Source organism: Salvelinus sp. IW2-2015, linkage group LG36 (genome assembly GCF_002910315.2).
Source record: "Salvelinus sp. IW2-2015 linkage group LG36, ASM291031v2, whole genome shotgun sequence".
Taxonomy (NCBI): Eukaryota; Metazoa; Chordata; class Actinopteri; order Salmoniformes; family Salmonidae; genus Salvelinus; species Salvelinus sp. IW2-2015.
The window spans coordinates 13,046,658-13,118,746 of NC_036875.1; positions in this window are offsets into that span (position 1 = coordinate 13,046,658).

The following is a 72,089-nucleotide window of genomic DNA, read 5'->3' on the forward strand; positions in this document are numbered from 1 at the left end:
CTCACTTTGTGCATTGTCATGCTGAAACAGGAAAGGGCCTTCCCCAAACTGTTGCCACAAAGTTGGAAGCACAGAATCGTCAAGAATTTCATTGTATGCTGTACGTTAAGATTTCCCTTCATTGGAAATAAGGGGCCCAGCCCCAGACCATTATCTCTCCTCCTCCAAACCTTACATTTGGCACAGTTTGCAGTTCTCCTGGCATCCGCCAAACCCAGATTAGTCCGTCGGACTGCCAGATGGTGAAGTGTGATTCATCATGCTAGAGAACGTTTCCCCTGCTCCAGAGTCCAACGGCGGCGAGCCTTATCACCACTCCAGCTGACGCTTGGGTTGTGTGCGGCTACTCGGCCATGGAAACCCATTTCACAAAGCTCCCGACGAATAGTTATTGCGCTGACGTTGCTTCCAGAGGCAGTTTGGAACTTGGTAGTGAGTGTTGCAAACGAAGACAGACCAATTTTTCAAGCACGCTTCAAGCACTCGCCGGTCCCATTCTGTGGGCTTGTGTGGCGTACCACTTCACGGCTGAGCCATTGTTACTCCTAGATGTTTCCACTTCACAATAACAGCACTTACAGTTGACCGGGGCAGATCTAGCAGGGAAGAAATTTGACAAACTGACTTGTTGGAAAGATGGCATCCTATGACGGTGCCACGTTGAAAGTCACTGGAGATTATATGGCTGTGTGCTCGATTTTATACACCTGTCAACAACGGGTGTAGCTGAAATAGCCCGAATCCACTCATTTGAATCCACTAATAAGGGGATAAATAAAAAATAGACAAAATAGAAACACTTCAGAACAAATGTCCTTTAGATTTTCTGAGGGACTATCTGTTATTCGATGTATTGAATCAGGTTAATCAATGCATTTCTGTTGGATAAAAACAGTAATTTTTTTCATTTTTTATACCTTTTAATATGGCTGCAAGCCCTAAATCGGGATCAATATGACAACAGCCAGTCCAAGTGCAGGGCGCCAAATTCAAAAACCATAAATCTCATTATTAGAATTCCTCAAACATACATGTGTCTTATATCATTTTAAAGGTAATCTTGTTCTTAATCGCACCAAAGTGTCCGATTTCAAATAGGCTTTTCAGCGAAAGCACTACAAACGATTATGTTAGGTCACCACAAAACTAAAAATAATCATAGCCATTTTTCCCAGCTAATGRTAGCTTCACAAAAACCAGAATAGAGATAAAACGAATCACTAACCTTCGATTATTTTCATCAGATGACACTCATAGGACTTCATGTTAGACAATAGATGCGTGTTTTGTTTGATTCAATTCATATTTATATAAAAAAATCKGAGTTTACATTGAGGCGACTAGATTCACTAGTGGCAAAAACATCAAGTGACTTTGCATAGCCCATCGTTTCAACATGAATACTCATCATAAATATAGATGATAATACAAGTTATACACATTGACTTATAGATATACCTCTCCTTAATGCAACCGATATGTCAGATTAAAAAAAAACTTTAAGGAAAAATAACTGCACGCTATAATCTGAGACGGCGCTCAAATTAGCATGTCACAGCTGCACAGATAGCGTCACTATAAACAACAAAATATATTATAAATATTTCATTACCTTTGTTGGTTTCGATCGGAAAGCAGAGCAGGAACTCCAGGTCCACACAAAATGTTTGTTTTGTTCGAAAAAATCCGTTATTTATGTCCAATTGTTAGCGCATTTGGTAAACATATCCAAAGGCTAATTCTGGTCAGCTTCATATCGGAAAAAAACTTCAAAATGTGATATTACCGGTCGAAGAAACATTTCAAACTAAGTACTGAATCAATCATTAGGATGTTTTTAACATATAGCTTCAATAAAGTTCCAACCGGAGTATTCCTTCTTGTCTGCGTGAGCCATGGAACGCAAGTGACTTGCATGAAGAAAATGCATGATCAGGAAATGGGTGCTTGATGGACACCTGACTGATTCTGCTCTCATTCTCTCCCACAACACCATAGAAGTCTCATTGGAATTTCTATTGATTGCTGACATCTAGTGGAACCCCTAGGCAGTGCAACCCCAGTCATACGTCAATTGGACTTCTTTAGGGACTCTGTTGAATACAGACAATCTCAGATTTCTGACTTCCGGTTTTGATTTCAACTCAGGATTTTGCCTGCCAATATGAGTTCTGTTAATCTCAGAGAAATAATTCAAACAGTTTTAGAAACTTTGGAGTGTTTTCTATCCAATATTAATAATAATATGCAAATATTAGGAACTATGACTAAGGAGCAGGCCGTTTGAAATGGGCACCTTTCATCCAAGCTACTCAATACTGCCCCTGCAGCCATAAGAAGTTTAATGGTTCTTAAAATAAAAGAAATGGAATAGATAAATATTCCTTGGTGTGACCATCTTAAAACAATCCCATATGTTAGCTTAGAACCCCCACGCTCCCCCGGCATTCAGGCATTCATTTCAAGTGGTTAAGGTAAGGGTTAAGGTTTGGGATAGGGTTAAAAAAAAGCACCAAAAAAAGACTGCCTAGAACTGGGGTTGAACCCGAGATCCTCGGAGCTGCAGCTCGTAGTTTCAAACATCAAAATATGAGGTAAAAATTCCTATTGTCTGCCTATTGAAATTGCATACGTGCACAAGGCATCTCCCAATGTCCCGGGGACCTGGGAAAATGTCTAATAATGCATTGGGTCTGGTGTGACCTGGCTACAGGTAAGACCAGGCCAGGTTGAGGCACTGGGGAGACTGCGGAGAGGGAGGGAGATCCGCTCTCCAAATCAACACATCTAAGGATATTGAGACATTTCGGAGGCGTAAAGATGCTCCTAGAATAGTCAAATCAAATGTTTATTGATTGGTTAGGGAAACATATGTGTTTGATGGTCGACAGGAACAATCATGCCACTTGTACTTTTAAAATTAGACATTCACAAGCATGCGCGCATGTACACAGGCAGGCAGGCAGGCAGGCACACACACACACACACACACACACACACACACACACAACACACACAGTATCGACACCACGACACACAAACACACAACATCACACACTACATCACACAGGCACAGCATCACACACACAGGACACAGCACATCACACCGTACATCAGTGCCTACACACACACACACACACCGCTCCCAAGCATGCCTGAGCCCCTAGCTCACTGCCCATCCATCAGATATGGTTTCACCATAATGACCAGTATGAGACAATCTAATCTCTAGCCTCCTCCCTCTCAACGAACTTTAAAAACACAACAGGCACGATGATCCACTGTTACCCAGAGCTCGACCATCACACTGCACCCGCCAGGTAGAATAACACAGAGCCCGACAGAACAACACATCAGAAAGGATAGAGAAATAGAGAAATAGATACAGATAGGACCGATAGAGAAATACTGTAAAGTAGAGAATTGCGGTTGACATTTCCTCGAATGAAGGGCATAGCGATGCTGATGTCGTCAGTGTTGTTGTCCTCAGATTCCTACTGTGACAGACGGGACCATGGGTGCCCCAAATGGCACCCTATTCCCTGTATAGTGCACTACTTGTGACCAGTGCCCTGTGGGCCATGTTAAAAAGTAGTGCCCTACATAGGGAACAACGTGCCATTTGGAACAATTAACATCATTTTGGTCAACTATAGCAGAACTACCCGTAATTTTCTGACACGAAGATCAAAAGATCTCCTAACGCAGTAGATCAAAATCAGAAAATGAATAAGTACGCTCTTATGCAAAATGTTTAAGTGCAGACCCATCACTCCTCTTCACCTATCTGGGAGATCAAATGGAAAAGGAGAGGGAGGGAATAGATATACACCACTGTCTGGAATCTTCACGGTATTTAACATCAAAGCTACCTCATCGGAACAATAACATTTTATTACCCCTGGGTGGGCTGTGAGGTTAGATCAACCTGCCTGAGGCACCTGTAGGTTGTGTGAATGGAGGAAATCTGGGCAGTTTTTTCCGTGACAGGGGCTTAAGGAGTCATTGAGGTGTAAACTCAGGCAGCATCTGCTCTGTGTGTACAGAAAATAGCTCTTAAAGTGGCTCTTTTGTCAACTAGCCCGACGCTCGCTTCAATGAAAGGAGGCTAGCTGCTGCGCAAATGAGTAATGTAATTCAATATGGATTCTGCTGCCTCTCCTCTCTTCCCTTCATGTCTGGCCGGTGACAGTGAGCACATCTGCAGGTTCCATATCCCCATAGCCGGCCCTAATTTGTTAGTCATTACTGGCTTGGCTTTCATCTGCTGGTTTGGAGGATTTTTCTGGCAGCGGCTGCCTCGTTGTTAATGGACTATTCACAGGCTCGTCCCCAGATGACGTCCCTATCCTCTAACCATGTCCAGCATGCAACTGTCTCTCTGTCCACACTGATGTCACACTACGATAATTATCAGGCAGGGAGAAAATAAATGAAGCATTCCATGTATCCCCCCCAATGCATTGGATATCAGAGAGAGAGGGGGAGATGGGGAGAAGCAGAGAGGGAGAGAAGCAGAGAGAGACAAGCAGAGAGAGACAAGGAGACGGAGGGAGAGGGACCGAGCGTGAGATAGAGGGGGAGGGAGAGACAGAGAGAGGGGAATAGAGGAATAGAGAAAGCACACCAGTGCGATAGATCTAAGATATTAAGGGCGAGGGCACAGCACAACTGCATCTACTATGAATAAATCTCCATATGTTTCTGGAGAGGTGTGATAAGTAGATCTATCTGTAACATTATGAGTCGTGAGGGCCACCTCATTTCTGGTTGCTGTTTGGTTAGAAAAGTGGCCCATGATTGGAACCGATACTGAGGTATTACAACTGCTGTCTCAATGCCCTTTAGAAAGCAATATGGAGCCAGTGAAGTCAAATATAATTGTTTTATGTATATGGCAAAGATTAATATGAAGGGTTTGATTGAAAAATAATTGCCTTTAGAAGTTTGGGGAATTTGAGGGATAAAAAAACAACACTGTATATAAATTATATACACAACACATTATACTCTTTCTGTGACTTTGACTGACCAGGTGAAGCTATGATCTCTTATTGATGTCAATTGTAAAATCCACTTCAATCACTGTAGATGAAGGGGAGGAGACAGGTTAAAGAAGGATTTTTGAGCCTTGAAACAATTGAGACATGGATTGTGCATGTGTGCCATTCACAGGGCGAATGGGCTAGACAAAACATTCACATACCTTTTGAATGGGGTATGGTAGTAGGTGCCAGGTACACCGGTTTTTGTCATGAACGTCTTAGACCGTTCTTCTAAAATGTTTTATGAGATTGGAGTACACATTGGGAGGGAGAACATTCCTCCACACTTAATCTTTCCAGATCTTTGAAATCCTTGGTCTACGCTTATGGACTAACCTTTTCAGTTCAAACCACAGGTTTTCAAAGTACGGACACTGAGATGGCCATTGCAATATGTGGATTTTTGGGCTAAAATAACATTTCTTTGTGGATTTTTATGTGTCCTTGGGTTTATTTTTTTGCTGGAAGATCCACTTGTTTCAGCCTCATGAGAGGGGCAATCAGTTTTTTGGCCAAAATTTCCTGGTACTCCTGGTAAAGTTCATGATGTCATTGACCTTAACAAGGGTCCCAGGTCCAGTGGAAGCAAAATAGCGCCATAAGATCAAAGATCCACCACCATATTTTACAGTAGGTATGAGGTACACTATATACAGTTGAAGTCGGAAGTTTACATACATCTTAGCCAATTACATTTAAACTCAGTTTTTCACAATTCCTGACATTTAATCCTAGTAATTTTTTTTTAGGTCAGTTAGAATCACCACTTTATTTTAAGAATGTGAAATGTCAACATAATAGCAGAGAGAATGATTTATTTCAGCTTTTATTTCTTTAATAACATTCCCAGTGGGTCAGAAGTTTACATACACTCAATTAGTATTTGGTAGCATTGCCTTTAAATTGTTTAACTAGGGTCAAACGTTTTGGGTAGCCTTCCACAAGATTCCAAGTTAGTCAAATTCCGGCCCTGCTAGAGCTGCCCCGGTCAACTGTAAGTGCTGTTATTGTGAAGTGGAAATGTCTAGGAGCAACAACGGCTCAGCCGCAAAGTGGTAGGTCACACAAGCACACAGAATGGTACCGCCAAGTGCTGAAGCACGTAACTCGTAAAAATGGTCTGTCCTCGACGGGTGTTTCATGAAATAGGTTTCCATGGCTGAGCAGTTGCACACAAGCCTAAGATAGCCATGCGCAATGCCAAATGTCTGCTGGATTGGTGTAAAGCTCACCGCCATTGGACTCTGGAGCAGTGGACACACGTTCTCTGGAGTGATGAATGACGCTTCATCATCTGGCAGTCCGACGGACGAATTTGGGAAAGCCCAAATGCATAGTGCCAACTGTAAAGTTTGGTGGAGGAGGAATAATAGTCTGGAGCTGTTTTTCATGGTTCGGCTAGGCCCTTTAGTTCCAGTGAAGGGAAATCTTAACTCTACAGCATACAATGACATTCTAGACGATTCTGTAATTCCAACTTTGTGGCAACAGTTTGGCGAAGGCCCTTTCCTAGTCCATACAGAAATGGTTTGTTGAGATCGGTGTGGAAGAACATGACTGGCCTGCACAGAGCCCTGACGTCAATCCCATCGAACACCTTTGAGATGAATTGGAACGCCGACTGCGAGCCAGGCCTAATCGCCCAAGTTCAGTGCCCTGCCTCACAAATGCTCTTGTGGCTGAATGGAGGCAAGTCCCCGCAGCAATATTCCAACATCTACTGTCATTTTAGAGAATTTCACAGCACGTCCAACTGGGCTCACAACCGCAGACCACTTGTAACCACGCCAGCCTCAAAAATGTCAGAAACCGTCTCAGGGAAGCTCATCTGCGTGCTCGTTAACTTCACCAGGGTCTTGATCTGAGTACAGTCGTAACCAAATTCACCAAATGGCAGACAGGCAACATTGTGAACAGAGTGCCCCATGGTGGCAGTGAGGTTATGGTATGGGCAGGCATAAGCTATGGACAACAAACACAATTGCATTTTATCAATGGCAATTGGAATGCACAAAAATACCGTGATGAGGCCCATTGTCATGCCATTCATCTACCACCATCGCCTCATGCATCAGCATGATAATGCATGGCCCCATGTCTCGGATCTGTGCACAATTCCTGGAAGCTGAAAATGTCCCAATTCTTCTATGGCCTGCATACAGTGGGTTGCGAAAGTATTCACCCCCTTGGCATTTTTCCTATTTTGTTGCCTTACAACCTGGAATTAAAAAATATTTTTGTGGGGTTTGTATCATTTGATTTACACAACATGCCTACCACTTTGAAGATGCAAAATAATTTATGGGGTGAAACAAACAAGAAATAAGACAAAAAAACAGAAAACTTGAGCATGCATAACTATTTCCCCCCCACAATGTCAATACGTGCTTCTACACCTGCATTACTAGCTGTTTGGGGTTTTAGGCTGGGTGTCTGTACAGCACTTCGAGATATTAGCTGATGTACGAAGGGCTATATAAAATAAAATTGATTGATTGATTGACTTTGTACAGCCACCGTTTGCAGCAATTACAGCTGCAATTCTCTTGTGGTATGTCTCTATAAGCTTGGCACATCTAGCCAGTGGGATTTTTGCCCATTCTTCAAGGCAAAACTGCTTCAGCTCCTTCAAGTTGGATGGGTTCCACTGGTGTACAGCAATCTTTAAGTCATACCACAGATTCTCAATTGGATATAGGTCTGGGCTTTGACTAGACCATTCCAAGACATTTAAATGTATCCCCTTAAACCACTCGAGTGTTGCTTTAGCAGTATGCTTATGGTCATTGGGGCAGCAGGTAGCCTAGTGGTTAGAGCGTTGGGGCCAGTAACTGAAAGGTTGCTAGATCAAATCCCCAAGCTGACAAGGTAAACATCTGTCATTCTGCCCGTGAAGGCAGTTAACCTACTGCTCCTAGGCCGTCACTGTAAAAAAAGATTTGTTCTTAACTGACTTGCCTAGTTAAATAAAAAAAATGTTTTGTCCTGCTGGAAGGTGAACCTCTGTCCCAGTCTCAAATCTCTGGAAGACTGAAACAGGTTTCCCTCAAGAATTTCCCTGTATTTAGCGCCATCCATCATTCCTTAATTTCTGACCAGTTTCCCAGTCACTGCTGATGAAAAACATCCCCACAGCATGATGCTACCACCACCATGCTTCACTTTGTGGATGGTGTTCTCGAGGTGATGAGAGGTGTTGGGTTTGCGCCAGCTATAGCGTTTTCCTTGATGGCCCAAAAATGTAATTTTAGTCTCATCTGACCAGAGTACCTTCTTCCATATGTTTGGGGAGTCGCCCACATGCTTTTTGGCAAACACCAAACGTGTTTGCTGATTTTTACTTTAAGCAATGGCTTTTTTCTGGCCACTCTTCCGTAAAGCCCAGCTCTGTGGAGTGTACGTCTTAAAGTGGTCCTATGGACAGATACTCCAATCTCCGCTGTGGAGCTTTGCAGCTCCTTCAGGGTTATCTTTGATCTCTTTGTTGCCTCTCTGATTAATGCCCTCCTTGCCTGGTCTGTGAGTTTTGGTGGGCGGCCCGCTCTTGGCAGGTTTGTTGTGGTGCCATATTATTTCAATTTTTTAATAATGGATTTAATGGTTCTCCGTGGGATGTTCAAAGTTTTGTATATTTTTTTATAACCCAACCCTGATCTTTACTTGTCAACAACTTTGTCCCTGACCTGTTTGGATTGCTCCTTTGTCTTCATGGTGCCGCTTGCTTGGTGGTGCCCCTTGCTTAGTGGTGTTGCAGACTCTGGAGCCTTTCAGAACAAGTGTACTGTATATATACTGAGATTATGTGACACTTAGATTGCACACAGGTGGACTTTGTTTAACAAATTATGTGACTTCTGAAGATAATTGGTTGCACCAGATCTTATTTAGGGGCTTCATAGCGAAGGGGGTGAATACATATGCACCCACCACTTTTATGCACCCACCACCATTTCACTTCACCAATTTGGACTATTTTGTGTATGTCCATTTCATGAAATTCAAATAAAAATCTATTTAAATTACAGGTTGTAATGCAACGAAATAGGAAAAACGCCAAGGGGGATGAATACTATTGTAAGGCACTCTACTCACCAGACATGTCACCTGTTGAGCATATTGGGATGCTCTTGCTCAATGTGTATGACAGCGTGTTCTAGTTCTCGACAATATCCAACAATTACGCACAGCCATTGAAGAGGAGTGGGTCAACAATCCACAGGCCACAATCAACAGCCTGATCAACTCTATGCGAAGGAGATTTGTTGTGCTGCATGAGGCAAATTTTGGTCAAACCAGACACTGACTGGTTTTCTGATCCACACCTCTCCCTTTGATGTAAGGTATCTAAGGTACCAACAAAGGTACCAACAAATGCATATCTGTATTCCCAGTCATGTGACATCTATAGATTAGGGCCTAATTAATTTAAATTGACTGATTTCCTTATATGAACTGTAACTCAGTAAAACCTTTTAAATTGTTGCATGTTGTGTTTATATTTTTGTTCAGCGTAGTTCTGGCCAACAGTTCTTCTCAAAAAAACGTCTGAAAGTGTGTACGGTTTGAGCTACAACTATTACGAAAAGCTGAGCCTGTCAGAAACACACATACATATTTTTCATACATAAGTGACACTTACAAGCCACACAAACGTCGTTAGAAGGTAAGGGGTTCTACTACAGTCACAGAAGTGCACAGGAAATCCCAGGACATAGTGTCTATAATACTGTAATAACCTCATAGTTGCTGTCACAAACTCCAAACAGTTGTCACTGACTAGTTGGATATTCATATCCAGCTGAGAAAACAATTTCTGTACATTCTTATATATATATATAAAATAAACCGTTTTTTGCTTGGCGGACCTTATTTTTTAATTCACATTTGTCAATAATTTTCTTATCTTTATCAGGCTGGCCAATAATTATGGACCTGACTTCAAATCCATGTATACACTCACAAAAAAAGGTTATTCTCAGGCTATATCCATCTTACTGTTTTGCTATAGGAATATCTGAATCTTTTTGTTGTTGTTGTAATAGTAAATCTATCTAGAACCTAAAAGGGTTCTTTGGCTGTCTCCATAGGAGAACCCTTTGAAGAACCCTTTTTGGTTCCAGGTAGAACCCTTTTGGTTCCACATATACTATTTTTGGGTTCCAGGTAGAATCCTTTCCACAGAGGTCCTACATGGAACCCAAAAGGGTTCTACCTGGAACCAAAACAGTTCTCTTATGGAGACAGCCGAAGAACCCTTTTGGAACCCTTTTTTCTAAGATTGTACACATTTCTATAATGTGTAATGTTAAGTAACATACCTACATTTCATCTCGTTAGCATGCACAAATTCTTTGAAAATTGACTATTTTAAGAACCATTGAGCCTTCAACATCAATTCACAGATGCAACAGACTGCATTATATTTTCTATATTACCATGTAAAATATATCAGCCACAGACTAATAGCTCCCTACAAGCAATTATGGAAATAGATGGTAATACACAGGGACATGCTTATATCATAATTTCCCCATGCGTAGCTAGAGAGCAGGATTGCAGAGTGAGATGTTGCCATGGGAGGTCATGTACAAGCTCACCCAGGGGACTCATCTAGACCCATCATGCACCTGTTTCTCCTTACCGCCCTGGCTGGACCCGCTCTTTTTATTGCAGGCTCATTTGAACAGAAGCATTCATGGACAAAGAGCATTAACGGTCAATTGTCTGTGTGAATTTGTGTTGGGTGTTTCGGGTTTGTGTATGTGTACAAGCGTGTGCATGTGTATGTCCTTATACATACAGTACCAGTCAAAAGTTCAAGGGTTTTTCTTTATGTTTTTACTATTTTCTACATTGTATAATAATAGCGAGGACATCAAAACTATGAAATAACACATATGGAATCATGTAGTAACCAAAAAAGTGATAAACAGATATCTTCAAAGTAGCCACCCTTTGCCTTGATGACAGCCTTGCACACTCTTGGGGTTCTCTCAACCAGCTTCACCGGAAATGCTTTACCACATATGCTGAGCACTTGTTGAATGCTTTTCCTTCACTCTGCTGTCCAACTCATCCCACACCATCTCAATTGGGTTGAGGTGCGGTGATTGTGGAGACCAGGTCATCTGATGCAGCACTCCATCACTCTCCTTCTTGGTAAAATAGCCCTTACACAGACTGGAGGTGTGTTGGGTCATTGTCCTGTTAAAAAACAAATGATAGTGCCACTAAGTGTAAACCAAATGGGATGGTGTATCACTGCAGAATGCTGGTTAACTCTGCCTTGAATTCTTAATAAATCACTGACAGTGTCACCAGCAAAGTACCATCACACCTCCTCCTCCATGCTTCATGGTGGGAACCTCACAAAGACACGGCGGTTGAAACCAAAATTCTCCAATTTGGACTCATCAGACCAAAGGACAAATTTCCACCGGTCCAATGTCCATTGCTCGTGTTTCTTGGCCCAAGCAAGTCTTCTTTTTGGTGTCCTTTAGTAGTGGTTTCTTTGCAGCAATTTGACCATGAAGGTCTGATTCATGCAGTCTCCTCTGGACAGTTGATGTTGAGATGTGTCTGTTACTTGAACTCTGTGAAGCATTTATTTGGGCTGTAATTTCTGAGGCTGGTAACTCTAATGAACTTATCCTCTGCAGCAGAGGTAACTCGCGGTCTTCCATTCCTATGGCGGTCCTCATGAGAGACAGTTTCATTGTAGCGCTTGATGGTTTTTGCGACTGCACTTGAAGAAACTTTCAAGGTTTGACATTTTCCAGACTGACTGACCTTCCTGTCTTTAAAGTAATGATGGACTGTCATTTCTCTTTGCTTATTTGAGCTATTCTTGCCATAATATTGTCTTGGTCTTTCACCAAATAGGGCTATCTTCTGTATACCATGCCTACCTTGTCACAACACAACCGATTGGCTCAAACCCATTAAGAAGGAAATAAATTCCACAAATTAACTTTTAACAAGGCACACCTGTTAACTGAAATGCATTCCAGGTGATTACCTCATTAAGCTGGTTGAGAGAATGCCAAGAGTTTGCAAGGCTGTCATCAAGGCAAAGGGTGGCTACTTTGAACAATCTAAAATCTAAAATGTATTTTGATTTGTTTAATACTTTTTTGGTGTTGAACAGGTGTTAATTCATAGTTTTGATGTCTTCAATATTATTAAATAATGTAGAAAATAGTAAAAATAAATAAAAACCTTTGAATGAGTAGGTGTGTCCAAACTTTTGACTGGTACTGTATGTGAATAATGCGTGTGTTAGTATGCTCATGAGCTTCACTCTCTGGAAGTAAATGCATACAATATGTGAATTACTCTAAGCCATGTGTATTACCATGGCTGTGTTTACACAAGAAGCCCATTTCTGATATTTTTTTCACTAATATACTAGTATTTTGACCAATCATATCAGCTCTGAAAAAGATGATATGAAAGATCTGATGTGATTGGTCAAAAGATCAATATGTGGAAAAATATATCAGAATTGGGCTGCATCTGTAAACACAGCCCATGTGACACAGCTCTGTAACCATGCAGGCTCAGCAAATTGTCTATCTGTAGTTCAAGTACAATCCCACACATGGGGACGGCTACAGAACGGTCAGCACCATGCACCATCAGCCTAATAATGTTACAAGCTGCTCACCATCCCTTCATATACTGTCTTTGTTCCTCAGAGCGGTGTAAATGAGTTAATGTGTACATTCCTGACCAGATACCTAAAAAAGATGATCTAAATAGATTGATTAGAAAAAAAATCTTAACATGGTTATATAACATTTCCTAATGTAATTTCCTAACCATGGGAACCTGGTGACTGATTCTGATTGGCCCTTGGTTTCCCAGAATGGATAAACTAACCACATATGGCCTTTAATTTCCTCTTATTTAAATCACTCCAATCATATCTGGTACTTACCTGGCAGGAAAACATTGATTAGAGTGGAGAGGGAAAGGTAGATCTCTCTCTCCTGCTCTCTCTTTGTTTTTCTGCTTCTCTCTCTCTCTCTCTCTCTCTCTTTCCTCCTCTCTCCCTCCCCCTCTCACTTCATTCTCTTTCTTTCTTTCTCTCTCTCTCTGTGTTTATTCACTCCACTATGCTAATGAAGTGATAGGTCACCGTGGAAACCCAAAACAGGCTGGACGGGTGACTAGTGTCGTCTGGTAGACATCAGATCTCCATAGCAACCAACCACCATACGCATACACAAACACAACAGCACAATAAACAGCAATTAGAACAATGCACACCATTTTGGTGACGTTACACACACCACCTTTTTCTTGCTTAGTTATCATCAACATACAGTAAGCTTTATGTTTCACTTTTCAATGTGTTTCATGTGAGTGTTTCTTTTCAGCTGGCACCTGGGTCCTTGTACTGTACATCTAAGAATGGAAGTGTGTGGCGGAACAGAACTGATCGTAAATGGATAGGACACACACGCACATGCTCACACACACACGCACTCTCTTTCTCTAATCTGCTCTGGTGCAGAGCAAACCAAGCCTTTAGCTGCTAAATGAGTCCATAATTAGATCTATCAAACATTGTTCAAAATAACATAGTGTAGGAAGGTAATTCCATCAGCACAATCGAACACTCTGAAGAGCTCATTTGCAGGCACATCCTGAACTTATGATTTTCTACCCGGACCGGGTTCCCTCTCTTTTCAGGGAGAATGAATGGAATAGATAGAGGGGAGGAACAAAGTGATGGAAGGATGGTGAGATTAGGGTCTAGGACTGTAAATGGCTCTATATCACAGAGAAAACACGCGTCTCAAGGAAGATCTGAAAGTGTCATGTTATGGGTGCATCTTGAAAGGGGAGGGTCTGTGTGAGGATGATGATGACAATAATGACGATGATGATGATGATGATCATGATGATGATGATGACGACGCAGATGATAAAAAGCTCTTGACATCGCTCCTGTGTACGAGCATAACACGGTTACCCTGGGCAACCTCTTTGATGACACACCATAAGAAAAGTGGGGTTGATGGGTTCTGTTCACTCTCTCCAACAGCTCTAGATTCTCAGAAAGGCCTTGTGCTACAATATTGTAATTGCTTCCACCTGTTACTGTACTTTAAATGGGAGGTAGCAGATCCTGCGTTAAATCTCCAACGCCTTATTCCTGTCGCTATCAGTTATGATTTATTTCTCTACAATGTATTAATTGTATCCATTCAGAGTTTCACAAACCACTGAGCAATAGCGTAATGATAGGGTTAATTCCTCGTCTTCTGTTCAGTGGTTATGCTCATCTCGATTCCCCCTCTTCTATGGGGTTAAAGCCTTGCTATTCTCCCTTCTCTCTCTCAGTGCGTTTAATATGACAACCCCATACTTTAATCAATTCCAACCGCATTAATAATGGCTGTGGGCCCGCTGTCCCTCTGCCTGCTAGATAAACACACACATAAATAGGCAGCAATAAAGATCAACATTGAAATAATGTGTGGTGCACTAGGGATAGCCTTAGCCTATAGTTAAATCAAAATAATTTCTTCAGCCCTCTTCTCTCCAGCAGCAAAGACCCAGCTGAAGTTATCTCTCGCTCTGATCACTGCCGTCGCAAAGCGATACAACAGCGCTGATCAATTTAAGGGCCTTTTTAAAGGGGGGAGCTAGATTGATATCGAAAACAATCTGGGCCATGATCTTACAGCCATGCATCAGTCAGCACAGAAATTGGTTATTTGGATTTCTGCTGCCTTCTTTACCGAGTGCCCTGAGAGGAAATGAGGAAATATTTGTCTGTTTGTTCATTTCACCCGTCCCTCCTAGTTTGTAGCATTGGCTCTCAGAACTCTATGCCCGCATGGTCCTCCTTTTCCAAATCACTTCCAATTTCTCTCAGTATAGCCGTCAACCAGTGTTCACGCAACTGTCTGCACATGTTGCAAGTTTCACCGCGTTAAAGAATGGATATACTTTAATATCACACCAAAATTGCGTTTTCAATGTGTAAGAATTGAGCTGATTTAACAATCCAGAATATATACATTTATGTTTTTGTGGGATGGGGGCATTTAGGTTTAGAGGGGGTGTCAATTCCCATGTTAAAATTACAGTAACAATGTTTCCATATAATCGTATTACTTATTTACGGGCAGCTCAGTGAGGCTTGGCTAACGACATTACATTCGCTGAAAATCAGACGTAATGAAACACATCTGAAATAATGAACCAAAAATTGTAATAATGACAATGGCGTCACTGGGAGCATTGAAATAGCACCATTTCTGAGCAGAGGCGATGTGTAGCCAAACTTATTAAACTGTCTGTAAACCATAAGCACACCAAGTCTTCTAAACATTGGGCACTTTCCTGGACCTCTCCCCAGCCTAGTCTGGAAATTGTGATGTCTGTGGCTGGAAACTCAGTGAAACTCAGAGGCCTGGTGTTGTATCTCTTCCAACAGACCGACTGGTGTAGTGATTAGAGCATGTTTAAGGTTTCCCAATGTCCTTTCACCTCTGACCTCTTTATCCTAACCTTTAGAAGCTTATAGGCTAGATTGTAACCAATTGAAACCCTCTATTGGAATCCTCAATCGGAACACTTTGGTGCTCTGTGTTTGATGACACCAGTACCTCTTGCTTCTCAGAAGATAACTTGGTTTCAACCAGACTGGCGTCAGGTACTACTTACAATAACTTTAACTGAAATTTTGATTAATAGCTATTGGGGCAAAAATAACATGATAGCACTTTAGCTGGAAATTGACCTAAACAGTAGGTCTCATGATTCATGCCATTGTCACATTCTATTTGATTAAAGATACACTATGAAGAAATCACTTAGCCATTTCCTGGTTGTTAAAATTCTAATAGTTAGCCTAATTTCAGTTTGAGTGACAAAACAAGCAGGTATAGCGTACAGAATCATTGTGCCATCTAAACCGCTGTGAAATATATTTTCTATAACCCAAAAATGTGTATTTATCTGTTTGAAGCTGGTGCACAAAACCCGAAAGTAAAAGATGAAGAAACAAAACTTAAAAATGGGAATCATAGAAATATAGCCCATAGAACACATCTACCACTTCTTTAGACTTGCTTTCAATGAGTGACAGATCTACAACTCACATTTCTATGGTCGCCCAAGACGTTACATATTGCAGCTTTAAATCATATTACTGTAGCTCATTTTATTACAATGCTAGAGTAAGGTAGATCATGTGTTAGTTGTATATAACATTCCTTTTCTTGAACCAAATCTGGCTAAATCTAATCTGATTTACCACCAACAATGCTCTCCCAGGGGGAGAGGTAAATCCAACACATTACTTCATCCATTATATTTGATATGTTCATTCAGCTTGCACTGTAGTCATACAAACGCGTGTGTGTGTGTGTTTCTGTGCGTGTGTGTGTGTGTTTGTGTGTGTGTGTGTAGGATTGTTTGCCTGTATTTTGACCGTGGTCAGTGGCGGAGCCAGGGCCTCAGATGCTATGGAGCGATGCCCATCAGTATTGTTAGACTTTGGCATATGAATTTACCACAGAAATGTGTGAAATGTAAACAGATGTCAATATGAATATATACCAGGAAAGTCATTTATTGTAGAAAAATATCAAACTGTAAATTATTTTCTCATGGGTGTGAAAAAAAGACATTCACAGAAGTCATGGTTGCCAAGATAATATATCATAGCTAGATAATATCATAATATGTTAATACCATATTATAAGGATACTTTAAAGGATACATTTTCTTTTTTTTACAACCAAATCTCTCTTTTGATGCATGTTATAGAAAGGTCCAGATATCTTTTTTGTGATTTCACTTGTTTTTGAGAAACCTACCGCAAACAGAAAATCACTTCCTCATCCTCATTGTGTGATATGGGGGCCTTGTAAAGACATGAACAAATATATCATTTTAGAAATGGCAAAGCTATCAGTATAGTGAGGCAGGTCTTTAGACGTTGTAGACATTAAATTGTGTCATTCCCGAAACATTATCTGCAACTTTATTTTCCATTTTGTGCGACTCGTGAAAAAACGTGAAATCATGCAAAAGGTGTCTAGACCCGTCTATAACATCCCATGTACATCTCCTTTAAGGATGCAGATACAGTACATACAATATACTGTATGAGTGTATCTGTGCGTGGCGGTGAGAGGGGTTGAACACATTAGCTATGTTTTTGTGTGTATGTGGGCTTATGACCCTGTAAGGACACTAAGGTTGTATGTGCATAAGTGTGTGTGTGGGTTGTTTTCCTATCTTTTCAGGACCCCAATGTCCTAACAATTCACTGAATATCCTGACAAGGTAGGAAAACAATAACTTTTTTGAAAAGTCAGGACTTTTCCCATGTCCTGAATTTGATCAAATATTATTTTAAGCTTAAGGGTTAGAGTTTTGGGGGTTAAAGTTAGAGTTAAGGTAAGGGTTAGGTTAAGGTTTAGGGATAAGTTTAGGTAATATTTTTAATGGTCAAAATTCCGGAAATGTCATTAAAATACAGCTGTGTGTGTGTGTATGGGTGTGTGTGTGTGGGGGGGGGTCAGACCCAGGGATCCAGACCCAGGAAACATTCCCATCATGCACCTCCCTGTGATTCACTACAGTGTTTTACTCAAATAAAAAGCTTATTTTCGGTTGCTGTATTTCTGTCTGTAATAAAGCCCTTTTGTGGGGGAAAACTCATTCTTATTGGCTGGGCCTGGCTCCTCTGTGGGTGGGCCTGGCTTCCCAGTGGGTGGGCCTATGCCCTCCCAGGCCCACCCATGGCTGCACCCCTGCCTAGTCGTGAAATCCATAGATTAGGGCCTAATGAAATCAATTCAATTGACTGATTTCCTTATGTGAACTGTAACTAGGTGAAATCTTTGAAATTGTTGCATTTGCATTTATATTTCTGCTCAGTCACCAAAAGGCCAAGTTAGCGCTTCGAGTCACAATCAACATGACCTTCAGTTTCTCACAACAGCCAGCAAACAATCAAGACAATCAGCTCTTGTTTCTGGACTGATTTAACGCATTTCAAAGATGTAAGAATTTTAACACCTCACTGCTTCAGCTATTGCATAATTGGGGAACATCTCTTCTGCTAGGACGCCTACAGTTCCACAGGGTCAGCTTTCAGGGTTCCAGTGTGCTGCGGCACCTGACTATGTCTCTAAACCCCACCCATCGCCATCTTCCTCTGCCACGCCACACAGAGACAAGGCTAACGTACATCCCTCCTCTTCTCGTCCTCCTGAAACAACACTTCGTCCTGGGCCACCGGAGCGGAAACAAACTGATAGATAGGGAACGACAGGATGTGACCTACAACTCAACTCTTTCATGTGCAGCTATTCCACCAGTAGGGACTCCCCTTAACCCCAACAGCCAGAGCTCTATGTACACAGATGTACACGGTTGTTTATGCTAGCACAGCACCCACATGACATGGCAAATTTTCATGATTCACCGCTGATTACAATTCATAAGTATGATTTGCTATTGTGTAATCATTTTACTGTGTTGGTTTTAAATTGTATGAAGCAAAAACTACCATTTTGCATTTTCTTTATGCTGATTTTACATTGTATATAGATTGCTATTGGATGACGAGACTCAAACAGAACAGTCTGTAGAGGTTCGCATTAAGGAGGCCATTTTGTTTAAAGTGCATGTAGAGGTCATGCAGTTATGGAGGGAACTCATTCAGCTTTGCATACATTTTGATTTGTCCCATTCACTACAAACCTGGTATTAATTACATGTTCCTTTATATTATATTTACCTTACATTCTAGTACCACAAAAATAATGTTATGTATTTGCTATAGTGGTTATAGTTATACATTACATAGCTAGTCGATTAGATGTAAATAAAGATAAAAAAAGAAAAAAATAAATAACAAAGAAATAATGAAATACTATTTTAAAATCCCTTTGATTCTAGAAGGTAATGTGTTAGAGGAGGATTTGACAGTTTACAGTCATGGCAGTTGTGAATCAGCAGTGTGGGCATACACACATGGAAAATTCCCTTCATCATGGGTTTACCTTGGCCAGGCTTTAGACAGAGAGACACACGGCGGGCCGGTCAGGCGCGTAAAACCTGCAGTCTGACTGTGGTTAGGACTTCACATAGTGCCAGATGTACAGAATCCCAAAGCTATAATTCTACTCCATCTCGCCTGTTTATTTTTGTTTGCTAATGTATGTAAGTGTATGTATTTATATTACTTTCCCAGCATGGCGATTTGAATCATGTAACATGTTTAACTGCTCAGCATATACTTTCAGTACCACTAGACATAAAACAAATATTGCCTGAGTTGCAAATTAAACTGCACAGTTGATTTAGGACTACAGCACATTCTACAATACTACATACACAACATCACAAGTCTGTTTATATTGTTCTAACCTTAAATAATTAGATTCTGTAACACACGCGGCATATTTTCATTGTCTCCACGGTAAACTGCACCTCCATCTCTATGTTAACATTTACTGTACTGCCTCCACGATAATTAGAGTTGCCCATAAAACTTTTACACGAGCTGTCCCTCCGTTGATTGCTTGATGTCAGCAAATTTGGTGCCATATTAATAATGACCTTAATAAAAGTCGTTTCATGACAGTGAACTCCCTATTTTGACTCTTGAACACTGCCTGAACAAACCATCTGTTACTGAATATAGGTCTACAATATAGGTCTACACACCCAACATGCAAACATAAATAACTGTAGAACAATGCATGTGGCTATGTTCCATTCATTGTTATTTAATTTAAATCATTTAATTTGAAATTATTATTTTGATAGATCGCATTTGCGTACTGACAAATTGTGGCGTTATTGCATGTAAATACACAGGAACTATACATTTATAAATGACCTGAAAAACATATTTGGCCATTTTTTATATTTTTAACAGTATTTCATCTATTTTACGTAAAATTACCGTGTACAGCTGCTTAACATTTCCTTGACGTGAAAGTGCTGATGTAAAAAAATATTCAGTTAAAAATGTATGACTCAGTGATTGTGTGTGATTCGTTTTTGTAAAGTTTTTCCTCTAGGTTACTCTTTAATCTGCACGTCAATTCCATTCTAGGAGGCAACTTTGAGGCTTTCATTAAAATAACTACTGCACTCTAATTTGTAGCCGATGACCTATTACCTGCATAGTTTTAATGAATTGAATTGTCCATGCAATTATCATGTTTTAAAGAGTTCTATGCAATTGACCAAAATTAAACCCTTTTTAAATTGCAAGGTGCAAAGTATGGGGGACATCAGTAGAAATAGACGTGGAGTAGCTTTCAGTGTATTAACTACGCATCAGTAATGAGAGATTTCTGACCTCTGCTTTAACTATACAGTAACGCTAAACAATTACCATACCCATAAGGCATTGCATCTGTATCTCTGAACAGCAGATCACAAATACAGTTTAATATAGATATGCTTCAATAAAATCCAAATTATGTCAATGAACAAAACAGGATGTGGACACGCTTAGATCCTGTCCCTTTATTTCAATGTTCAGAAAATACAACTCAGGATTCAGATTATTTAGAAATAAGCCTAAATATGTATATATATATATGGCTTAATACTGCCAAATTAAACTACAGATTATTGTAAGGCTTTATAACATAGAAATAATGTCATAGAAAGTGGATGGAAGCAGATACAAATTGGACTATAATTGCGTACTCCTATGGTTGACCGCATCCTATTGCAAGATGAAAAAAGAACAAAGAAACAAATCAAATAGATGACCAAATAGTACTTGAGCTGCACATCTGAACTGCTTGAGTGTTTCTCGAATATAAAAATAAACCGAGCAATACAAATAAAAGTCGGCATAAGCACTTGCGCCTGGTCGTTGGATGGCGGAGCACTCATTTTGACCTCTCCCGGCCCGCCTTAATTCCCTCTGTCAGCCTATAATCAGGTCTGTTTCACATAACGGATGATTAGTTTAAAGAGCAGATCTCCTATCAGCGCCACTGAGGATGAACAGAGAGGGGAGGAGGGATGGGCACTCTGCTGTGCTGTACAGCGCTTCAATGTGCCATGCCAGCCCAGCGGGGTTAGGGCCAGGGAGGGAGAGAGAGACACAGTGTGGGGGCAGATCGAGAGAGAGAGGCGTGAGGGAGAGAGAAATAGACAGGGGGAGAGATAGAAAGGGAAGGAAGAGACAGAGACAGAGAAAGAGGCAAATAGGATGGCGAGAAGGGCCGGCACTCATCAGATCCATTGGAGGAAGACGGAGGATGACAGGTCAGGGAGTGCCCCAGAGAGGTTTCCATTTTAGCGCCATTCAAAAATGTTATCACTGCACTCCACATGAACCCGCCATATTTCATCCATTAAAAAAAAGAGAGAGAGAACGTGAAAGAGGAAGTAGAATACGTTTCCTAAAATGCCATATTTTCTAATCGGATGGATGACGGGGAGTTTGTGCATCTCCTTGGCCCCATGTGGCCACTAATACACTGTTGCTACCTTCCTTACTCTTTCTTCCCCCCACTTACATACTTACATAAATACAGTAAACAGATGTAGATTGAGGACTGATTGGACTTGATGGTTTAACAACAGAAACTAGAGCAGAAACTAGAGCAAGAGACAAAGTGATGACAAGACAAAGTGTTGAAAAAACAAGGCCCTCACCCATTACTCTGGTCAGGTCCATGGAGACCTCAGTGTTGGCCCATTAACTGGTCAGGTCCATGGAGACCCCAGTGTTGGCCCATACTTTGGTCAGGTCATGGAGACCTCAGTGTTGGCCCATTATTCCGGTCAGGTCCATGGAGACCCAGTGTTGGCCCATTACTCTGGTCAGGTCCATGGATACCTCAGTGTTGCCCTTTACCTGGTCAGGTCCATGGAGACCTCAGTGTTGGCCCATTACTCTGTCAGGTCATGGAGACCCCAGTGTTGGCCTGTTACTCTGATCAGGTCCATGGAGACCCCAGTGTTGGCCTGTACCTGGTCAGGTCTATGGAGACCCCAGTGTGGCCTGTTACTCTGGTCAGGTCCATGGAGACCCCAGTGTTGGCCTGTTACTCTGGTCAGGTCCATGGAGACCTCAGTGTTGGCCCATTACTCTCTGGTCAGGTCCATGAGACCTCAGTGTTGGCCCATTACTCTAGTCAGGTCCATGGAGCCCAGTGTTGGCCCGTTACTCTGGTCAGGTCTATGTGACCCAGTGTTGGCCTGTTCTACCTGGTCAGGTCATGAGACCCCAGTGTTGGCCTGTTACTCGGTCAGGTCATGGAGACCCCAGTGCTGGCCTGTTACTCTGGTCAGGTCTATGGAGACCTCAGTGTTGGCCGTTACTCTGGTCAGGTCTATGAGGACCCCAGTGTTGGCCGTTACTCTGGTCAGGTCTATGGAGACCCCAGTGTTGGCTCGTTTACTCTGGTCAGGTCTATGGTGACCTCAGTGTTGGCCCGTTACTCTGGTCAGGTCCTGGAGACCCCAGTGTTGGCCTGTTACTCTGGTCAGGTCTATGGAGACCTCAGTGTTGGCCGTTACTCTGGTCTGGTCTATGGAGACCCCAGGTAGGCCGTTACTCTGGTCAGGTCCATGGAGACCTCAGTGTTGGCCCATTACTCTGGTCAGGTCCATGGAGACCTCAGTGTTGGCCCATTACTCTGGTCAGGTCTATGGAGACCCCAGTGTTGGCCTGTTACTCTGGTCAGGTCCATGGAGACCCCAGTGTTGGCCTGTTACTCTGGTCAGGTCTATGGAGACCTCAGTGTTGGCCCATTACTCAGTTCAGGCTCATGGAGACCTCAGCGTTGGCCTGTTACTCTGGTCAGGTCTATGGAGACCCCAGTGTTGGCCTGTTACTCTGGTCAGGTCCATGGAGACCTCAGTGTTGGCCTGTTACTCTGGTCAGTCCATCAACCTACCAACTACTTCACTTAGGAAGAAGTTAAGACACTAAAGCTACCTTATGAAACACATAGTTTACTGAACTAAAGCTATCCTTATGAAACACATAGTTTACTGAACTAAAGCTATCCTTATGAAACACATAGTTTACTGAACTAAAGCTACTTCGTGAAAATGTATCGTATAGAAATCTACACGAACAAATCCATTTGGGTTCCTACGTTAACATAACGTGTCATTTTGCCTCCTATTAAACACAACAACTCTGTTTGAAGTGAGAAGTAGAGAGGTGTGTTTCCTGAAAAACAACGGAAATGATTGCCTTCATCGCAAATATATATGTATTTTTTTAAAGGAGTGTGTTGTTCCAGTAGTTACAACGCAACATGACAAAAAAGTAAATAACTACTGAAAGTACTACCTAGATTTTAATGTAGTTCAACTACCAGCAAGCTACTGCAAAATTTAGTTAATTTAGTAGTTGAATGACATGTAGTGGACATCTACTGTTATGTAGGTAGGTTACAGAATTTTCTGACTTTATATAATGACACAAAATAGGAACAATCGAAGTCAATTCTTACAAGTGTGTGAAACAACTTTGTATGAAGCTGAGTTTGTGTGCCAGTCGTGAGTTTTGGAGAGAGCGGAGTCGTGAGCGGGAGCAAAGAGGGTAGGCCGAGAAGCACTCCTCGACCTAATAGCTTCAGACAGAGCCAGCATTTGCTTTCATCTCTCAGGGGGAGAGCTGACAGAAACAATTCTCGTATCGCTTGGCCCCTTTTTCTATCTGGAGATGTTGATGTACGTGTACATTTCTCCTTTCAATTTGTTTGGTTCATTTTGGCTCACAAAGCACAAATTGAGGATGGGAGGCAAAGAGATAGACAACTACAACAACGTATAAAAAGAGAGGAAAGTAATCCTATTTCAAACTCTTGTTTTCATCCACAGATTGTCTTGTTCTTAAAAGTGTATGGCATTACTTAAAGGGAGGTGAGCAGTTAACATTAATCATACATAAGGTATGAGAAAATACTATTAAGGAGAAAAAGAAATAGAACTCAATTAAACAATGCAATTAATGACTTCATCATATATTCATTTAGCTTTTCATCTGTAAATTGAAAATCTTCAATACCAATGGAGGTAATTAAGTTAGCAGTAATGGAAACCAAATATTTGCACTACTAATAATGAATTTTACACACTTGTCAAGAATCTATGTGTGTAGAAGTGTAAAATTGCTCCAGATAAATAGTAATTATTACGTAATTAGGAGCAGTATCACACATTGGGGAAATAATTACGACATCTACTCCAAGCAATGGGTGGTATCTTCTTTACCATGCTGGTGTTTACAATATGTGGCCGATCAGGCAACAGTCCTTTGACTTGGTCTGTGGCTCTGGGGCCTGTGCCTTTAGGGCAAGCTGTACTTTCCGGAAGTCCTTTTTTCCACACTCGTTCCGGCAGCCCCCGCCCTCCCACCTCCTCCACCCTGTCAGCCCCAGTCAGCCGGGGCCCCCTCGTCCTGCGACATGGCATTTGCACTGCTGAGGAGAATGTGAGCTAATGAAAGTGTAAAGCCTGTGTTCACTAGAGTATAAAATTCACATTTGGCCAGGGCAGGCTGTGCAATCTGATATTATGAGCCCGCTGCAGACCGAGAAGGCTAGGAATAGCACTCAAAAAGAGACAATGAGACACAGAGCGAAAGGGAACGGGAGAGAAAGGGAACGTACGCTAGGCATACGGAAACCTGCCGTCTGATTATTTAGCATTTTTGTTCATATCAAAACATAGACATTTGTGATTTAGAGAGTTGATAATAAGGTTTTTATAGTAACAAGGACTTACTTTAAAACGTCTATAAAAAACATTATTTCTGGGTGCCTCGTGCCACGGACGAAGGGAGAGATTGAAACATGGCATCCATAGTTCTAAAAGATTTGTCGTCGAGGTGGCACAGTCACTCTCCGACACAGGAAGGAAACCGTGTTGGAGACACAAGGTACTGTAAGCCGCCATCTTGTTTCTTGTGTGTATAAATGCAGCTGCTCGCCCATGAAGCCAAATGGAGGCTTGCTGTGGACAGAAATCAAGTCAGAACTAGCGGAAATACATTATGCAAAACCATTTTTTAAAAAGAAAAGAGGAAGCAACTCTCGGACTGCCGATCTTATTCATTACTTCTCTAACAAGGCTGAATGTATACGCAACAAAGGGGAACACATCTGTTTAATATAACATTCTGTGCCATGAACTTTTAATGTTTGCGTTAGTACAGTAGCTGCATGAGCATTGCTTCTCAATTGTACTGTAAAAACATTCCTTGCTGTAATGAATGTTAGAGCCTGATATTAGCTGACACATATCTTTAATTCCAAACTCTGTTTCCACTCACCGGGGGAGCCATACTGTTTCCACCTCCAATATTTTACAAGCAATACATCCAATACATCCTTATAAAATAACATTATCGACAACAAGTAAATCACTTGATAAATCTGATACATAAATTTGATAATAAGGATGGGTACGGTCAGGCCAATGTTGGAACAATAGAGACCATTTTTTTCTCAGGTCAAAAGTTCAATCCCATTATGACTGGCTGACCTATTTTACAGACCGAACGTTTGCGTAGGAATCCATCTTACTTTAGCCTGCATCGTTTCTTCTGTGGCCACTTCATAATCACTCTGAGTCATCACTCAGTCCACTCATACCATTCCCATTACAGGTATTAAATAGCAATAACATATTAGTGACATATTATAACATATAACAATACCATATTAATCATATTACAGATATTACAATACTTATAGCTATACTAATGCATTCATGATTTAAACCATGAATTGCATAATAATTGTAATATTATACATTTTACCTCAAACATTTGACTTTACTTTAGTACTTCACTTGAGTTACTCTAAATTTAATATGAAACAGCCCAACATGGAATTGATCAAAGTAAATGAGGGATTCCAACTTTCTCCTGACCCCATCAAGGTAATATATCCCTAGTCATCAGTCAGTTATGCGGATTCTCCCACAAACCAAACTGCCTTCCTGCAGGATGAGACTGATAAAACACAGGGTCGAAGGTGAAATCCTGAGCAGCCAATCGTCTCTGTTACGAGAGGGTTTGTTCCCCGTACATAATTGAATACCAGAGTAGGTGAACTGGTGGGGCACTACGAAGAGTCCAGGCAGCAATTATCATCAGGGGAGAACATAAATTACGGCCATACCTTTATGATTGCAGCCTATCATGTTTCACCAGGGCGGTTTTGTACAACTGGAAAATAAGAACACCACTGTTTGTATCTGGTCTATGCTACACACACACACACACACACACACACACACACCACACACACACACACACACACACACACACACACACACACACACACACACACACACACACACACACACACACAACACACACACACACCCACAACTGTTCATACAGGATAGTAAAGAGAAAATGAACACTATTCCATTAAGTACAATATTTAGGTCAGCATGTGCTTGGGTTAGTGAAATGGCCTTTGAGTTCTCTCTCTCTCTCTATGGCCATGTAGTCACATTGTCTCATGTCTGTCTTCCCCATAGAGCTGTGTGTCTCGTCTTTATGTAACGGGGTGAAGCTGGGGTAGAGTCCATGCCTCAGGTGGGACCGTGGAACTATGTTCCGGGCCCTGTCAGACTTCGGCAGACAGCATGTATTAGCAGGACATTGTGCTTGATCACTACATGTGACACATTCCCAAATGTAGAAGCAAAATGTGGATGTGGGTACAGTTAAATTACACTAGTATGCAATTGTTTAACGTGTTACAACTATTGATACGTCATACCTTTATAACATATGAATTACATTTATTTTCAAGGTTGAGTGTGATGATTATTTAGATATGCATATAGTATATACAGTATATATGTTTATATATACTTTATATAAACATTATTTTATCAGGAAGCAGACAATTGGATTTTTGTCTATGACTACCCTGTTTATTATTTAGAAATATACTTTGCATTCATTTTTAGATGAATCCATCCCTTTTCTTTTGTTTTAACTACAGCTGAATTTACAAAACAATAATAGTTTCTAATTACATCATTTATGAAAAATTACAAGATCATTATTACATTTTTCATCAGTAATTTTTTTAACTGTAAAGTGCATCAGATTACCCTTATATAGACTATTCCCAAAGATATTGTAGGTTTAGAAATGTGTTCAGAAAAGTAGAAAACCTACTTCAAAATAGAACCGGAATTAAGACTTTTGTGTACAACTGATTATTGACGCTGATATAATTATTTAATCCCAGTGACATGGTTGTTCTGTGTGGTTTCATATTTTGTTATATTCAACTACACTCCGGTATGTTTCACATGTACAATAAATGATTGTATATTGTACGATAAGAATAAAATACCTGTACATATCAAACATTTTTTTAAACATTTTAACAAACTGTACATTGATCAAATAAAATAACAAATTGGTAATGAGCGGTGCATTCTTCATTTATGTGGAATTGATTCAATTAAATAAGAGTAGGATAAATTAATAAGTTATTATGAGTTGAACTACATAACATCGGGGACACTGTACTGTCCATGTTGAATTAATTATTATGAGTATTTAGATAAAAATAGAAAACTGATAATGTTACAGTTTTATCTCTACTTTTATGTAGTTATATATCAAATATATATATACAAATATTGTATACTGTACTTTGCATGAATTTATTGAAGAATAGTTATAGTTTATAGTTTATTGAAGAAAGACAGAGCCGAATGTACCTTGAGATCCATATGCCGAATTGAGATCAAAGCTGGATTATCTGAAAATGTGAGGTTTTAAGTGTATGCATATAGGAATCAGTTAGGAATCATATTTCGTATTTTCAGTATGTACGATGATTTGAACATCTACCAAACAAGTGAACTCACTGCTCATATTAATGTATTGAATATTTGTGAACTAAGATTCATCATGAGGACAAGAGCAAAGCTATTCCCTTTTCAGTAATCCACATTTTTTTTTTGTGGCCTGTAGAATCTCTACACAACCCTAACCGCTTTACTTTTTAGTGGAATACATGCAATGACACCAAATGAGTAGTTGTACAATTTCGCATGACTAACAGTTGCGGCCTTGATTTTAAAGGCTGACAATATTACATTTCTTAAAGTTTACTGTAGTCTTTCAATTACAAACTTAAAATGGGGGTCAGAAGTAATTGCAGAAGCTTGGGAGACAGACCAAAAGAAAACTGTAATCTTAGAAACATATTCAAACTTGCATCCACTTCTACCACTCTTGACTCGATGTACTCTGGCACTCACATAAAGACAATATAGAAACCAAGAAGTCGATTTAAAACAAGTTTTTTGCAGATAAATGCTTTGCACTTGCATTTACCTACATCAAACTTTTATCTCTTTTATAGTTCATTTTCAAGGTGAGTGCGGAAGGGAAAAAGTCAGGAGACTTTCACTTTTCGTGTCCGTGTTCTTTGTGTGTATCCCCGTCGGCGAATGAGTGCGTGAGAGTAGCTGGTCACGCAGAGGTCACTCCATATCTAAGTCACAGAGACACGCTGTGTTTTACATGACCACTGTGAAATGGAAGGACACTCAAACACACAGAAATCACACACACCTCTAAATGTCAGTTTGTGCTATTCTGGAAATCCGGTACACAGAGATACGAATGCGTGTGAGTGGACCACTGATCTGTGGGTACAGTAATGCACCTGCCAGGTTGCCGTGCTAGCTGTGATGGTGTACTACCACATTTCAGTCAACATTCTCAAACAGAAATTGTCACTTTGCCCTTTCTCATCATGTCTACAAGACCACATTTCACTCCTTGCAGTAGAGTGGTATGTTGCCTCGGTGTTGTTCTATGGCTGGCCCTTTGTGACGGAGAGTTCACGCTTTAGAATAACTTCACAACGACAGCCCTAGGCCCACACAAACCTTACAGAGGAGAAAAACATCAACAGGTGTAAACCACAACCTTCTCAACCATTCACTATCCTTCACATTTGTCCTCGCCCCAAGTAGTGTAAGCTATAAAAGATGATGAGCCGTAAAGTATGATGATCTGATAAGGTACAATATGCCATTTTTCAGCACCGTAGCGCATTATCTAGACCATTTTGTTGCCTTTCAAAACATGCACATTGCCTTCGGAAAGTATTCATACCCCTTGACTTGTTCCACATTTTGTTGTGTTACAGCCTGTGTACACACACTTCTCCATAATGACAAAGTAAAAACATGTTTTTTGATTTTTTTTGCATATGTATTGTAAATTTAAATATAGAAATATCTAATTTACATAAGTACTGTAACTCGGCCATTCAGTAACATTCACTATCTTCTTGGTAAGCTACTCAGCGTAGATTTGGCCTTGTGTTTTAGGCTATTGTCCTGTTGAAAGGTGAATTCATCGCCCAGACTTTTTATGTGACTTGTTAAGAAAAATGTTACTCCTGAACTTATTTAGGCTTGCCATAACAAAGGGGTTGAATACTTATTGTCTCAAGACATTTCAGCTTTTCTTTTCAGCTTTCATTTGTTAGTAATTTGTAAACATATTTTTTTTATCATCCACGTTGACGTTATAGGGTATTGTGTGTAGGCCAGTGACAAAAAATCTTGCTTTAATCCATTTTTAATGTTAGGCTGTAACACAACAAAATATGGTAAACAGTAAAGGGGTGTGAATACTTTCTGAAGGCACTGTATATGTTAAATAATGTATGTCAATAAGACATTATAATTTTGTGAATTTTAAATGTTATTATTTCTTCTAGCAAAAAACTAAGAGCTACGTCTCATGTATCTGTATGGCACCAAGCATTTTCACTCATACAAATCTATGGATTGTTTCCCCAAAATACCCAGGGATGGCTTTCAAACCATTTAAATACAATTCTTAGCAGGAAACAAATATGCAAACATTTTTTCTCACGTGAATTAAAGATACAATGGCATGCATAATTGTGTGAGGTAAATTTGGATCTCAACAGTATCTATTGGAATTATCTGTGAGCCTGTTTCTGTGTGTCCCGTGTTTGGCTCCGAGTTTGTACGGTAGACAGCACACATTAGATCAGTAACGGCCTAATGACCACCCTCAGATGTGACACAACTGTGGCATTGGATGGGATATGCAGACTAGCTGACCGAGCACTCACCTCTCCAAACACTTTATTTATTTATTTCTCTTTCGGCTTAAAGCACTTTTTGTAGAGCTAACCTACATAGCAGCCCGGTTCTCTGTCAACTCTGTGTCCAGTCCTCCTGATCGAGATATCATGAGAGAGTTTATGATGAAAACCATGGTTCAATCAATCTCCGCCGGCCTAGATCATTATTGAAATATCACGCAGGTCCTAGATCATTATTGAAATATCACGCAGGTCCTTGATTGAGCAGTATTTAGTTTAGCCACTGAAGCACGCAACGTTATATCGAACAACCCGGCGGCCTAATCAACACCAAATTATTTCCATATCATAAGCATGGCCTCCCAGAGACAATTGAGTCTGTAATTTACTTGGGATGTTTGTATTAATTCTGTAATTTATGTTGAAAGTGATTTGTTTTTATTGTTTTCGTCGTAAATCAATGTGTCAGCCTTGGCATTTGTGTTGATTGCCTGTTTGTTTAGTGGTAGCGTTGTTAGCAAACCGCATCACATTGAAACCAACACCATTACTTTTCTTTGCACAGACACTCTACTCAGGCGCACCCATATCTATGCAACACACCCTCACACACACATACACACACGTACTCACGGACACATACACACAGACACTTTAATCATGACTACCGTAAATAAAACATGGCAAACATGTCTCAATCCATTTGTTGCTAACACCTGGGACAGGAAGTGATTTTGACACTTTAATATAAAAAAATACCCTTAAATGACATTCTTTAATCTGACTTAAATGAGGGGAATACTGTACTAGAACACCACACCATGGCCTATTCTATTTATTTCATTCCAATCCCTTGTTCTCTGTGATATGATGGTTGGGTGAAAGGTTCACGGCAGGCCTGGAGGGAGAGGTTTAGAGGCGGGCAGTGGCCTCTAAAGTATTATCACTCTAATGCTCTCAGAGGAGATTGAGAGATGAGGAGAGAACAGACACAGACACATTGTCATACAGTGGCAGGGCACAAGCAGTGTCCTACATTCATCACACCGCTGCCGATTCTGTGTATAAAGTCCTGTTTAGAGCAGCATGTGTGAGGTCAAGAGTTCCTGTGATTCTAAGTCAGTCTCAGAGGATAATAGTACATACTGCGGAACACACTCCCATGAACTGTTTGTGGATGCGAGTCTTGATTAATTTTGGGCTGGACTGTGTCACGGGACACGCTCAGTGCCCTGTTGATGGCAGTAGTGTCCCAGTCAATGGCCACATATGCAAAAGCAGGGCAGATGCAGACTCCATTGGAATTTCACATAAATAGGTTAATGTATTTGTATTTAATATGATCCCAATTTAATATGGATCCCAGTTTTCCTGGGGTCCAGCAAAATTAAGGCAGTTAATAAAATGTTAAAAACTTTACAATACTTTCACAACACACTGTGTGCCCTCGGGCCCCTACTCCACCACTACCACATATCTACAGTACAAAATCTATGTGTACGTGTGTGCATAGTGCGCATGCTATCGTGTGTGTGTGTATGCTTTTGACCGTGCCTATGTTTGTGTTGCTTCACAGTCCCCTGTTCCAGAGGGGGTATTTTTATCTGTTTTTTCCTCAATCAGTTACTTGATGAGGAATAGAATTCCATGTAGTCATGGCTCTATGTAGTATTGTGCGCCTCCCATAGTCTGTTCTGGACTTGGGGATTGTGAAGGGACCTCTTGTGGCATGTCTTGTGGGGTATGCATGGGTGTCCGAGCTGTGCGCCAGTAGTTCAAACAGACAGCTCGGTGCATTCAACATGTCAATAGTAATGATGGAGTCAAGCTCTCCTCCACTTTGAGCCAGGAGAGATTGACATGCATATTATTAATATTAGCTCTCTGTGTACATCCAAGGGCCAGCCTTCCTTCCCTGTTCTGAGCCAATGACAATATTCCTAAGTTTGTTTTTGTGGCACCTGACCACACGACTGAGCAGTAGTCCAGGTGTGACAAAACCAGGGCCTGTAGGACCTGCCTCGTTGATAGTGCTGTTAAGAAGGTAGAGCAGCGTCTTATTATGGACATACTTCTCCCCATCTTAGCTACTGTTGTATCAATATGTTTGACCATGACAGTTTACAGTCCAGGGTTACTCCAAACAGTTAAGTCACCTCATCTTGCTCAATTTCCACATTATTTATTACGAGATTTAGTTGAGGTCTAGGGTTTAGTGAATGATTTGTCCCAAATACAATGCTTTTAAGTTTTAGAAATATTTTATCCTCAGTTTCTCTCAGCCAATCATCAGTCACTTGTGTAAGTTCTGTGCTTGTTGAATGTCTATCACTAAAAGCGTGCTGAAAGTTTGTTGTTAATTTGTTTACTGTAAAATAGCATTGCATCTGGTCAAACACAATTTTTCCCAAAAGTTTACTAAGGGTTGGTAACAGTCTGATTGGTCGGCTATTTCAGCCAGTAAAGGGGGCTCTACTATTCTTAGGTAGCGGAATTACTTTTGCTTCCCTCCAAGCCTGGGGGCACACACTTTCTAGTATGATTAAATTGAAAATATAGCAAATAGGAGTGGCAATATCGTTCGCTATTATCCTCAGTAATTTTCCATCCAAGTTGTCAGACCCCGGTGGCTTATCATTGTTGATAGACAACAATATTTTTTTTACCTTTTCCACACTCAATACAAAGCTTTTTACTATCATTCTTTATGTCATGTATCTTTGTTTCATAGTGTAGTTTCTTCCTTCTTATTCAGTTTAGTCACATGATTTCTCAATTTGCAGTATGTTTGCCAATCGGTTGTGCAGCCAGACTTATTTGCCATTCCTTTTGCCTCATCCCTCTCAACCATACAATTTGTCAATTCCTCATCAATCCACGGGGATTTTACAGTTTTTGGTAGAATGCAAAACATAGGGGGGAAACTCATAAATGTAGGTCAATTACAGCTTCATTAAAAATCTAAGATAACTTCTCTTGTGAGACTGAGGGTTATATCCCTTAATGACAAATGTAAAATAAGTAAGTCTTTTCTGATAGTCTACATTTCCTTACCCTCCTGAAAATCAAAAATAATACTGAAAACTAGCAAATAAAACATTTACTGTATGAGGAAGAGAACATTCTGTTAGTTTAACTCTATTTCCTCATCACTACCACCACTCATTTAGACCGGGTGTTTTTAGGCCACTGTGACTGCATTCTGAGTTAAGATGGAAAGTCTTCGATGTTGCCACAGCCACCATGATGAACTCCCCATGAACTCCATGTATCAGTAGGAGACGGTCAGATCTGGCCATCCCATTGGCTCAGGCATGAGGTCCATATTTTGGAGATTAATGGACCAAAATTGGAGCCGACCCCGCTTTAATGGCTGCCTGCTTGGCCCCCCCATGTGTGAGAATGAATGAATCGCTCTTCGGGATTTCAAATTTCATCTCATCATATCTCTGGTATTTCTCGTCGCAGGGGTTCGATGACTACAGAAGAAAAAAGAGATAGGTCTGGTGTACTTGTTTTCCTCTAAAATCTTGAATGAGTGCCAACAGTGAATGTGATGTAAATTGTGTGTAATTATGTTGTTAGGGTCATGTGAGGAGGTCTGGGATTCCAGCCAAAGCATGGAAATGTGAGATATGGAATACATTAAGAATATGTGTCACATGTTGTTCTCCGGCCTCGTTCCACTTGGGTCCCTACATCAACAGGAGTGGGTTCTAACTGCCACTCTATAATAGGAGTTACTAACAAAACCTATGAGTTATTTTTTACTTTCAAATATGTGCTGCTTTGCTAGTGGAGCTAACCAACAACATTTTTTTGCCATTTTAAAATATAATAAATATTTAGGTCAAACATGTGAGCCGTGTGGAGTTGAATGGAACATGTATTTCATCATTTATTAGTTAAAATAATGTATTGTGACACTGAAATACGACAATATAATTTAATCAATTCGATTTACAGGATTACATTTGCAAATCTTTTTTGTATGAAGTACTGTAGGCCTGTATTTTATTCATATTTTCAATATTATGCCAAAAACATAATATCTCATACATTCCAATGGAATACTTGTTATACCTAATATTTGTATATACAAGTGTAGAAGGTGGAAAAAGATTGTACACAAACAATACTAATAAACTGGAATGTACTTCTCTTAAATTAACAATTGTTATTTATTCTGTACATTTTGGAAAGCCAGTAAAAATTATGTTTAAAAAAAAAATAAGTGTAGGCATATAGTTTATGTCTATAAAACATCTCTCAAGTATAGTACAACGTTCAATATATGATAACAACATAATGCTTTAAATATTCCCTATACAAATACCTGTATAACTATGTCATAAAAATAATACTAACAACAATAATAATAATTATTATTATTAAAACAGATTGTGACAAAGTTTCCGCTTGTTCTGCTGTGTAAAATGTTTGCATGTTCAAATAAATCTCTGACGAAGGCATTGAGGCCGGGATGTAAATCTTAAAAAAGAGCAGTGATACTAGCAAGAGCAGTGTGCGAGTTTTATTCAATTGTTACCATGCATCTGCATCAAAGATAGCTGAAATGTGCGAGTCCCTTTTGAATTGTGCATGTTCAAATGCAAAAGAAGTGATTTCAGGTCAGTGCGGCCGCAGATTCACCTCCTCTGTTTTGGTTATTAAGCCAAACAATCCAGAAACCTTCCAATCTCCAAGTGAAATGAACCAATTCATTTGGGTTCATCTGGAGTTCATTAATGATGATGCTGATGATGAGGAGGAGGATGGTGATTGCTCATAGGTTTAGACTGAAGGATACAACAGTTCCCTCCTCTCTCCAGACGTTACCAGACTGCCCCTCTCATGAACTCCCAGCTAGTCTGTCCCGCGGCTGTTTCCCTCACCCCCAAACTGTCACAAGTTTTTGGATTGTCCATCCAGCCCGTCAGCCCTCCAGTCACTGCACAACAATGTTTGCGTCTGCAACTGACTTACTCTTTCACATCATATACAGTACGTGTGCTTGATCTACCCTACACCTCGCCTCTATCTCTGCTCTCCCCCTTCAGCAAAGTTTGACGTCAAACTCGGTACATTCATTGAGTGTTTAATCACTCTGAAAGTGTTTGTTGTGTCTTTGTTTGACAGGGCTAAAATGGCGGGTGATGTGTTAGCCCTTTTGAATCTCAAATCTGGTTTTCTGTGGAACACTCTCCGTCAGCCTTCTGTACACGATCTACCTCAGCCGTACTTGATGGTGGCGCACTAACCCCACAGTCATATCTTCTGATTGGGCCTTATAGATCCCTTTCTCTTCAGCAGGGTTTAGTACAAGATAACAGCTGGTGGACTTTATGGAAGGGGGACATGAGCTGTTGGGTGCGGGGGGTTAAAAGGGAGGGTTGCCCCCTCCATTTTCTAGACTTAATCCTGACACCCTGACCCTTGCATAAAGTCTCTCTGGGCAGAGTTGTGGTCTACAGGCGGGATTGGGTGAATGAAATTATGAGAGAGGATATTGTGTCCACCACCCCTCATTCCTCCCTGTCAGTCTGGATTGTCCCAAAGTTTTTTTGAAGGGGGGAACAGTTTAGCTCGTCACCTTTAAAAAAACAAACAGGGCTGTTTGCTGACATAATGCCTTCGGAGGGACATGTCTGCGAGTGGTCTTCCGGAATAGTTGGTTTTTGGAGTTGGTTGATTACATTTTTTTTTTTTATATGATAATCTCTGACGGATTTAAAATAAGAGTGCTTCAGCAGAATCAGACATGCACAGTAATAATGAATACGATATTAGTATATCTATTGGTCATACAGTTTATGCTTGCCTTTAAGACAAAACGTGTCAATTCATATATTTTTTTATCATCCCACAGAATGCCAAATAGAATTTAAAGAAACACTTACAATCTTACTTTCATGTTCCTATTGAGGACATACTCAGATAAAAAAAAAAAAATGATAAAAGCTTGTTGATACAGTATTTACTGAGCATGAGCCCATACCTGTGAGTCTGTTAGCTCCACCTGGCATGTGTTGTTGTTCTGACTGCTCTGAAGTGTCTAAGACAAACCATGTTTGGTGGATTAGAGATTCAATGAGTTACCGTTGCTGTTATCCTATAATGACACGTAATCCTGGCTAATCAGTACTATCTGTAGTTGTGGCGCTGCTACAGTTTAGGTCCATTTACAAATGAAAGATTCAGACAGGGGGCCCTTGAGTAGTTTACTCACCTTCCTGATTCAAACGGCCTGAGTAGAATAGGAGTTGTATCATCGCAAAGAGATAAATGACTGTATTTATTATTTTGTGAGTACACTTTTGACTAAGTACAATGTGGTAAAAACAAAAAAAGTTTTTTTTTTAAATAAGCTATTTGTTGCTTGAATCCACTACAAGCTGAACTTCTATGCCCTTGGCCCATATGGATAATGCAGAAGCAACATTTCTATCATTGCAAGAGAGAGACATTTACTTATTTATAACTCTTAGACAGGGAAATGAGGGGAGAAGTGAAAAGACGCCTTATAAGTTCTGGGTTGCTGTTCGTGTGCCTGGCATATTTGAATTGTTTTGACCCAATGTGTCCTTCAAAGCCACTATTTCACCTCGACTATTTTGTCCAATATCAATAATACAACAGCCAAATGGAAAGTCTATTTTATTTATTTGTACTATTGTATTTTTAGCAAGCTTTTATTTCCACACATTATTTACTCCATGGTTTGTATAGTGTTAACAGCTTTTAAGAGCATTTTAGTACCATGCTGAAGCATTAGGAAGAAATCCATGTCTATTTCAGAGATACATGCTCTCCACAACAGGCAAATGCATTTTCTAACAAACAAATGTCCATGTATTTCATTTTGTCCTCTGTAACTTTTATTCCAGTTCTTTGATTCCTCCCAGTACCAGAGCCATGCAGAGATAGAAGCATCACAACAGTCCAGACATCAATAGTTAATATGGAGAAGCCTTGCTTGTGCATCCATTTACATGGTTCACAGAACACTTAAATGGGGTGATGTTTCTATATTTTGAATCACTTTAAAATGTGAATAAATAGATAGACTGTATATTTGACTGTGCACTTGTGCTGTACATATACTGAATACGCAATTCAAGACGAGCTCTGTGATCTGGAAATAAAACTGTAAAAACGTATCTACAATCTGTTTCTACAATCTTTTTTTAATCTGTAATATTTTTCTAGGAAACCCAAATATGTATCATATCACAAAAACAAGTATTCACACAAGTCTGAGAATGGTCTAAAATGGTCTCTCTATAGCAGCCCTATGCCTCTATGCCATCTGTAGGATATGAGGCTAGCAGGGCACCATCTGTATGTAAATAGCTAATCCATCTGTATGTACATAGCAATAATTACATGGTTGAAGAGATATGGCTATCAATGCAGTGATTCATAGATCTGTGTGATGCTATATTGTGTCTGACCAGTGGGGTCAGTAGAGGGACAGAAGCTGCTAAAGCACAAGGAAAACACTGGGATGATGAATGTAGTGTTGGTTCAGTCATTGGGTCATAGACATCCACAGACCAAAAGACATACACACAAGACACACACACACACACACACACACACACACACACACACACACACACACACACACACACACACACACACACACACACACACACACACACACACACACACACACACACACACACACACACACACACACACACACACACACACACACACACACACACACACCACACACACACACACACACACACACACACACACACACAACCCCCTGTCTCCTTTCTTAGAGACAATTGTCCCACACTTTCACGTTCAGCGAGCTTTGGAAGCATCCATTTTACACTATGTCTACAGAGCTAATCTCCTCTCTCTCCAGTCGAGTCGGGAGTCACTGGTTCCCTCTGATACACTCTTATTAGGTGTGCAGATCCAAAACACTATTACTCAACCTGAACAAAAGGGGGCAGCCTGGAGTCCCGTGGACCAGTGGTTTGGCGAAGCACTATGAGAACCGTTTTGCCTCCTTTCTCTTGCTCTCTCTGCCTGGCTAGCTCCAGGCCTGTAACACCACATCAATATCCCAGTGGGGTAGTGGCTCCGCGTAAATGTAAACACAAGGTCGCCCTTGTTCCGCTCGCCGTAGGTGTCGCCACTGTTTGGGTTCTTAACCGTTTCCCCCCCCCAACCTCAATATAACTAAAGAGAATTTCACACAGGGGAGGATGAAAAAGGTGAGACATGTCATCCCATCCAGATTTAACGAAATGAAAGAGAAGAAAAGAAAGCAGGATGAGTCGAAGGGAGAAAAGGTTGTTGGTTAAGCGGATTCCTAGATGCCTAGCAGATGTCACCAAAATGGCAGTGTGGCCATAAGTCAGGCGTTTGGAATGGCGGCATATAAATGGGTCCTGTATATCAGGTCCTGTGAGAGAGAAGTGTAGGACCAGCGGGTTGCCCTGTGTGCCTCTGGTGCCCTAATCCCCGACACTTCAGTGGAGAAAGGCCGGTGGAATTGCATTTTTCACAGTTGTTTCTATGGCGGTGGAAACCTGCTGCTTTCTTTCTCTGAGACTTAAGTGGTATTTACTCCCGTTAGTTTTTTTCACTGGGTTTGACATTTCTAAGCATGAGAAAATTTAGATGAACTTTTGCTCTTTAGAAATGTTACAAAAATCTAAATATTTCTTTCTTTAGCAATCCTCTTTCCTCTTCTGTCTGCTTGCTGTCATATTAGCTCTAGCCTGTAACTCTGATGCTGTTGTTTCCGGCTCTCATACTTACAGACCATTTTCAGGCATTGGATATCCTGGGTTAAGATGACACTTATTGTGCCTTTTGGATTGATATGTAAAGTACAAATAATCTTCCATGATCTGCTTCATTCAATACATTTACAACGTGTCGGTATTCACTGTGTACTGTATTCACTGTGGGCCATTTAGTCCGCCTTACAAAGCGCATGTTGTTGTTGTATGTGATATAACTGTGTGTGGGCAAGAAACCTCTCATCAGAATAGACCTACTTGACAGTACTATGCTATTCCACCAAATACAGTATGACTCTGTTGGCGACTAGATGCTTTCCAGTGTCTGATTCAAAGAATATATAACATGAACATTAGGGTTTGGCACAGAGAAACACATACTGTACACTATTGGACTCCCTGATGAAATAAAGGTTCAAAAAATATAAGAAGACATAATACATTTAACACAAATAAATATCTCTAATACAGCATGTGGATCCCTATGTATCACAATAGAATTCTGGTTGTGCTTTGATAGGGAAAAATCCCCAGTTAGAATATGTTGGTAAAACAAAGGCTATCTGGATTACCACGTAATGATAAATGGAAAACAATTTGTTGAAAGGCAAAGCAGCAATGTCCTGCGTTAACAAACAAATTAATTCCTTATCAATTAATACACATTATTTGGGACCGATTACAACTGTTGTGATATCGGGGCAAGGTTAGTGTTAGGACATAGACAAACACACTATCCAGGATACATTTCCACACTCCATCCCCAGGTGGCAGCAACCAGGTCTGGCTTCTGAGCCAAGGCTTGATAAGCACATCAGGTGCTGCCAATTAGGGTGAACATCAGAGTGCCAGCTTGGGGAGCCTGCTGGTTTTATTTCCTGGTAATGAGGCCTTTCATTTGTTTTTGAGTCTTTATTTTAGGCGTGCCTTTTGTATTTGTCTAATTTTGTACATATTTATGTTTCGTCACCATCTGAACAAATAATAATCTGCTTTAACTGGCTGACCAAGAGGTCAAGAGAGAGCTGACCTTGGACCAAGGTAAGGTTGCTGTCTCCCTTGAATGATTTCTCACATACATGCTCATTCAGGTTGCAGACCATGTAACTAGGCCTAACAACCCTAGACTTGAGTGCCAATATGTTAGTAGGCTAGTTATTGGGTTTGTAACACCAACCATTATGGTTATTAAGCTGGTGTATTAACTAATAGCTTAGACAATGTTATGGTTGTTATTTTGATGTCTGTTTGGATTCATTCATTTATTTAAATGTGTTTTCTCCCAAATGGCCACTAATGGGGTGTTGTGGTTGACTTTGATGGCCTGTGAAAGTGGTAGACAGAGCTAGATGAGGAGCTCAGTCTCTTTGTAGCCAGTCCCTGAGGGCAGCAAGGCCACAGACAGCCAGACACACCAACACACACACACACACACACCAGAGACCGCAACAAAGAGCTGAGAAGTAACCCGCCGGCAGTAGAGGTCCAGCCGTGAGGTCTTGGTGAGAGGGATCAAACGTAGTGAAACCTTAACTAATACAGATCAAAGAGGTACCAGTCGATTCTGCACATTAACGTGATGGAGAAATTAATTGGAGACTTGATATGAACATCAGTGGCCCAATGAGCTGCTTCCGACCGTGAATCCATCTCACTGAGAAGACAAAGAAAGAAGAAAATGAAAATGGGTGGTGAGCACTGAATGGTTTATCACCCATTGTTAGATATAAGATTTGTAAAAAATGTATTGCCAATTTTTAATGAAATAAGGCAATGAGCAAATGCATTAGTTGTCATTTCTGAGTTCGTCCTGTGTTGTGAGATAATCATGCCTCTGGAGGGAGTGTGTATTTGTATTTGAAGGAGTCTGTTAGTGGCGGTAGGTGCCGTATAAGATGAGGGAGGATTTTTATGAGCATGGCCTTAAAGCCTTGCAGACGCTTGCCTACATCTAGCTGATCTAGGGTGTAATCATTAGTCCAACAGTTGCAAATGTGAATTTCTATTGGACAAATTCTGGTATTTTGATTGCCGTTCCGTTTGCTTCTGGTTTTAAGAAACGTTTTTCAACAGAATCGGCGGAATGAACACACCCCTGATCACACTCAAACACAGTTGACTTTCATAAAAACAGTTCACCATATAAAAACAGTATGATCACTTTGCTCGTTGTGTGTATGTATATATAATGAATTCCCGCAACTATCTACACACTCTCCTCGTATCACCTTTCCCTTCGCTTGTGTACTTCAGTGTACAACACATCAGCTGTCTGTTACCAGGAGAAAACCTTTCCAAGCCAAACCTTCATATCATGACCGATAACTGCTAAACATAGCCTACATTGTTGTCACATCATAGCTACTAGAACTAACGCGTTAGTAAACACGCTACAATCATGCAGTACAGTGTACAGTCAGCCTCTGTGGCAATAAATTAATAAAACCAAAAGTTTCCTTTGACTTGGAAGAGTTCCAGTGTTGGATAGCCAGATAGCTAACATAGCATCCCTCTCTGTTTGAGTAGGCTACATTAGCTAGCTGCATTCGTTAGCTAAGTGAAAGTAAAAAAATATATACAGTACCGTGGAGGCTCCTCAGAGGAGGAAGGGGAGGACCATCCACAGTGAATTTTGTAAAAATCTAATTATAAAACATTGAAATAGTTATCCTATTTTAGATATAACTAAATATATTCACGTCACCAAATAATTGATCAAAACATCAAAACAGTAGCCTCAACAGCACTCTTTAGGGTAGCACCATGGTGTAGCTGGAGGACAGCTACAGTAGTTTCCGTCCTCCTCATGGTTCTCACCCCCTTCCATAGACTTACACAGTAATTATGACAACTTCCGGAGGACGTCCTCCAACCGATCAGACCTCTTGTAACATGAACTGACATGATGTCCACCCAATCAAAGGATCAGAGAATGACTCTAGTACTGAAAGCATAAGCTACAGCTAGCTAGCAATGCAGTGCATAAAATGTGGTGAGTAGTTGACTCAAAGAGAGAGAAACACAATAGTTGAACAGTTTTCAACAAATTAAGGAGCGAGAGAATTTGTCTTTTTTTCAGTTTCACTTACTTAGATAGCAAATGCAGCTGGCTATTTTAGTTGCTCAAACAGAGGGATACTATGTTAGCTAGCTGGCTGACTAGCCAACACCATTGGAACACCTTCCAAGTCAAGGTTTTATAAATGTATTGCCACCGGGGCCCATCGGCTTAACTGGTTATTGACTATACACTGTAATGTTACTGTATGATTGGAGTGGGTTTATTAACACAGTACTATTAGCTATGTTGACTAGTTCATTACTTTAGCTTATATGGGGACAATGATGTAGGCTGTGTGTAGCGGTTATGACATGGTTTGGCTTGGAAAGTTATTTTTTTTTTTGCCTAGTCACATACAGCTGATGTGGTGTTCATTGAGGTCCACAAATGAAGGGAAAGGAGGAGAGTGCATGGAGGCTAGAATGAATACAATGTGGCTGCTAGGAAAGTGAACACTGTGCGTGATCAGGGGTGTATTCATTCGGCTGATTCTGTTAAAACGTTTCCTAAATGGAAGCAAACGAAACAGGGATAAAAAATACCTGAATTTGTCCAGTAGAAACTTGTTTGCAACTGTTACGTTGTAAACATTTTTCATAGGCTAGGTTGTAGCAACCTCATGATGGGTATAGGGAAAATGTGAGTGTCAAGTAGTCGTCTAAACCTATCAATATTACATTGAACTGGATGAAGGGAATATGAACGGCAGTCATCCAACATTCTGCAATTGAAATAAGGCCATGCTCATAAAAAAAATAGTCCTCCCTCATCATAAATGCCACTAACCACCACTGATACAGTAAGAGTCAAAAGTTTGGACACCTACTCATTCAAGGGTTTTCTATTTTATTCTATTTTCTTTGATGAATAATGGAGAAGACATCAAAACTATGAAATAACACATGGAATCATGTAGTATACAAAAGTGTTAAACAAATCAAAATATATTTTAGAGGAATGCTTTTCGAACAGTCTTGAAGGAGTTCCCACATATGCTGAGCATTTTTCGGCTGCTTTTCCTTCACTCTACGGTCCAACTCATCCCAAACCATCTCAATTGGGTTGAGGTCGGGAGATTGTGGAGGCCAGGTCATCTGATGCAGCACTCCCATCACTCTCCTTCTTGGTCAAATTGCTCTTACACAGTGGGTCATTGTTCTTTTTGAAAAACAAATGATAGTCCCACTAAGTGCAAACCAGATGGGATGGCGTTTCGCAGCAGAATGCTGTGGTAGCCATGCTGGTTAAGTGTGCCTTTGAATTCGAAATAAATCACAGACAATGCACCATCACACCACCACCTCCTCCATGCTTCACTGTGGGAAGCACACATGCAGAGATCATCCGTTACCCTACTGTGTCTCTCACAAAGACATGGCGGTTGGACTCAACAGACCAAAGGACAGAATTCCACCAGTCTAATGTCCATTGCACGTGTTTCTTGGCCCAAGCAAGTCTCTTCTTCTTATTGGTGTCCGATTGATGGTTTTTGCGACTGCACTTGAAGAAACTTTCAAAGGTCTTTCATTTTCCAAATTGACTGACCTTCATGTCTTAAAGTAATGATGGACTGTCTTTCCTCTTTGCTTATTTGAGCTGTTCTTGCCATAGTATGGACTTGGTCTTTTACCAAATAGGGCTATCTTCTGTATACCACCCCTACCTTGTCACAACACAACTGATTGGTTCAAACGTGTTTAGAAGGAAAGAAATTCCACAAATTAACTTTTAACAAGGCACACAGGTTAATTGAATGAGCCTTTTTTTATTTACTTCATTGTTGGTTAAGGGCTTGTAGGTAAGCACTCCACTGTAAGTTCTACACCTTTTGTATTCGGTGCATGTGATTTTTTTTTTTTAAATGCATTCCAGGTGACTACCTCATGAAGCTGGTTGAGAGAATGCCAAGAGTGCGCAAAGCTATCATCAAGCCAAAGGGTGGCTACTTTGAAGAACCCCAATCACAAAAATATATTTTGATTTAACACTTTTTTTGGTTACCGCATGATTCCATATGTTATTTCATAGTTTTGATGTCTTCCCTATTATTCCACAATAATAGTAAAAATAAAGAAACCCTAGAATGAGTAGGTCTCTTAACTTTTGACTAATACTGTGTGTATATATATAAAATGCAAATGAATTACTTAAAAATCATACAATGTGATTTTCTGGATTTTTGTTTTAGATTCTGTCTCTCACAGTTGAAGTGTACCTATGGTAAAAATTACAGACCAGTGCTTTGTAAGTAGGAAAACCTGCAAAATCGGCAGTGTGTCAAATACTTGTTCTCCCCACTATATATATATCTAGCTAGCTCTCTCTTGCTTCCCCTTCATTTGAAAAGGAAATGAATTAGAAAACTGTCCAACTATTGAGTCAACAATTTGCACATTTTATGCAGTGCTAGCTAGCTGTAGCTTATGTTTTCAGTACTAGATTCAATCTCTGATCCTTTGATTGAGTGGACAACATATAAATTCATGCTGCAAGGGTTCTGATAGGTTTGAGAACATCCTCCGGAAGTTGTCATAATCACTGTTTAAGTCCATGGAAGGGGGTGAGAACAATGAGTCTCCTAGATGCTGTATTGAAGTCAAATTTACCCAGAAGACGACAGAAGCTAGCTGTGTTCTGGCTATACCATGGTTCTACCCTACAGAGTACTGTTGAGGCTAGTGTAGACCTTCAAAGCAAAACAGTGTGTTTTAATCAATTATTTTGTGACGTGAATGCATTTCGTATAGTTATCTAAAAATAATAACTTTTTGAATGTTTAACTCTTTATTTTTAAATTAAAATTAACTAAGGAGGATGGTTCTCCCATTCCACCTCTGAGGAGCCTCCATCTTGTGAGACGTGAGAGATCCGGCACTGGTCCACCAGTGCCTGTCTCTTTAGGGCCTTTTCAGTGCCAATCCGTAGACCCAAATCCTTAATTTACCCCCCCCAGTCGATACTGCAAATCAATTGACACAACCAGCCTTTGATATAGGTAGAATAATACATGATCAAATATCATTGTGTGTGCGCGCGTCTGCTGTTTTTTATGTGCGTGCCTGTGTTCGTATGTGTATGGTTATACTTTAAGCTGATCTGCCATTGATTTTCTCTGGTGTATGAGTTAGATGACATACATGCAGGTAAACACACGAGCCCATGGCTTTGTAATGCTGCTTAATTAAGGGTTCCCAGTTCCCACTGTTCACATCCTCTCGTTAGTCAGCCCTATTGGTGTTCCCCACCACCGCGTCTCTCACTACCGGCCCGTTTCAGCACGTGTCTGTCACCGACTCTTTAAGAGATCCTATTTCTCAGTGTCTGAAACATTTCCACTGTTAAAACTGTACATTTACCCCCACCTCATAACCCTATACACCTTTCTCCTGTCCACATTTGCTTAGAGAAGGGGGCAAGACGAGCCCCTAGAACCTCCCGAATTGGAGCCAATACTGGAATTTCACTCAGTCTGATAAAATAAACTGGGAGAGTCTGAGACGCTGGATAAATAAGCAACACACTTTGGCTGGGAGAGCGGCTACATCCCAGTGATGGAAGTGATTGTTCCTTCTCCCCGCTGATTAAAAGGAGGTTAGAATATACAGAGGCTATTACAATCTACCGGAAAAATACCCCTAATCCTTGGAAAATAATCACCAAAACATTGTGATTGGCAAAAGTCCTGCGAAATAAAGTCAGGAGCTCTGCACTTTTTAGCTCAAAGAAAAAACCACACTGGCTGCACTGTGTGGATGGTAGAATGCATCGGTCTCTCTCTTAGACATACCACTGCGACTGCCATCAGAAACTGATGATTGCGTAATATATCAATTTCCCCCTGGCTAGCTAGCTGTCCATGTGAAGGTTTCTATAAAGTAGGAGTCCAAAACAAGCTGTTATGGTTAGTGTGTGTGTGTGCTCACCACACGGTGAGTTCTGGTGACTCAACACCCTTTGTGGACAATAACCAACCGACTCTGATTGTGCCTGTTGTACCTCTACTCCAGCTCTTTTGTATAATTGTATTTTTATGAAAGAGAAGGGTGAAGAAGTGACGGCAGCAGAATTAAAAAGGACGCATGTATGCAATGCACGTATAGCAGTGACCGGCTAATATTGATTACGGTGTATATGGTTTTCTGGAGTGAGTCTTCTTTAAAATGTTTTTTTTTAGTTTTGAAATCACGCACATATCTGAGTGGACTGACGACTAACAAATTCAAATCAACATGAGATGTAGAAAAGATAGTAGACAACTGTATCTTTCCACAGAAACATCCAATACTGAAGTTCATGATTGTCTCCATTCCTTTCATCTTTTTATCTCCTATGAATGAACAGAGAACATCAGATACGGGGGAGGAGAGCGATACACGGGGAGAGATGGAGTGGGGGGAAATAAAAGCACTTTGCAGGTCTGTGCTCATCATGCAGGTCAATGGTGTGGAGGGGTACTGGTTCTGCTGGGGCTTTACATTCTCTTTCTCGTCTTGTGTTCTCTCGTCCTCTCCTCTCTCTCTCAGGCCCTGAGTGGAGCGCCAATCAACTCCATCTATTGGCAGTCCCAGTGGACAACAAACCTGATGCCTTATCAAAGGAATTGATAGAAAGAACATGGCACAAACACAACTGAATCATAGAGGTTGGTGACGCAAACCCAGACATCTCTCTCTCTCATCTTGTTTCTGGCCCATGGTAGTGAGGTATTCTGGGCTCAGGGACATGAGTCACCATCCAGAGGTACTTCAACATCTTCACTTAAAATGCACTGCATTATATGGCCTCTGCCTCATCAAACAATAGGTCCTCTTCATGGCTGCTTTGAAGGTTGTTGTCTCAGGCTTTCAAGCAGGCACAAGATTGTTTGGGATGTTTGTTTATTTGAGTTTCTCCTATTTTTGAAGGATGCTGCATGACGTAGCGAACAACCTCTCTTCAATCACGACAGCAATTGGTAAGTTTACCATTCGTCATGTACTCTATGCTCATTGGTCCTGTAATGGGAATTTTAATGTTTGTGCTTATAACAGTCCAGTCTGCTGAAACAAGGTTATTTGTTGTGAACACAGGACATGTTCTTGACCTATTTTGCAGTTTCCATGAAACCATCTACTAAAATGAATGTCCACTCCCTTGTTTCAAAGATAAAAGGGATCTATCTGTTTCAGGTCTAATTGGAGTGATGGTCATACTATAATCAGACTCTGGAACGCTGTCCTTTACAACACTGGTAACAGACAAATCATCTAATCCTCCAACGATGTACTAGGCCATCTGGCTCAGACAATCAACTAATATCGGCATAGCTGGACCTGGAAGTCTTCACCAGTCCAACCACCATCTCCTGACCTTGCTGTTTGTTTTGCGTGACACAGAGGGTGATTTGGGCCAGGACAGAGTACAGTCTGCAGTGTACCTAACAAGCTGGATAGGAAGCCTATGGGACTGCCTGTCTTTTTGCAGACCAGTATTGGCTGCAAATGATGAGTGTGTAAAGCTTGGGCTACGTGTATGTGTGAATGTACAAGGTTGAGCACACATTGGTGAATAAGAAAGCCAAACACCAAGATTGAGGCAGGCCTGGCTAACAAGCTGTGCTGTGCTAAGAGGCTCAGAACAAAACTCTTGTTGTTGGCTTTCCAGATGGATCCTGGTGGATGGACAATGGATGATGCCTGATAGGACAGCTAGGTCTGAGTACAGCCAAGACCCCCCCCCCCCCCCCCCATATAGCCACTATAGCCAGCTCTGATCCTGCAACCTGGCCAGATTCAGGCCTGGGACCACTAGGGGATCTGACTCCCTTCATTATCTGTGGCTTCTCTATCTCAAACTAGGCCTGTGTTATGAGCTACTGCTGTTGCTGCGGCTGCTGTTCCTGTTGCCACGGTTTCTGTCTCTGGTAGCATGCCTCTATCTCTGACAGAACAGTTTCCAGGTAGCAAGCTAACACAAGCCAGCTAGAATCAAAGGAACATGAGGAAACACGGGTTGGCGTGTGGTACGAATGCTTGTTTCAATCTGCCATCTCTTTATCTCTTAAAAAAAAAAATCTTCTTCCTACTTGCTCTCAGCCACTGTCTCTCTGTCTCTCTTTCTCTCAGCCATGCTGTCTGTCTCTCTCAGCCACACTGTCTGTCTCTCTCTCTGTCTCTCTGTCACTCTGTCTCTCTCGGTCTCTATTATGTCTCTTAATATCATCATACTAAATACACTACATGACCAAAAGTATGTGGGCATCTGCTCGTCAAACATCTCGTTCCAAAATCATGGGCATTAATATGGAGATTATCCCGCCCCCTTTGCTGCTATAACAGACTCAACTCTTCTGGGAAGCCTTTCCACTAGATGTTGGAACATTGCTGCACAGACCTTACTTCCATTCAGCCACGAGCATTAGTGAGGTAGGGCACTGATGTTGGGTGATTAGGCCTGTCTCGCAGTTGGCGTTCCAATTCATCCCAAAGGTGTTCGAAGAAGTTGAGGTCTGTGCAGGCCAGTCAAGTTCTTCCTCATCGATCTTGACAAACGATTTCTGTATGGACCTTGCGTTGTGCACGGGGGCATTGTCATGCTGAAACAGAAAAGGGCCTTCCCCAAACTGTTGCCACAGAGTTGGAAGCACAGAATTGTCTAGAATGTCATTGTATGCTGTAGCATTAAGATTTCCTTCCACTGGAACTAAGAGGCCTAGCCCGAACCATGAAAAACAGCCCTAGACCATTAATCTGCCTCCACCAAACTTAAATTGGCATTATGCATTTGGGTAGGTAGCGTTCTCCTGGCATCTGCCAAACCCAGATTTGTCCGTCGGACTGCCAGATGGTGAAGCGTGATTCATCACTCCAGAAAATGCATTTCCACTGCTCTAGAATCTAATGGCGGTGAGCTTTACACCACTCCAGTTGACGCTTGGCAGTGCACACACTGATCTTAGGCTTGTGTGCAGCTGCTCGGCCATCGAAACCCATTTTATGAAGCTCCCGACGAACAGTTCTTGTGCTGATGTTGCTTCCAGAGGCAGTTTGGAACTCCATATTGAGTGTTGCAACTGAGGACAGACAATCTTTATGCACTTCAGCCCTCGATGGTCCCATTCTGTGAGCTTGTGTGGCCTACCACTTTGTGTCTGAGCCGTTTTTGCTCCTAGACGTTTCCACAAAAACAGCACCTACAGTTGACCGGGGCAGCTCTAGCAGGGCAGAAATTTGACCAACTGACCTGGAAATGTGTCATCCTATGACAGTGCCACATTGAAAGTCATGGAGCTCTTCAGTACAACCCATTCTAATGCCAATATTTGTCTATGGAGATTGCATGGCTGTGTGCTACATTTTATTCATCTGTCAACAACGGGTGTGGCTGAAATAGCGGAATCCACTAATTTGAAGGGGTCTCCACATACTCATGTGTGTATAGTGTATGTCACAACATTCTCATTTATAAAATTTTAAAAATGACCTCTTCAGGGACTCGTTTCAGGATTCCTCAGTGATTCATATATGCATTGTGTGCTCTGAAAAGAAGCATAAACATCTCTCCTATTGCATATGTATCACTTAAACAGCTACAGTACTTATCCCTTTAAACATTTGGCATTAGCAAGGCGATTCCTAAAGAGACTTGACCTGGGTAATAAAGCCTGTTCTGATCTATTAAGCCTCATTATCCGGAAGATGTGTAGGTTATGCAGGATAGATGGAGGGATGGAAAGAAGGAGGGAGGGATGGAAAGAATGAGGGAGGAATGAAGGGAGAGCTGGAGGGAGGGGGAGTCAAGGTGAAAGGGGAGTCACATATGGGCGTAAACACAAGTCTTTCATGTGGAACAAGATCCTATTAGAACTAAATGCTAGTGATTTTCCGGAGCTAATTAAAAATATTGGCTCATGTTCTCATCAGTGTGGATTTGGCCTGGTTAATGACTTTTGAAAATGTCTACTTTCTAATGTCCAATAAAGAGGTGATGGAGATGATGGGAAGTCTTCCTCTCAAGTGTTTGCTGCCATTATTAAGTTACATTTTAATCAAGGGGTTATGCAAGGAGTTGAAGATGAATTGCCATTAAATAGTTCATTAATGTATGGGTATAAGCCATTTTCAGTTTCACTCTTTCTTTCCCTCTTGCTGTTCTTTTTCTCTTTTCCTCCATCCCTCTCACTGCTCTCACTTCCTGTCTGTGGCAAGCTATTCATAAGCCAATGCCTGTGCTCCTCCTGACCGAAATGCTTCAAGGCCATTTCAGTAAATGTCAAAAACACAGTCTCCCCATGCTGTATCTTCACAGCACTCAAGCGGGAGCGCCGTGGGGGGAAAATGACTTGAGAGAGTGCAGATCCTGTTATAATGGACAAGCACTTGGCACCTTTCCCCCGGCGAGGCTACAGCGGCCACAGCCCAATTTCTACCTCCCCAAGCGATGGAGAATGTTGGCTTAGCCGCCCACCTCTGTGTGTACGTCAGTGTCTGACTGCTGGCAGAGAGGCTAACGCGAGTGTGTGTGGTGATGTCTTTCCAGTATGATGCTTCACAGGGCAGCTGCCACAACCACACACTCATGACACCCCAGGAGCCTTGCTCCCTACAATCCCACAATCCCCCCCAGGTCTGCACAACACCCCCCCCCCCCCCGCCTATCAGGCCCCACCCTCGCCTGGCCCTCGTAGTCCACAGCCAAGCTCAACACACACTGATGAAAAACAAACACAACTCTGTCAGCCCAGCTAACTCATAGGCTAAAGATTATTCATGGAATTTATGCCCTGGAACTGAGGCACACCTAAGACCACTTTTGGGTGACTATAGTAGTCCAAGAGGGGACCTAAAATAAATAAATATATATACATATATAACCAGAATATCAATCCTTTAGGCCTATATAATGAGAAACCCCCAGGAGCGCTCCTATTAAACTGCTCCACAGATGTCAGTTGGCTGTTTGTTACAATTAGCATATCATTGGCTTGCCAAGTCTAGTCGCCAGGTGCTCAAAGGCCTTGGCGACCTGTATTGAAATAGAACATCCCATTCCCTTTGAGTTTGTATGCTTGCTTGGTTCATTGTCTTTTAAGATTACCAACACTGTGCCGTGAATCAAGCAGCGCGGCTTCTGAGAGGACTCGGAGCAAGTCAGAGGCCTGGATCAATGCTGAGAGCCTCTAGAGGGTGCATTAGAAGTAACACGCCAAATTGGGTCACTCTCTGTTCAAATGGAATCAAAGGGACCTAATTAAGATGGGCTAGAGGAGGAACAATGGCGTAGCGAGCTGGTCTCTTCTGGAGCGAAGTCCCTTATTTCCTCTCAGCATGGGTTACAGAAGTGGCCAGGTACTCAGAGAAGAAGACCATTCTATAGGTTGTATTATTAAAGTTGCTTATGTGCTCCCTACCGGGGGAGGAATATACTATCCATAGAAAATGATATAGGCACACTAATTAAACAACTAAAAGTCAAGGGACCACAACTTTGTTTATCTTGATGTGTTTTATATTGTCATGCCTTTGAATACATTGTGCAAATATGATTTTTAACCCGATCAAAGCTGAAATGGTCATATTTATGTAGAGCAATGGGGCGCCAAGTCAAAGTTGTGTATGAGGTTTTACTCAGCTAGCGAAAGACGTCCTGCCTCAACAACCACATACTCAGTAGTAGACATAGTGGGTGTTGAAGATGGATTCATTACTTTGACAAGAACACAAAAAGGCTTGTTTGGTAGTCAAACCACATGTATTCATTAAGTTATGGTGCTAGCTAGAAAACATTTACACTATGAGGCTAATTGATTAACGCAAAAAACAAATAAACAGAACCCTGTTGAAATATAAAGACTGCTAGTCGTCTGGTGCTTTGGCATTGTTAAGTCTCACTTCTAGACCTTTTCTGAGTCTGCCATTTTGACAGACAGGATGGATGGGCTCTATATCTGCCAGTCACATACAGCCCAGCCGCAAAAACACTGTCCGTGTTTGACTAAGGAAGCCTACGTCAGCACAGCCCCCTCCGCAACAGTTAACTAAATAAACCACCGCGGGCCTGTATCAAAGCTCAGCTCTATATTAGGAGATTTAGGCCCCTGCCATTGTTGTTGATTGAAGGGCCCGAGAGCCTGCCTCAAGATTTATTGGGCCTTAGTCACTGTGTATGTCCACCCGGCGAGGCTGAGCAAACCAAGGTCCCAGACACCAGGCCTCCCTGCTCCGCTGGCTGTTTGAAGAAAGCTCAGAATAGGGCCTTCCTGTCAACACTGGAGTAATGTTTTAATCTGAGAGAAAACAAGACGCATGTAGCTCACCCAGTGTTATATAGAGTCCCTCACAGCCACCTTCTAGGCAGCATGAGCCTGATTTCAATACATACATCCGTTGGCATTGTTATTGATTTAATATTATCAAGGGGTGTTAGATCAGGTAATACTTTTTGTATGTTTATTGGATAGAGAGAGAGAGAGAGGTAAAAGGTATGTACTGAGAAAGTACTGAAAGATAAGTGGGTCGGATTCAAACCCATGCTGGCAGCAATACATCGTACATGTGCTCCAGAGGCAGGAGCCTAGACTGCTAGACCACCCCATGCCACAGATCAGAGGGGTATCCTACGAAGTAAGCTAGATCTACTCAGGGTTTTCTAAAGCTAACTAGCTTCAGTTAAACTCTTCATTGAGACAATGCTAGAACATCAATCCATGGGCGAGTCAGTGCCACATTTTCATTTGTGCTGACATCAAAATGAAAAAAAGTTTTCCCCCAAATTCAGCAGCCTATGGTGTGAAATAGGCTTTTAGAAGTGTCGTCTTTATTGCTTATAATTAATGTTGACTTTGGTGTGCTTATCAATGCATAACCACAAGCACAAGTTAGGTCATACAAAAGTGTTACTGTGCGTGATATTATTTAGTCAGTCGTCTTCCTCAAATTTTGTGAATGATTACACAATCTTTGCAAGAGGGTGGGAATTTGATTCCATTGATCCTCAACTTGTGGCTCAGTCTTTTCATTCAGGGTCAGTGGAGTTAGCCGAGAGTTAGCCTGTCCCAGAGCAGGTGAGTTCTGAAGGATTTGTTGCCATAGAAATGTACCTGGCTTAAAGCTGAGCCACATTCGTATGACCAAAGTTACGTCGCTAACTCTTCAAACCTGCTTGGATACCCCTCAGGTATTGCTAAAAAAAACAAATAGCAGTCTGAAAATGTGTTAACAAGACAAAGGCCTCTCGTGTGTCTGATCAATTCCTGCAATAAGGGACAGGAGGGTCATTCAATGTCAGATCGATCCTGTCTGGGCTACTGTTAGATAGCACTGCTGATCAATGAGGTCTCAACTGATGTAAGTTCGCAATGGAAGACTGTGTGTGGAGCTAGTGGATCACAGATTGGGCTTTCTCAGCACAACACACACATTCAATAAATATTTCAAATAGGCAGACGGAATAATTTTGTCGACTAGACAGACCAATCAACAATTGATGTTAAATATAGCTGAGCGACACAGACATCATGGCAAAGAATTAAGGACAGCTATGAATATATATTTTTTCTTCCTAAAGCATGAGAGACACCAGCTCTTTAAGACTATGTGCTAATAAATGGCTGCCAAGTTCAACAAAGTGATAGAAATAATCATTAGTTCCCATGGCAACCAAGTAGAGTTATGCAGCCGGTGAACAATGGTGAGAGATGGCAGGAGCAATTTGCATGAGAACTGTAAGTGTTCACATGGTGCACATGGTGCCTTGGTGGAGTAGGCACAGGGAAGAGGGTGAAAGAACGGCATCGGTATGCTTAACAAAACAGGTAATAAAAATAAGTTGCCGCATCTGAAGAGCAAAGCCGCACAAAGGCTTGTGTTGAAGGAGAAATAATGATAACGGGAGAAGCACAGTGAACAAAATTATTGACGTGGATCATGGATCTAATTGATATTCCTCTGTAGCTGTTAACACATTTTCAGGACAAAGACCAAACGCTCCTCAAAGGAACTGTATAAATTCATAGCTAGACTGCAGGGCTGTTATAGCAGGAAGAGATGGAGTCGTAATCCATTTTACAGAACACACAAAAAAACAGGACTGAAAGAGAGACAAATTAAAAGTGAGCATATGGTGTTGTTTATCCAATGTTTATCCAATCACTAAGGGGGAATTCTGACCCCACTAAAGTGCACGTAGTTCCTTTTTTATGCACTTCTCTCTACGCGTATCCTGACCTTGATCTTAAGCATGAGAATAGCATGCTATTCACCCGCTATTCACATGGTGTGGAGATATAATAAATGAAGATGTGCGGAGGTGTGTCAACAGATACCTGTATTCTGACCTTGACTTAATTGCCTAATAATTCCACTACCTTTTAAGCGTGAGGAACCTTGAATAAGACTAGCAAACCTATCGGTTCCAAGTAGAGAGAAATAACACCATTCTCCATGCACTGTAATTTACAACTTGATAAGAGCTTGGTAAATGCGCAATCTGTTTGGATAAGGTTATTTTAAGTATAAATTACACTTGTTTTAGACCTATTTTAACGCTGGAGACAAATGTGAAACCAGTCATATGGAGGCAAACGGAAGCATATCAATGTTCCCATAGTAAAGTTTATGAAATGCTGTGCCATTATGCATAATTAAAATTGTGGGGACTTTTAACTTGCAGGGAGGGGCACTCTCGAACGTCTTAATTATTGGCTACCCCGACTTTTTCTGCTTCCTATTTCTATAATGTTAAATATTAGCCACTATCAGTATCGAACATCAGTAGGGCTAATAAGCACACATATTTAACTGCCAATTTATAGCCTACATCAGGGGTGTCAAACTTTTTTAACATGCAATAAAATTCAAATTAATTACTTAATCATACAATGTGATTTTCTGGATTTTTTTAGATTCCGTCTCTCACAGTTGAAGTGTACCTATGATAAAAATGACAGACCTCTACATGCTTTGTAAGTAGGAAAACCTGCAAAATCGGCAGTGTATCAAATACTTGTTCTCCCCACTGTACATATGAATGAGTAAAGCAGTATATAAACATTTATTAAAGTGACAAGTGATTCCATGTCAATAGGGCAGCAGCCTCTAAGGTGCAGGGTTGATTAACTGGGTCGTAGCCGGCTAGTGATGACTATTTAACAGTCTGATGGCCTTGAGATAGAAGCTGTTTTTCAGTCTCTTGGTCCCAGCTTTGATGCACCTGTACGGACCTCGCCTTCTGGATGGTAGCGGGGTGAACAGGCCGTGGCTCAGGTGGTTGATGTCGTTGATGATCTTTTTGGCCTTCCTGTGACATCGGGTACTGTAGGTATCCTGGAAGGCAGACTGTGTGCACCCGGTGATGCGTTGGGCAGACTGCACCACCCTCTGGAGAGCCCTGTGGTTGCAGGTGGTGCAGTTGCCGTACCAGGCGGTGATACAGCCCGACAGGATGCTCTCAAGTGTCCATCTGTAAAGGATTTGAGAGGGTTTTAGGGGCCAAGATCCTCAGGTTGAAGAGGCGCAGTTGCGCCTTCTTCAGCACACTGTCTGTATGGGTGGACCATTTCAGATTGTCAGTGATGTGTACGCTGAGGAAATTGAAGCTTTTCACCTTCTCCACTGCGGTCCCGTCGATGTGGATAGGGGCGTGCTCCCTCTGCTGTTTCCTGAAGTCCACGATCAGCTCTGGTTCATCCTTGTGAGCAATTTCCAAACGCCTGAAGGTACCACGTTCATCTGTACAAACAATAGTACGCAAGTATAAACTCCATGGGACCACGCAGCCGCCATACCGCTCAAGAAGGAGACGCGTTCTGTCTCCTAGAGATTAATGTACTTTGGTGCAAAAATTGCAAATCAATCCCACAACAACAGCAAAGGACCTTGTGAAGATGCTGGAGGAAACAGGTACAAAGTATCTATATCCTCAGTTAAACGAGTCCTACATCGACATAACCTGAAAGGCAGCTCAGCAAGGAAGAAGCCACTGCTCCAAAACCGCCATAAAAAAAGCCAGACTACGGTTTGCAACTGCGCATGGGAACAAAGATCGTACTTTTTGGAGAAATGTCCTCTGGTCTGATGAAACAAAAATAGAACTGTTTGTCCGTAATAACCATCGTTATGTTTGGAGGAAAAAGGGGAGGCTTGCAAGCCGAAGAACACCATCCCAACTGTGAAGCGCGGGGGTGGCAGCATCATGTTGTGGTGCTGCTTTTCTGGAGGAGGGACTGGTGCACTTCACAAAAGAGATGGCATCATGAGGTAGGAAAATTATGTGGATATATTGAAGCAACATCTCAAGACATCAGTCAGGACGTTAAAGCTTGGTCGCAAATGGGTCTTCCAAATGGACAATGACCACAAGCATACTTCCAAAGTTGTGGCAAAATGGCTTAAGAACAACAAAATCAAGGTATTGGAGTGGCCATCACAATGCCCTGACCTCAATCCTATAGAAAATGTGTGGGCAGAACTAAAAAAGCGTGTGCAAGCAAGGAGGCCTACAAACCTGACTCAGTTTCACCAGGGGGAAGGTGCCAAAATACACCCAACATATTGTGGGAAGCTTGTGGAAGGCTACCTGAAACGTTTGACCCACGTTAAACAATTTAAAGGCAATGCTAACAAATACTAATTGACTGTATGTTATCTTCTGACCCACTGGGACTGTGATGAAAGAAATTAAAGCTGAAATAAATCATTCTCTACTATTATTCTGACATTTCACATTCTTAAAATAAAGTAGTGATCCTAACTGACCCAAGACAGGGAATTATTACTGCGATTAAATGTCAGGAATTGTGAAAAACTGAGTATAAATGTATTTGGCTAAGGTTTATGTAAACTTCCAACTTCAGCTGTATTTTGTCTTTCTCTTTGTTTCATAATTTTTCTTCAATTTTCAAGAGGCTGAATGTATCTCACAGGAGAAGGCATCCGAGCTAATGAAACAGCGCCCCTCTGTCTCTTTACGTGCAGGCCATCTATCTGATATTGTCTGGTCCAAACGAGTATGACATTGTTGCCATCCTTAGCATTGAATGCAAGGGAAGCCAGCGAGCATTTTGGCCTTCCTTGACAAAAAATGTATAAACATTTGCCAATCAGCATTGAGCTAAACTGAGCGAGCTCAACTGTGAATGGTCCTGGCAAAGAATATAAAATAGTGTCAAGGGAAGACCTCTTGGATTTGGCGTCTCTCCTATCAAATTGCTTTGAGACCATTCTTGAATTGTTGCATCACGTTGTGTTGCCCTCCACAGGCTGTCTAGATAGCTAGCTAAAATTGGCCCTTTCCGAAATTAGCCATGGATGGAGATAGGGATTTGGACTTGTGGTTTTACTTAACTTTCCGTACTGGCCCATGATTATAACGGCGATTCTGATCCAACCCTTCCTTTATACATTGTTGTGCCCCTGGCCTAAGAGGATGTAAGTGCAATATGTACAATAGCTAGATGTAGAAGGTTAATGTTAACTAGCTAGCATTGCCCATGAATGGAAGGTAGGCTAGTGAGCAAGCATTTTAGCCAGGTAGCCTAGGACAACAAAAAATAAAAGTGTGTACTGTATGACAGAGTGACGAACCGTTTCATCAATATGAAAGAGAGAAGGATGGCATTGGCATTTCTCTAGAAGTAGGGTGAGTCAACATGCTTTTCTACTTGCGCACGCCTACTAGCGTGCAAGCAGAAATCAACCATGGACAGCCACATATTTAGCTTACAGTGCCTTGCAAAAGTATTCATCCCCATTCACGTTTTTTCGAATTTTGTTGCATTACAACCTGTAATTTAAATATATTTTTATTTCTAATTTCATGTAATGGACCTACACAAAATAGTCCAATTTGGTGAAGTGAAATATTTTTTTTTACTTATTTCAAAAATTCTAAAAGATTTAAAACGGAAAGTTGTGTGTGCATATGTATTCACACCCTTTGCTATGAAGCCCCTAAATAAGATCTGGTGCAACCAATTACCTTCAGAAGTCACACAATTTGTTAAATAAAGTCCACCTGTGTGCAATCTAAGTGTCACATAATCTCAGTATATATACAGTACACTTGTTCTGAAAGGCCCCAGAGTCTGCAACACCACTAAGCAAGGGGCACCATGAAGACCAAGGAGCTCTCCAAACAGGTCAGGAACAAAGTTGTGGAGAAGTACAGATCAGGGTTGGGTTATAAAAAAATATCAGAAACTTTGAACATCCCATGGAGCACCATTAAATCCATTATTAAAAATGTAAATAATACTGCACCACAACAAACCTGCCAAGACAGGGCCGCCCACCAAAACTCACAGACCAGGCAAGGAGGGCATTAATCAGAGAGACAAAAAAGAGACCAAAGATAACCCTGAAGGAGCTGCAAAGCTCCACAGTGGAGATTGGAGTATCTGTCCATAGGACCACTTTAAGCCGTGCACTCCACAGAGCTGGGCTTTGCGGAAGAGTAGCAAAAAAAAAAGCCATTGCTTAAAGAAAAAAATAAGCAAACACATTTGGTGTTTGCCAAAAGGCATGTGGGAGACTCCCCAAACATATGTAAGAAGGTACTCTGTTCAGATGAGACAAAAATGTCTGACGCAAATGTCTGACGCAAACCCAACACCTCTCATCACCCCGAGAATATCATCCCCACAGTGAAGCATGATGGTGGCAGCATCATGCTGTGGGGATGTTTTTCATCGGAAGGGACTGGGAAACTGGTCAGAATTGAAGGAATGATGGATGGCGCTAAATACAGGGAAATACTTGAAACCTGTTTCAGTCTTCCAGAGATTTGAGACTGGGACGGAGGAACACGGTCCAGCAGGACAACGACCCTAAAGCAACACTCGAGTGGTTTAAGAGGAAACCTTTAAATGTCTTGGAATGGCCTAGTCAAAGCCCAGCGCTCAATCAAATTGAGAATCTGTGGTATGACTTAAAGATTGCTGTACACCAGCGGAACCCATCCAACTTGAAGGAGCTGGAGCAGTTTTGCCTTGAAGAATGGGCAAAAATCCCACTGGCTAGATTTACAGAGCTTGTAGAGACATACCCCAAGAGACTTGCAGCTGTAATTGCTGCAAAAAGTATTGACTTTGGAGGGGTGAATAGTTATGCACGCTCAAGTTTTTTTTTGTGTCTTATTTCAAAAAAATATTTTGCATCCTCAAAGTGGTAGGCATACTGTGTAAATCAATTTTAATTCCTGGTTGTAAGGCAAGAAAATAGGAAAAATGCCAAGGGTGGTGAATACTTTCTCAAGCCACTGTATGTTGATTTGGACTAAATTGTTGTTGATATCTATTAGTTGTCACTGTATTAGACTAAGCAGAGTTGATTTGATGATGTTGAAATGGTGCTGGAATAGTGGAGGCAGCGGTAACTCTGTATTTCTAAATCAATAGATGTTTAGTGGTCCGAAAATGTCAAACATTAACTTGCTTAATCATGCTGTTTGTCATGTAACAGGTCTGTTACATGCAATATGCGTTGTGGACTACACCGGACAGAGGTTGCTATCCGGTTTTGTGATAAAACAAAGGTGTGGTTGAATTTATTCTGCGACTTTCTTCTTATTGTCTCGGCCTTTAGGCCTATATGTCAAGGTTGCAATGCATATGACTAAACAGCAAACAACGCAATTATCAAAACACATACTGTACAGTGTAGGTTGTAACATGAAGTGATGTAAAGTACTTAAGAGTAAAGTATTTTTCAATTCAGTAGTTTTTTGGGGTATCTGTACATTACTTTACTATTTATAGTTGACAAATTTCTACTTTTTCTTCACTACATTACTAATGAAAATAATGTACTTTTTATTCCATACATTTTACCTGCAACCCAAAAGTACTCGTTGCATTTTGAATGCTTAGCAGGACAGGAGTATGGTCTAAATCTCACTTATCTGGCGGACTCACTAAACACATGCTTAATTTGTAAATTATGTCTGAGGATTGGAGCGCGACCCTGGCTATGCATAAATAAAAAATAAAATGGTGCTGTCTGGTTTGCTTAATATAAGGAATTTTAAATGATTTTTACTTTTGATACTTAGGTATATTTAAAACCAAATACTTATAGACTTTCACTTTTATTGAGACATTTTCTATTAAGGTATCTTTACTTTTCAGTATGACAATTGGATACTTTTTCCACCACTGGTGGAAAATGTCTTTTTGGGGGAGGGGGATTTTACTCACGTGCCGCTACTGTTACAAAGTGGGACAACATTTCACAGGCCACAAACAAGAGCTTGATCAACTCTATGTGACGGAGATGTGTTGAGCTGCATGAGGCAAGTGGTGGTCACACCAGATACTGACTGATTTTCTGATCCACACCGCTACCTTTTTAAAAAATGTTTCTGTGACCAACAGATGCATATCTGTATTCCAAGTCGTTTGAAATCCATAGATTTAAATCCATACAATTAATTAATTTAAAATGACTGATTTCCTTATGAACTTTAACTCAGTAAAATCTTTGAAATGGTTGCGTTTATTTTTGTTCCGAGTATTTTTAATTGGTCTGCGGGCCTACAAAAGGACCAGTTACCCATCCCTGCCCTAAATAATCTACAAGGTCAGAGTAAATCTACCAATTTGGTGCTGAAACGGAGATGAATGCATCCACAGATGATGCAATCTCGATTGTACTCCACACCGTCAATTCACACCTGAACAAAAGGAACAACTATGTGAGAATGCTATTCGTTAACTACAACTCAGAGTTCAACACCATAGTGCCCTCACAGCTCATCACTAAGATAAGGACCCTGGGACTAAACAACTCCCTTTGCACCTGGATCCTGGACTTCCTGACGGGCCACCCCCAGGTGGTAAGGGTAGGTAACAACACATCCGCCACGCTGATCCTCAATACGGGGCCCCTTAGGGGTGTGTGCTCAGTCCCTTCCTGTACTCCCTGTTCACTCATGACTGCATGGCCATGCACGACTACAACACCATCATTAAATTTGCCGATGACACAACAGCCTGATCACTGACAACGACGAGACAGCTCATAGGGAGGAGGTCAGAGACCTGGCCGTGTTGTGCCAGGACAACAACCTCTCCCTCAACGTGATCAAGACAAAGGAGATGATTGTGGACAACAGGAAAAGGAGGACCGAGCACGCCTCCATTCTCATTGACGGGGCTGTAGTGGAGCAGGTTGAGAGTTTCACGTTCCTTGGTGTCCACATCACCAACAAACTATCATGGTCCAAACACACCAAGACAGTCATGAAGAGGGCACGACAACCTATTCACCCTCAGGAGACTGAAAAGATTTGTCATGAGTCCTCAGATCCTCAAAAGGTTCTACAGCGGCACCATCGAGAGCATCCTGACTGGTTGCGTCACCGCATGGTATGGCAACTGCTCGGCCTCCGACCGCAAAACACTACAAAGGGTAGTGTGTATGGCCCAGTACACCACTGGGACCAAGCTTCCTGCCATCCAGGACCTCTATATGTCAGAGGAATGACCTAAAAATGGTCATTGACTCCAGCCCACCTAGTCATAGACTGTTGTCTCTGCTACCATACGGCAAGCGGTAGGTATTTTTTTTTAAACTGCATTGTTGTTTAAGGGCCTGTAGGTAAGCATTTCACTGTAAGGTGTTGTATTCAGCGCATGTGACATACAATTTTGATTTGATTTGATCCCTAATATTCTGAACCCGTTCTCTCAATATTCCAGTACAGGGCTCTCCAACCCTGTTCCTGGAGAGCTACCCTACTGTAGGTTTTCAATCCAACCCCAGTTGTAACTAACCTGATTCAGTTTATCAACCAGCTAATTATTAGAATCAGGTGTGCTAGATTAGGGTTGGAGCGAAACCCTACAGGCCGGTAACTCAAAAAGGAGCAGGGTTGGAGAGCCCTGTTTAGTGAATCTGTTAACAAAATTCAACCTAAAGGTACAGTGTATTTAAAGGGAGATAAATGTACTGAAAACCCGATTGAATGAAAACTCCACAAAATATGTTGACCAGTGGCTGAATAAAAAAAGATATCTGAGTGTGCAAGTTATCCACACCGACAGGGCACGCTATGTGACTGAATTAGGTTAGTTTGAATACCAAATACTGAGACGTGCACAGGAAAGGAGTGCGTTGGAGAGGCGTACATTTTTCTATGTCTCAAGGGAGACTCCCATCTAATCATTTGCTTTTCTGTTCAATAATAATTACAGATCTACAAAATTGTACAGTAAGATATCAATTTCAATGGGAAAGATGAGCATTATTTTCCCGATTTGAAGTACTTGAGTACAGGAAACTTTCCTTACAAGTGTTATAAATCTAGTATATGAAGAAGAAACAAATGTGCAAGGGGGAAATGTAGACACCCCTCTAATAATCTAATGTACTTGGTAGGGTCAAACAAATAAGACTAATTAGACTATGAATGAGTCTGTTAGAAATTGGCACCAGTCTGCCAACCTGCAAACCTGGCATGCCTCTGGGAATGCCAAGGAGTCAAAGGTTAAAAAAAATAATAACTCCAGTCGTAAACTTATATTACAACTACTAACTTTGATTTGTATTACACACATCAAGGGATTACTGTAGTCCAAGAAAAATAGTATCAGAGCCAACTATACGCATACACAAGTATACACATGCAATACTGCAAGACTTATTGTAAATCCTTCAGCGTGTAGCTGGCAACTAACTCCACAAAGCCACCCTCATGAAATTATTATAATGTACATGAGAGCAGATCCCCAAGTGTTCTCATTGAAAACTTCATGAATTAATCAGTTGCTCATATTCTTATTAATACCATAATCAAGATGTTTGATGAGAACATGCAGGCCCTGAAATATTAACAGCATTTTATTATTAACATTTTTGGGGGAATGTCGATAACATACTCCTCTGAATTACATTACCGCCCTTTAAAGTGTGTTAAATACTACTGAACCCATTGCAACTTTTCATACTTACAGAGGTTATGGGGTTAAGACAACTTTTTGCACTACATGACAAAGAGGCAAGACACCTTTTACTTTGATAACGCTCAGCATAGGGAAAGTAAGCACACCTCTTATCCAGTGTTAAAAAAACTTGAACCACCGTCCCCTATTCCCAACTCCACTTGAGGGATATAGAGTACCCTCTCCTCTTTTTGAGGGTGACCTGAATAGCTAGATAGCTGGATCTTGAGTGTGATTGGTCAGGGCAGTAAGACATGGCTTCCCTCATGCTCTGAGATTGCTCCAACCCTGTAACCAAGTAAGAGGCACTGTGTGGGACAGCCATTTTCCCATCAGTTTCACCATTCAATCAGGGTGTCCTGTATCTGTCTCTGTCAAGGCGCTGGGCCTAATTGTTTATGTTTTGTTTGGGCTCATATGTAGCTCCATCCATTGACATACATGTTATCAAGAAGAAGAAGCAAAGGAAGAAGAGCATGACACTTTTATTTTTACATTTTATTAGTGTGTTGACATGAATACGAGTGTATGACACATACAGGAACACTGCTTCATGCTAATGCCTAGACCAGACCCGCCCTTATCATTATCAGTCCCGTCGTGTCGCCCACACACATGCTGTTTGGCTCAATACAAGTATCTAATCTAGCCAGGAGGTAAAACAATCTTTCAAGGTCTACCATAATTCATGTCTTTGGGTCTTGTGGAGTATGTACAGTATGTAAGTTACCTGCCTTCTAAACCTGGTCACATCGCTGACATCTTTATATGCTAGCTCAGATGACTGTACCCTACTGCAGTCCAGTATACTGGACACATCCTGCCACAGAGACTAGTCATAATGATCCACTGCCAATGACAGCATGCGGTTAACATGTTTTGGTTAGGGCAGTTTACATTGGGGCGGCAGGGTAGCCTAGTTGTTAGAGCATTGGACTAGTAACCAAAAGGTTGCAAGGTTGAATCCCCGAGCTGACAAGGTACACATCTGTCGTTCTGCCCCTGAACAAGGCAGTTAACCCACTGTTCCTAGGCCGTCATTGTAAATAAGAATTTGTTCTTAACTGACTTGCCTAGGTAAAGGTAAAATGGTAAAGGTAAAATAAATAAAAATTCTAGAACAACACAGTGGCCTAATTGTGCAGGGTATTGACAACAAAAATCTGTTTCAGTGATTTAATGAATGCAATAACCCAGAAAACTGGACACTGTTGTGATTTTAGAAGTAAAGGAGCCTGGAAAAACCTGTTGGAGTTCTAGAAATTGCCACACACTTTCCAGTTCCAAAATGTTACTTGAGGAACCACTCTGAAAAGGGTCTTCAAGGAACCCCTATGTAAAAGTTTTAAACAGAACCTTTTTGTGATGACAGGGATCAATTTTGATAAAAAAAAACATATATATTGTAGAGGTGACAGCCTAATAGAAGATTGGAGGTGTGGCTTATTGGAGGTGTGGCTTATTGGAGGTGTGGCTTGCAGATAGTTATGTTTCGTCACCCGTTAGAGTAAAAATCATTCTTGTTTATCTTACGTTTGTACCATAGAAATGTCAATTGTCTTTGAATCTTAATGTTTATTGCATTCTAAAAATATTAATATACTAAACAAAAATAGAAATGCAACAATTTCAAAGTTTTTATTGAATTACAGTTCATATAAGGAAATCAGTCAATTGAAATAAATGTATTAGGCCCTGATCTATAGATTTCACATGACTGTGCAGGGGTGCAGCTATGGTTGGGCCTTGGAAGGCATAGGCCCACCCACTTGGCAGCAAGGGCCACCCACTGGGCAGCCAGGCCCAGCCAATCAAAATATGTTTTTCTACACAAAATTTAGTTAGTACTAACAGAAATACTCCTCAATTTTATCAGCTGTCCGGGTGGCTGGTCTCAGATAATCCCGCAGGTGAAGAAGGCGGATGTGAAGGTCCTGGGCTGTCATGGTTACACGTGGTCTGCGGGTGTGAGGCCGGTTTGATGTACTGCGAAATTCTCTAAAAAAGGTTTTGGTAGAGAAATGAACATTCAAATCTCTGGCAACAGCTCTGGTGGACATTCCTGCAGTCAGAATGCCAATTTCACGCTCCCTCAACTTGAGACATCTTCTCAGCATTGTGTTGTGACAAAACTGCACATTTTAGAGTGGCCTTTTATTGTCCACCGCGCAAGGTGCACCTGTGTAATGATCATGCTGTTTATTCAGCTTCTTGCTATACCACACCTGTCAGGTGGATTGATTATCTTGGCAAAGGATAAATGTGACTAGTTTCTGGAAACTAGGCGTATGTCGCACGTAGGGCTGAGACGGTAATGCCATTTTGTCAGCTGGTGATTGTCAAGCAAATATTTACCGGTCTCACGGTAATTGACCATTTAATGAACAAACACATTTAGCATCTCCTGGCTTCCATGCATAGCCTACAAGCCACTGATGCAGACCTTTTGGAACATCTACATTTTAAAAAAGTATCATAAATCCATGTAATATAGCCTACACCATCACAAAATAAACATTATTTATTTTAGAGAGGTCTAAAGAAACATGATATGAAGAAGATGTAGTCTATTTCAGAAGAACAGAATAACATACTCTGCCCTGTCCTTATCATATGGCTGTGGGCTACACTAATTCACTTGACAAGATTTGCTTAGAATTCCTTTGCATTATTTAATATTTTATAGTATGAAGAATAAAATTGAACATAGCTGAATAAAATAGTAAGGCTATTTTCTTCAAAAGGATTTCAGGAAGTGAGCACATGCAGCTATTCTGTGTTGAGCGGTTAACAAAGAAACAGGTACCCCTATATGCCTAATTTATACTCCGGAGTGGTGCAGCTGTCTAAGGCACTGCGTCTCAGTGCTAGAGGCATCACTACACACCCTGCTTCGATCCCGGGCTGTATCACAACTGGCCGTGATCGGGAGTCCCATCGGGCGGTGCACAATTGGCCCAACGTCGTCCGGGTTAGGGGGGGGTTTGGCCGAGGTAGGCCATCATTGTAAAATAAAAATGTGTTCTTAACTGACTTGCCTAGTTTAAAAAAAGGTAAAAAAAAAAAATCATGTTCTTTGTGTAACTTTAATTGTGATACAAATGTTGGGCTGTATGTTTTGAATTTTAATACATTTTTAGGCTGCATGATACGACTCTAATGATGAATTTTAATGAAGTTGCATGAAAGGCACGAGCTCTGTTATGTTTCTTGCGCAGGCTGTAGACACTTCATCAGGTCCTCATTTACGATTTGACAAGCACTTGATAATGCATTGAATTTCCCTTCTGCATCCCCTTTGTGTGACTCTGTTACCTTTCACCACAGATGCGGAAGAGCGACATCGGCGGATGATTAAGATAATCCCCCTAAAAAAATCCATGCCTTTTGCGGCCAGTGGCTGTTGTGCCCTTCGGCTGAATCTAAAAATTATAATTCCCTTCGCCCCGCTGCATGCCGAAGCACCTCTCAGTCACGTAATCAGGTCTTTTGATGATCTTTTTTGGCATTCCTGTGACATCGGGCACTGTAGATGTCCTGGAGGGCATCTAGTTTGCCCCCAGTGATGCGTTGGGCAGACTGCACAACCCTCTGGAGAGCCCTGCGGTTGTGGGCGGTGCAGTTGCCGTACCTGGCAGTGATACAGCCACACAGGATGCTCTTAATTGTGCATCTGTAAATGTTTGAGGGTTTTAGGGTCCAAGCTAAATTTCTTCAGCCTCTTGAGGTTGAAGAGGCGCTGTTGCGCCTTCTTCACCACACTGTCTGTGCAGGTGGAACATATCAGATCGTCAGTGATGTATACGCTGAGGAACTTGAAGCGGTCCCGTCGATGTGGATAGGGGCGTGCTCCCTCTGCTCTTTTCTGAAGTCCATGATCAGCTCCTTTGTTTTGTTGATGTTGAGTGAGAGGTTATTTTCCGGGCACCACTCTCCCAGGGCCCTCACCTCCTCCCTCACCTATCCCCCATAGTACAAAAGTTGACCTATCTGTGTGAGAAATAAATATTCCAAACATAGTCCGGGACAGTTGTGGGATTCGATAGATCCCAAATTATTACAACCATTAGCATCAAAGCCTGACGCAACAGATGAGAACATTTATCTTAAAATGTTGATAAACTATTAGGCTATTTCTTCACATTATAAGCGCAGCAATGCGCACACAGCAGTAGGCTATACGCGCAAATGTGCCATTGGCAGGAAAACACCATTCTCAAAAGTGATCACAAAGGCGATTTTATGCATGTAATGCTTTAATTATAAAGGTGCATTTTTGTGTTGAAAAATATCTTCTCCAAACTTGAAACTCATGCGCTGCTTAAGTATGCCAGTTAGGGTCTACACCCCATGTAAAGCAGATTAATGTGCTTAATTTTAAGAAGTTATTTTGCCACTTTAGTTATGATACAAATATATAGGCTTATGGGCTATGCTACATGAGGTGTGCGACTATGATTAACACATTTTAAAGTCATTGCTCTCTGGGCATATAATTCACAAGTGATAGGCTAATATTGTCACCCATCAATCAATCAATCAAATGTATTTATAAGCCCTTTTTACATCATCCGATGTCACAAAGTGCTGCACAGAAACCCAGCCCCAAACAGCAAGCAATGCAGATGCAGAAGCACGGCGGCCAGGAAGAAACCCAGAGTGGAACCAGGCCCTGAGGGGTGGCCAGTCCTCTTCTGGCTGCACCAGGTGGAGACTATAACAGAACATGGCCAAGATGTGCAAACGTTCATAGATGCCCAGCAGGGTCAGATAATAATCACAGTGGTTGTAGAGGGTGCAACAGTACAGCACCTCAGGAGAAAATGTCAGTTGGCTTTTCATAGACGATCATAAAGAGTTAGAGACAGCAGGTGCGGTAGAGAGAGAGTCCAAAACAGCAGGTCCGGGACAAGGTAGCATGTCCAGTGAACAGGTCAGGGTTCCATAGCCGCAGGCAGAACAGTTGAAACTGGAGCAGCAGCATGACCAGGTGGACTGGGGACAGCAAGGAGTCATCGGGCCAGGTAGTCCTGAGGCATGGTCCTAGGGCTCAGGTCCTCTAAGAGAAAGAGAGAGAGAAAAGACAATTCTTGATTTAATCTTGTCTTTACATATACTAAATAATATATGTGTGAAATTTGTTTTGATTTCGAATGGATGATTATCATGCACCCGTCACGAAATGGGCGTAGGGTAAAAAATACATGTCAGCTATGCACTTAAATAGTGAATGGAGGACGCTTTTCCCGTGGTTCATTTTCATGCCAGCCAGATAGGCTATACTCCTGTTGTAAAGATAAGCAATGTGCTTAATATTAGGAAAGTTGAGAAAAAGATATAGTAGGCCTAGCCTATAGAAAGCTGAAGGGATCCTCTTTTTAGTAGAGGCCGTCACTCTGTTCTCGTTCAATTGCATAGCCTAAAGAAATGTTGTGCAATATGAGCTCGTGGGCTCTCATGTAGTGTTTGATTAGATTTTCGATTAGATTTGCATTGATATCAGAGTGATTAGAGGGACAATAGAGTGCTGAGTACCAGCAGTTAACACGTTTGGTAGGCTACTAATGACCATCAGCAGCATCAGAGCTTGGAGAAGTCTAATCACTGTGACTAAATGGTCACGTGGAATTTGACTGCCTTCATGACTGGTGACCGCCGGTGTGGCTGTAATATGGTCACCGCCTCAGCCCCAGTCAAACCAATGATTTTTTAGCTATTTGATTTGGAGTTTTTGAGTTTGAGGACCCCATAAGGAGTAAAAAGCTCAAATAAAAAATGTGATAGAACATTGAATTTGGCATTGCTGCTATTAGGCCATAAGAAACACCTTGAATAACAGCTTCGAACATTGATAAACACAGAGACCTCCCCCCAAAAAAATCTAAAGGAAGTTTGTTCTGAAGTGTCTGTCCTATATCTGATAGATACAGTTGAAGTCGTAAGTTTACATACACTTAGCTTGGAGTCAATAAAAATATTTTTACAACCCCTCCACAAATGTCTTATTAACAAACTATAGTTTTGGCAAGTTGGTTAGGACATCTACTTCGTGCATGACACAAGTAATTTTTCTAACAATTGTTTACAGACAGATTATTTCAGTTATAATTCACTTTATCACAATTCCAGTGGGTCAGAAGTTTACATACAGTAAGTTGACTGTGCCTTTAAACAGATTGGTAAATTCCAGAAAATTATGTCAGGGCTTTAGAAGCTTTTGATAGGCCAATTGACATAATTTGAGTCAATTTGAGGTGTACCTGTGGATTTAATTCAGGGCCTACCTTCAAACTCAGTGCCTCTTTGCTTGACATCATAGGAAAATCATGATGTCAAGGAAAGACCTCAGAAAAATATTGTAGACCTCCACAAGTCTGGTTCATCCTTGGGAGCAATTTCCAAACGCCTGAAGGTACCACGATCATCTGTACAAACAATAGTACGCAAGTATAAACACCACGGGACCATGCAGCCGTCATACCGCTCAGGAAGGAGACGCGTTCTGTCTCCTAGAGATGAACGTACTTTGGTGTGAAAAGTGTAAATCAATCCCAGAACAACAGCAAAGGACCTTGTGAAGATGCTGGAGGAAACAGGTACAAAAGTATCTATATCCACAGTAAAACGAGTCCTATTTCGACATAACCTGAAAGGCCGCTCAGCAAGGAAGAAGCCACCGGCATAAAAAAGCCAGACTACGGTTTGCAACTGCGCAAACGGACAAAGATCGTACTTTTTGGAGAAATGTCCCCTGGTCTGATGAAACGAAAATAGAACTGTTTGGCCATAATATTGAACATCGTTATGTTTGGAGGAAAAAGAGGGAGGCTTGCAAGCCGAAGAACACCATCCCAACCGTGAAGCACGGGGGTGGTAGCATCATGTTGTGGGGGTGCTTTTCTGCAGGAGGGACTGGTGCACTTCACAAAAGAGATGGCTTCTTGGTAATGATGTGGATATATTGAAGCAACATCTCACGACATCAGTCAGGAAGTTAAGTCGCAAATGGCTCTTCCAAATGGACAATGACCACAAGCATACTTCCAAAGTTGTGGCAAAATGGCTTATTAAGGACATCAAAGTCAAGGTATTGGAAATGCCATCACAAAGCTCTGACCTCAATCCTATAGAAAATGTGTGGGCAGAACTGAAAAAGTGTGTGCGAGCAAGGAGGCCTACAAACCTGACTCAGTTACACCAGCTCTGTCAGGAGGAATGGGCCAAAATTCACCCAACTTATTGTGGGAAACTTGTGGAAGGCTACCTGAAACGTTTGACCCAAGTTAAACAACTTAAAGGCAGTCCTACCAAATACTTATTGAGTGTATGTAAACTTCTGACCCACTTGGAATGTGCTGAAATAAATCATTCACTCTACTATTATTCTGACATTTCACGTTCTTAAAATAAAGTGGTGATTCTAACGGACCTAAAACAGGACATTTTTACTTGGATTAAATGTCAGGAATTGTGAAACACTGAGTTTAAATGTATTTGGCTAAGGTTTATGTAAACTTCCGACTTCAACTGTATACATGTATGTTTATATGTATATATATATATATATATGTGTGTTTATATATGTGTGTGTATATATATATATGTGTATATATATATGTATATATATATATGTATATATATAAACATACATATATGTATATATATATATGTGTATATATATACTGTATATATGTATATACATACATGTATGTATATATATATGTATTTATATACATTGCTATATCGTAATTACCTCGCCACTATGGCCTATATATTGCCTTACCTCCCTTATCCTACCTCATTTTCACACACTGTATAAGACTTTTTTTCTACTGTATTATTGACTGTATGTTTGTTTATTCCATGTGTAACTCTGTGTTGTTGTATGTGTCGAAATGCTATGCTTTATCTTGGCGAGGTCGCAGTTGTAAATGAGAACTTGTTCCCAACTAGCCTACCTGGTTAAATAAAGGTGAAATAAAAAATATAATATATATGCGTATATATACATATATATATATATATACTGTATATATATATATATACACACAATGTACTAATACATATATATACATATATACACATATATATTACATTTTTTATTTCACCTTTCACAATCAATTAAATCTGTGTGTTGTAAACAATATTCTAACAAGTATTTACAAAAAAAATGAAGTATACATTGTAATAAGCTGCCATTGTAACTTCTTAACTTCTTGTTGATATATGTAGGCATAACTAACAAAGATACAACAAAGATACATGCTTATGGGAAGGGAAAGGCAGGTGTGAGGTATACAGGGATGAAAGGCAACTGAAGATTCTCATATTGTCACACCCTGACCATAGTTTGCTTTGTATGTTTTATTTGGTCAGGGTGTGAGCTGTGTGGGCATTCTATGTTGTATGTCTGGTTTGTCTATTTCTGTGTTTGGCCTGATATGGTTCTCAATCAGAGGCAGGTGTTTTGCGTTGTCTCTGATTGGGAACCGTATTTAGGTAGCCTGTTTTGTATTGTGGGTTGTGGGTTATTGTCTATGTCTATGTGTAGTGTTTGTGTCAGCACTATGGTTATTTAGCTTCACGGTTGTTTCTTTGTTGTTTTTGTAGTGTTCAGTTCCTTTCATTAAATAATGACGAACACTTACCTCGCTGCGTATTGGTCCTCCGATCCTTCTCGCCTCTCCTCGTCAGATGAGGAGGACGAAGACAGCCATGACACATATACATATACCCACACACACAGTACCAGTCAAAAGTTTGGACACCTACTCATATCAGTGTTTTTATTTATTTTTACTATTTTCTACATTGTAGAATAATAGTGAAGACATCAAAACTATGAAAAAACACATATGGAATCATCTAGTAACCAAAAAAGTGTTAAAAAAAATCAAAATATATTTTATGATTGAGGTTCTTCAAAGTAGCCACCCTTTGCCTTGATGACAGCTTTGCACACGCTTGGCATTCTCTCTACCAACTTCATGAGGAATGCCTTCCCACAGTCATGAAGCATTTCCCACAAATGCTGAGCACTTGTTGGCTGCTTTTCCTTCACTCTGCATTCCAACTCATCCTAAACCATCTCAATTGGGTTGAGGTTGGGTGATTATGGAGGCCAGGTCATTTGTTGCAGCACACCATCAGTCTCCTTGGTCAAATAGCCCTTACACAGTCTGGAGT